This window comes from Gopherus evgoodei, chromosome 2 (assembly GCF_007399415.2).
Source record: "Gopherus evgoodei ecotype Sinaloan lineage chromosome 2, rGopEvg1_v1.p, whole genome shotgun sequence".
NCBI classification, from domain to species: Eukaryota; Metazoa; Chordata; order Testudines; family Testudinidae; genus Gopherus; species Gopherus evgoodei.
In genome coordinates this window covers 108079552-108151640 of record NC_044323.1, presented here as the reverse complement: position 1 = coordinate 108151640, position 72089 = coordinate 108079552, and the positions used below count along the sequence as shown (strand labels likewise).

The following is a 72089-nucleotide window of genomic DNA, read 5'->3' as shown; positions in this document are numbered from 1 at the left end:
TTCCCTTGCACAAGGCTTGAGTTATTAGTCCCTGATTCTGCATCTGATACCATGCAACTGGACTGCATGGGACCCCCCTCTCAATAGGGTTTTATTTTGCTTTGGTAAAGATTTGGCCTGTCGACATAATTTTCAATAGCTGTTTGAGGATACTAGAGGGAATTCTGTCCTCCATTTCCTGTGTGTTGCATTAGACTCCAATTAGTAGGTAGAATCCTCCTCCAAACTTCTCTACCTCCTGTGAAAGTAAATAGCACACGGGCTAAACAGTTGTTGCTCCAATGTCTGGTTTAAATTAAATTAAAATGGTTCAGATAATGGTGAGGTACATTTTAACAGATTTTTTTTTTATGAGAAATAAAGTGGGTGGGTATTTTCTTCCAGTACAGCTGTAGGTGATCAACACTTCTGAAACTCGAGCCCCACCTTGGTCACCCCAAATCAGTAGCCACTTTTTAAAATGTTGGAATTGGTTTAAATATATCTCAAATTAAAATAACTCTTAAAACAGTTAACATTGAGAAAAGTTAGCTTTAATTAAATGATTTAACCCAGTGCCTCTATGCCTGAAGTCATAAAATAGGTCAATTGCAAATCCTGCAAATTATAAACAAAGGTTTTATATACACTGCACTGAATTTTGCTTCAAAAGCTGAAAAATAAAATAATCATAAGAAAGGCTATTGTTGTGGGTGATTTTTGTGAAAGAAATACTTGAACTTCTACTTCCCTCTGAGATTTATATTAAGCAGTTTATTTTAAGTAGTTAGGTGTCAAACCCAATCATCTGTGGTATTTCTCAAGTTACATGGTATATAAAGAGTACAGAGGAATTAATGGTCTATTATGTACATTCCAGCTTCATTGTGAGCCATCAGTATATACAAGGCATGATTCTCATGTATACTAAGACCTCTTCACACACCAATATCTCCAATGAAAAGTGCTTTTAACCGGACATACATTTCATTTGATCCCACCTTAAGGCTCTTTGACATTCCTTGAGTGGTGTAAATGAGCTTCAAACTCACAGTATTTCAGAAAGAAATAGGAGAAAAATATTTTCACCAAAATTCATTTTTTTTCCTGTTGAAAATTTTCAAATGTTGAGATTTGTAAAAAATCTCTAGTTAAAAGTGTTCTCTTAAAATGTTTCTAGGCCTTACTGCTGGCCTTCTTGAAACTGTTTTTATCCTAAAGAGAAAGTATTATGGGTTCATAGATTCCAAGACCAGAAGGTACCATTAGATCATCTAGTTTTACCTCCTGCATAACACAGGTCATGGAAGTTCCCTGAAATGTAATTTTTTTTTTTATTTTTAACACTCTGAACAATCCATTGTTGACAATCTCTTTTAAAACTACATTTGTAAAGCTTTCCAAATACATTTTGTTGGGCTTCTGTGCTTAGTTCCCCAGTTACAATTAGCTAACAGTATTTCCAGAACTGACTGACAATATGAATGATGAAGGTGGTAAAAAATAAACCTACCCTCTTCTCTCCCCCTAAAATAAAAAAAAAACAAAAACACCATTCCATCAAAGATATTTTGACATGATATAACACTATATATATTTAAATTGTTAAACAGAAATGGCCTAATTAATTGTAGTTCCTTTCATAAAAAGGAAAGGAAATTTTGCCTTATGCTGTAAAAGAGAAGTGCAGTATCGTCATGTTTGAGAGGGTAATATCAACAGAAAGGAATATTGCAGAATGGGGAAAATTAATTAAAATATTAACCTATGCCTGACAAGGTCCCTTACTTAACTTTCTGATTAAAAGGATAGCTAAGCTGTGGAATAGGTTACGGAACACCCATCATTGGAGGTTTCTAAGAATAGGGTTGACAAACAACTGTCAGGGATGTTCAAAGTATAGCTGGTTCTGCCTCAGCATTAGAGGATGGACTAGATGATTTCGTGAGGTCCCTTCCAGGCCTACATTTCTATTATTTCTATTTTTAAACATTCTTTCTTTTTAAACAATATTGATCCCTCTGCTTGTCTTTTATTTGCCCGTAATTCTTCCATTTGCTAATGAGTCATCAATATAGGAGAATCTAGCTTTCTTCTTTTTTTAGTGCTGTCTCAGATTGGTGACATTAAGAGTACTAGACAAACTATATAGCCTTTTCTCTCCATTATGTCTTCAACAAAACTTCATATCTAAGAAATCAAAATAATGCTTGAAATGGTTGAAACAAGAGACTGATGCAGTTTCTGAAGACCTGTATTAAACAATTTACTGTGTGCTTATTGTTTAGCAAAGCTAATCTTGAAAGATTAACCTTTAAAAATTTATATTGCAAGGTATTTGATCCCATTCTTGGATCTTAACAGTTTTAGCTCTATAAACAACATTTGACATTTACCAATAGTAAAATTCAGGCACAAACATTCCACTACAAAGTTTTTGGTTGGCATTTCCCCCCCCCGCCTCTTGGGGCTGGGTGGTGACGGAGGTAACATTTTCTTTATTTTTTAGCAAATGATGACATAACTTCAGAGATTACTACTAAGAAGTTCAACTATTTAAAACTGCCACATGGCAACTATATGTTAATGCTGATTTTTTGGCTGTGACAACTTTATGATGTGTGTTAAGAAGCAACGCTTGTTAAAGACATGAAGATAGGAAACTGGTTATTTCATCTTCATCTATTTGTGTCCTGAATCAGCCTCATATTTAACCAAATGTGTACGTTTAAGCACACAAATAGTCCTCCAGAAGTCAATAGCATGATGGCTCACATCCTTAAAGCTACCATGGTACTAAAGAACCATGCTGGCTTGGAATCTTTGTTTGTTTGTAACTAACTGACTGTGCTTCAATCAGTAAGGTATATTAATTTCCTTTATAAGAGATTATAAAGTAGCATATTGGTCTCAATGCACTGAAAGATAAAACTGAAATATCTTTAATTCTACAGTATGAATGCCAGAGAAAATAATAATGCACATTCTCAAAAGCCAATCTCCTGTAACCTATGCTTGCTGTATGCTCACATGTGAAAAGGTGGTAATAAATTTGTCTTAAAAGTGAATTCTCCAAGATTCAGTGCACTGTATATAAAACCTTTGTTTATAATTTTCAGGATTTTCAACTGACCTATTTTGTTACTTCTGGCATAAAGGCACTGGGTTAACTCATTTAATTAAATCTGACTTTTCTCAATGTTAACTGTTTTTAAGAGTTACTTTAATTTGTGATATTTTTAAACACCAAGGCCAACATTTTTTTAAGTGACTACTGATTTTGAGTGCTTCAGGTTTTGGATGACCAGTATGGAACCTGAGTTTCAGAGGTAAGTAATAAGTGAAACAACAAGAACCTTAAAATAGTGTGGGTTTTTTAAAATCTCATTTTTTTAAGCTGGTCTTGTGATGTTGGACATCTAACTCATAATTTTGCATCTTTGGGGAGTGCCCTACTGATAAGAAGTTATATGTGGTGTGATCGGGTCAGGCCAGATGGATACAGGAGAGTATTCCTATTGAGAATCAGGAAGTGGGTGAGCGGAGCCCGCCCAATGCTAGAAGGACCCCCATACACACAACCTAAGGGGAGGATCCACAGGGCTTGGAAACTAAATAATTACAGGGGACAACTAATGAAATAACAGGGATGGGAGTGAGGTCAAAGGGTCAAACAGAGGGAACTTGACGGGTACACTGAGCAGAGAACCCGGGACAGTGCCCACTGCTCCTTGAAGATGTCAAAGGAGCCAGCGGACGCCGCCCAGAGGAACTCTGCCTGGATGCATGGAGCATCAGAAATAGGCCCCACAGTCACAGGAGACCCCATTGGCCAACCTCCTCTCCCTGGTTTTATAGATGGCTGTTTTAGCCAAGGCTAGGAGGAGGTTGACCAGGAGATCTCATGGTTTTGTGGGGCCACGGATGGGGAGTGCACAGATAAGGAGATAAGGGGAAAAATGCAGCCAGAGGCATAACAAAATATTTGTGAGGACCCAGAATAGGGGCTGCAACCTGGCACACTCCAAGTAAACATGCACCAAGGTCTCCCTCATGCCACAGAAGGGGCAGGTGTCCAGAATGGGGGTAAACTGCGCTAAATATATCCCCATGCTCATAGCCCCATGAAGGAGTCACCAGTTGATATCCCCAGAAGGCCTTAGGACCAGGGCAGAGTATAGGCTGGCCCACCGGGGCTCCTCACTCTCTAGAGGTGACAGGAAGTCCTGACACTTTATATTGGGGCAGGATGCGAGGGTGAGGAAATGAAGGAGTACGAGTATGTATTGATGTTTTCTTGGCTGTGTCGTGCTGCCAGCTCATGGTGAAGGGGTGGGGGAGCCCTGCCCATTTCTGGAGCTGCTCTGTCACCCTGCCTGTTAAACCATACCAGTTTTCTGGTGGAGATGGATGTGTGGCAGAAAGGTAAATGCTGAGATAGAGCAGCAGACCTGTGCTCCACCAGTTGGCCTGAAGCGTGGATGGGAGGGAACTCACCTGCCACAAGACCAGAGCTCTTGACCCAGTTGACCCGGGCAGAGGAGGCTGCTGAGTAGACACCCTGGCAGGCCTTCACCTGCACCAGGTCACCCGGGTCCTGGACCATGAGGAGCACATTATCGGCGTATGCCAACAGGACCAGCCACAGCTCTCACAGCATCAACCCCATCAACCTCCTGTGGAGGAAGCAGAGGAAGGGCTCAATCACCATAGTGTACAGCTGTCCTTAGAGGGGCACCCCTGCCATAGTCCTCACCCGAAGCCGACTGGGTCGGTCAGGGTCCAGTTGAGCCTGACCAGACACTCTACGGAAGCGTACAGCACATGGAGAAAACCCACAAACTGGAGTCCAAAGCCAAACACTTGCAGAGTGTTCAGAAGATACCCGTGGTCCACCCTGTCAAATGCCTTCTCCTGATCCAGGGACAGGAGGGAAAACAGACCATTTGTACACCTGAGCTCCAAGAGGTCCTGGACAAGAAACAGATTATCGAATATGGTGCGGCCTGGGATGGCGTAGGTCTGGTCTGAGTGGACCATGTCCACCAGCACGGACCCTAGCATCAGCGAGATGGTCCTGGCTATGATTTTGTAGTCCGTGCTGAGGAGCGAGATAGGATGTGAATTCTGTATGTCGCAGAAATCCCGAGTCTTCAGCAATAAGGTGAGCATGGCTCACCTGCACGAAAGAGGGAGGACTCAGCTCAGATGGTGAGTAGGTCTGGGCCAAGGACATCCAAGAACCCATACTAGAACTCCACAGTCAGCCCGTCCATGCCCGGAGATTTATTGGTGGGCATGCGACGGAGGGCTTCCGAGAACTTGGTCAGAGTGAGAGGCAGCTTTAGCCAGTCTCAATTGCCTGCACCGACCATTGGGAGCCCATCCCAGAGCACTCTGCTAGTGTTAGGATTGGTCGGATGTGGGGAGAAAAGGCCTGCATAGAAGGCCCAGCCCTCCTGCACATCTCTGCTAGATCCATGAGGGGGGTGCCGTCCTCTACTAGCAGGAAGGTGACATGCTTCTTGGCCCCCCTCTTTTTCTCCCGGGCGTACAAGAAGCAGGAGCAGTGATCCATCTCCCGAAGGAGGTGGATGTGGGATCAAACAAAGGCACCCTAGGCCCGATGGTCCTTGAGGGCCTGGAGCTCCTCCCGGCACACTCCGCAGAGGGATGGATCCTCGGGGCTGGTGGCCAGACACCTCTCCAGCTCTAAGACATCCCATTCCAACTGCTCTATCGCTGCATCCCTCCATTGGCTGGTGCCCTGGAAGGATGCCACGAAGCTCACATCCTCCAACAAGCTGTTGTTGAAATGCCAATAGGCCAGCCCTGGCCTCTCCACACAGAGAGAGGCCTCACAGTGGCTAGATAGTGATCCAAAAACGGGGCCAGCTGGATGCTGAAGGAGTGGGCCCATGAAAGGAAGAAGCATGACAGATATATGTGGTCCAACCAGGAGTTTCACGACTGATGGGCTTCCACCCAGACCAAGGTGAATGTCGAGACATTGTCCGGATGGTGGTCATGCCAGACTTCCACCAGGGAGTGACCGTTGACAATCTCCCGGAGGATGTCCACGGTGGCCAGGCACTGCTTGGTCCCCAAGCGGTCCACTCCTCGAGGGTGGTGTTAAAGTCCTCACCCAGGACCAGGCACTCATGAGGAGCCAAGGAATGTGGATGCCTGCTGATAGAAATGTAGCCGCTCTGGGCCCAATGTTGGGGCGTAAACATTGACAAGTTTAACCACTAGCCCCTCCATACGGACCCGGAGGTGCAGCACGCGGCCAGGCAGTCTCGGCGACCTCCAGCACCCCTGGCCATAGGTCGCGGGAGAACAGGGTCACCTCCCCAGCCGCACGAACTCTGAGGTGGCTAAAGTAGACCTTGTCCCTCCATTACAGCCGCCAGCTGCCTTTGGTGGCCAGACCCATATGGTTTTCCAGCAGGAAAACCACAGAGTATTCCCTGCTCCCAAAGGAAGGCGAGTACCTGGCTCCTGCTGAGACCCATCCTACAGCCCGGAGTGTTCAATGTTGCAAAGGTGATAGGTGCCATGAGGAGGGCTGGAGGGGATCCTTGCTGGCAAGGACGCTGTCTGCCTCCGTCGGGCTGCACAACCTATCCCGTAGGTGAGTAAGGAGTCATGGAAGAGGTGGACCCACTGGTAGGCCATAGTGGCCTGCTTCCCAGTCCTTCTACCCTCCCCATAGGAGGATTTGATGAAAATCCCCCCATTGCTGAAGAGTGAGCTGCACCTTGTTATGGGAGCCATGGATGTCTGCAAGGAACTCCTGCACCTCTTCTCACAGCATATGGCTCCTCCAGAGGGGCCTCTGACACAGCCTTGTGGCACACCGAGATGGGCAGGCAAGGGGAAGACCCCCTTGGGGGTCACCACCACCTGGGCATATGCCCTGGAGGAGGGGCACCCACAGAGCTGGTGGAGGGAGCAGCAGAGAGGGACGTTGCGGCTGCTGGTGGGGCTGCCACCGTGGGGGCAGCCCCTGCAATGGAGGGCCTAGTCTTTTGGGCAGGGCCTTACCCTTATTTTTGCCATGGCCCTTACCGCCGGCTGGGGGGGACTACCCCAGAATTGGAGGGGGCAAGGGACGTGGCAGCAGCGGCGGTCACTCTGGTGCTCGCCGCTGTCAGTGCCCCAGCGGGGGTAGTAGCAGATGGTTCGGCAGCGGTGGTTGAGCTAGAGGCTAGGGAAGATGATGACGGGGCAGTTGGGGGAGGGACGGCGGGGTCAGCCTGAGAGGTCTCACCCACCGTGTACCCCACCATAATGGGAGTGGAAGGGAGGGGATACACTGGAGGGAGGGGTAGGGAAAGGGGGCAACCACTCCTCCCTGCTAGGCTGCAGGCAGGGGAGGAGGAAGCCTGAAGGGGAGGGCTGGATGGGCTGGGAGGATATCAGTCACCGACTTGGAATGGGATTCTGGCTCCTCTAGCTGCATGAGGGGATCAGGGTGCTATAGCATTAGGGGGTGCAGTGAACAGGGGCAAACTTAAAGAGGGAGGGGTACAAGAGCATGGTAGGGGGCATAGGCACACAAAAGGAGGGGCTAATCAGGGCAAGGAGGCCGCAGCGGGAGGGGAACAACCAGGCTCAGAGTGGGACAGAGGAACCAAGGGGCTAGCTTCAGGGCTGAGGCGGGACAAACAAAGCTGCAGAGGGCGATGGGCAGGGCAGACAAACAAACTGAAGCTGGGAAGGGGCAAAAGGCTGCAAGGGGCAAATGGGGCAGGCAGCAAGGGGCAAAGCTGGGGTCTAATTGCAGAGAGGAGGGAGTCAGTCCAAGGGGAAGTGCAGGTATGTGTGCCCACGTGCGCTTGCACAGAAAAGTCAATATAGCTGACTGCTGCATCAAGCCTGAATGGTGGGATTAGGGCATGGGAAGCCAGACGTGCAGCTGAGTCCCTGAGGCAGGAGTTGAGGCAGATGGTAAGTAGCCAGTGGGGGTAATGGAGGGGGCAGCGATGACAGGGGTGGTGGCTGGGGGGGACATGGACTGGGGACAGGCTCCGCACTACTCCCCCTCTGTCCCCACAAACACAGTCTACACCCCCAACACACGAGAACAGCTTGAAAGTTACTCAGTCCTTCAGGGGCCCCTCCACGGTGGTCTGTAGAGCTTCTATACACTCCCCCACTGGTAGATGGTCCTCTTCTTCTCCTTCTTGGGGCTCCAACAGCTTCCAGGCAGCAAACAAAGCAGCAGCTCCAAGCCACAGTCTGGTGGCCAGAACGAAGGACCCTCTCAGGTGATGGTAATGGTGGTGTCCTTAGCAGCAGCAACAGCTGGAGCCAGGGTCCCTCACTCCCCTCCTCTGGGGAGCAGGCCAGCAGGCCTCCTTTCCCACCCCCACCTCCCCACAAGGGGCTGTAGTTGGAGGAGCAGCAGCAATTGGAGGATAGGGAGGAGTTCAGCAGTCAGCCAGCATTCAGGCAGCAGAGAGGGGGGAGGGTGTCTGGTTCAGTCAGGGGAGCAGCTGGAGCAGCAGCAGCAGCAAGAGCCCAGGGCCCAGCAACAGCAGCAGCAATACTAGCAGGAGCAGCAGCCCTCTCCCTCCTTCCACCATCCTCCAGGCTAGAGGGCAGCAGGAGAGTGTTCAAAGGGAGAGATCTATTAGTCCCAGATGAAGGCGATCCCTTTTCCCTGGGTAAGGGGACAGGTACAGTTCCAGAATAAGCAGGAACTTGCTGGAACCAATTAAGGCAGGCAGGCTAATTAGGACACCTGGAGCCAATTAAGAAGAAACTGCTAGAATCAATTAGGACAGGCTGGCTAATCAGGGCACCTGAGTTTAAAAAGGACCTCACTTCAGTTTGTAGCATGCATGTAAGGAGCTGGGAGCAAAAGGCACTAGGAGCTGAAAGTGAGAAGACATGTTGCTGGAGGATTGAGGAGTACAAGCATTATCAGATACTAGGAGAAAGGTCCTGTGGTGAGGATAAAGAAGGTGTTGGGAGGAGGCTATGGGGAAGTAGCTCAGGGAGTTGTAGCTGTCACACAGGTGTTCCAGGAGGCACCCTAGACAGCTGCAGTCCACAGAGCCCTGGGCTGGAACCTGAAGTAGAGTGCAGGCCCAGGTTCCCCCCAAACCTCCCAACTCCTGATTTGACACAGGAGGAATTGACCTAGATTGTGGGTTCTACCAGAAAGGAAGGTCTCTGGGCTGTTCCCTGACCCACATGGTGAATCTCTGAGGTGCGCAAATCTGTGAATAAGTGCAGGACCCACCAAGATAAAGGAGGAACTTTATGACAGTGGGTAACAACAATATTGCCTAGAGCACCTCTATAAGTGGACATAGAAGAGTAGCCTTTCTTCTGAATGATTCAGAAGATCTCCAGTGGTTTCATTCTATCATTTGTGTTATGTTAATACATGAAGTACATGTCAATATTTGAACAGAACAAATATCTGATGAATGAAGTGAAATGTATACTGAACCATAGCCCGTATTTAAAATTACTTGAAAGAAAGATCACCAGCTTTTATATGGGTAACAAATTTGAAAGGTACAAAATCCTAGTATTTTACACAGGAAAGGAAATTACTGCAATGTCATAATACTCTTCTAAGAAAGGTTTGGAATTTCTATTCTTTCATTGAAATTTGGATAAAATAAGAAACCTAATCATTTAGTATATGATATTTTAGTTTACATTATTTACTATGTAGAAAAATGTCTAGACATACAGCTTGAGTTTAAACACAAGACACAAAGAATTGTACATTAGATGGATCTGCACGACATAAGGCATACCTTTTCCTTTGCAGAAGGATAACATGTTTTCTTTACATGATCAAGTCTTCTTAATGATCAAGAAATGAGCCAAATGGCAACTACTGAACAGTGATGAAATGATGTTATATAAAAGTAATACCACTGTTTCCTCCCCTGAAACACATATGCTCCAGTGATTTGGTTCCTTATATTAGCCATTTCCCCTCTCCAGAGGACTGGGATTTTAATTCCTCAGAAAAATATTTTTTCAACATGTGCACTTTACAAAGCAGTGCAAGTTTTATGGGCCTCATCTTGTAAAATGCGGAGCTTTTTATGGGCTGTAGAGTGTTCTTAGCTACTAATGCAGCCAATAGGATTTGAGGGCACTGAAAAAGAGTACCTTGCAGGAAGTGCTCAGTACCTATCAGTCTTATATGAACTTGAATTGGATAATGGTTACCACAGCATATGCCACAAATGGACACACTTCCTGGAATACCATATATCTGGAGATTTCCCATTTTTAACTTCAGTTCTACCTCCCACTTTTTATTCTGTAGCTGTGCCTCTTGCCCTTCTCTCCTTCTCTCTTTTTCTTTAATTCCATATGGTTATACATCAAGCTCTTTCTATTTTTCAGGCAGTTTGTCCTTGTTACCACACAGTTTGCTATGTGTTTCTGGGTCTGGAAGTTAATATTTTGGTATATTTAATTGCTGATGAAGTGGAAAATTGGAGGTTAGAGGTATTATTACTTTGCACAATGGTACAAAAATAGCATTAGCAAATTAATCTCCATAACACAGAATCATAGAAGATTAGGGGTAGAAGAGACCTCAGGAGGTCATCTAGTCCACTCCCCTGCTCAATACAGGACCAACACCAACTAATCAGTTATAGCAAGTATTTCATCGGATGGATACATTAAAAGAAAAACAAGAGTTAGGGCACAACAAGCTAAGCTGGATATTATGATGTATGCCTACGGCATGATATTCACAGTGCCTGACCCTGAGTCAACTTGAACACCAAAAAAACTCCTGTTGCAATCAATGGAAATTCTGATTGCTGAGATGCTAATAGACTGAAATGAGAGATCTGGCTCTATGATTACCAAGTAAGGATAATTAAAATAACTTGTGATGTTTTTCTTTTATAATGTACTCTGGAAGCAGTACTATATATTCAAATGAATATTGTAAACCTTCCAATCAAGCATTTAAATACCTGGGTATTGAATTTTTTTGAGTGGCTTTAACTTTTGTTCATCAAATAGAAAACAAACAGTAACACCTAGGCAATTTTCACATAGCAAAAAGTTAGCTGTGGTGAGCCCCATGGGTTTGCGCTAAGGTCTGTGGTGTTAAACGTATTTATCAGGGAAAGCAAAAAGGAAATAAACTGTGAGGAAGCAAAATGTGCAGATGACACAAAGTTATTTAGGTTAGTCAAGACTCAAGCTGGTCAGGATTTTTTTGTGTGTGTGATTTTGTTGTTGTTGGAAAATATTGATTGGTCAAAACTGAAACTTTGTGGAAGTGCATTGGTTTGGTGACACTTTTTAGGTTCCAGATGGAATTTCTGATGAAAAGCAAAGAACAACTGATGCCAGAGGAACCAATAGCCCAGCAAATCAGGCAAAGTGAGAACTTGAACGGAAGTCTGTCACAGCCTAGATTAATGCCCATGCCGCTTGGCTCTCCTTCTCTCGATCTTTGAAGGTTTTCAGTGTCATTCCAATGCAGAACAAAAAACCAAATTTCTAAACCTCTTTTAAAACAAAACAAAACCCCTTAGTTCTTGTTCTCTAGCTAGCACTAGTCAATACTAGAGAAGACCGGAAGGAAGTTCAGAAGGGCCTAATACAGCTAGCTAGTACAGTAACAGGTGAAATTCACTGTTGAAAAAGAAAGTAATGTATGGTAGAAGGAATGAATTGATCTACTGATTGTATATTTTGGGTTCTAAATTAACTGCAACTGCTCTGAAAAAAGAACTCATTACATTGCTAGCTCAATTGCTAGCAGTCAAAGAGCCTAATGTTAGGATATATAAGGAATGCACTGAATATTTTTTCAACCAAAAATTATGCGCCAAATTGTGCTTCATTTACTCTTGTGAATCTTCCAAATTAAGTCACTAGAAATGCCTTTGTGAACAGCCCAAAGAAGTTTGCACCTTCATACTATCCAGACATAAGAACATAAGACCGGCCAAATTGGATCAGACCAAAGGTCCATCTAGCCCAGTATCCTATGGGCCGACGGTGGCCAATGCCAGGTGCCCCAGAGGGAATGAACAGAACAGTGATCCATCCCTATTCCTCCCCATCCTGGCTAATAGCCATTGATGGGCCTATCCTCCATTAATTTATCTAATTCTTCTTTGAACCTTGTTATAGTCTTGGCCTTTACAATATTCTCTGGCAAGCAGTTCCACAGGTTGACTGTGCATTGTGTGGAAAAAATACTTCCTTTTGTTTGTTTTAAACCTTCTCCCTGTTAATTTCATTTGGCGACCCCTAGTTCATGTGTTATGAGAAGGAGTAAATAACACTTCCTTATTTACTTTCTTCACACCAGTCATGATTTTATAGACATCAGTCATATCCTCCAGTCATCTCTTTTCAAAGCTGAAAATTCCCATTCTCATTAATCTTTCCTCACACAGCAGACATTCCATACCCCTAATAATTTTTGTTGTCCTTTTATGTATCTTTTCTGAGTCCAATATATCTTTTTGAGAGGGAGTGACCACATCTGCATACAGTATTAAATATTTGGGCGTACCATGGATTTATATAAAGGCAATATGATATTTTCTGTCTTATTATCTATCCCTTTTTTAATGATTCCCAACATTCTGTTTGCTTTTTTGACTGCTGCTGCACATTGAGTGGGTGGTTACAGAGAGATATCCACAACAACTACAAGATATCTTTCTTGAATGGTAACAGCTAATTTAGACTCCATTTTATATATATAGTTGGGATTATGCTTTCCAACATGCATTGCTTTGCATTTATCAACACTGAATTTCATCTGCCATTTTGTTGCCCAGTCACCCAGTTTTGAGAGATCCCTTTGTTACTCATCACCATCTGCCTGAGATTTACTATCTTGAGTAGTTCTGTATCATCTGCATATTTTGCCATCTCACTGTTTACCCCATTTTCCAGATCATTTATGAATATGTAAAGACACAAAGCATTAGTGCATAGTTCTTTTATCCTGGAGATATATGGTCTGCTCTTACTCCCATTGAAATTAATGAGAATTTTGCTGTTGGCATTAGGGTGAAAGGATAGGGTCTTTGTGGATCTTTTAAAATTTAATATAAAGGCCTTATACTTGTAGGATGTTAAATGTAGCTAAGCTATTTTTTCTTGTCTATAAGGGAAAAATATGTTGAGGGGTCAGTCTTTTATAGCTGAGCAGACATAGTTACAGAGTCCTCTAATAAATAATACACTGAATCATGTAAAGTATTGTAACACTTTTGTCTGAGTTAGTATATGAAATAGCAGGAAGGATTTGGATTATTCAATCGGGGTGAAAAGCGGGAAGGACATTAAAAGCTACCTAGCTGATTTAATCAACAAATATTTGTAGTTTTCCCTTCCTTCATTAATTAATGTAATTCATGTTATGTATATTACTTCCAGCCAAAGCAACATTTTTATTTTCATGTCATAGGCATAAAGAAATATAATGAAGACTATGAAAGATAGCTAGCCACCTACAGAAAGCGTGAAAAAAGATACCTTTTTAGCCATAGCAGGAAGAGTTCTTCAGTGAATCATTCTAAAAATTTCACTTGACTAAAACTCATCATTACAAGAATATCTTCCAGGAGTACATTCTGATTTTTTTTCTCTTGTTCTTGCTTGCATGCAATATTTGCCTGCAGACTTACATTTTACATTCTCTGATGATAAAATAATTTCATCCTCAGTAAACATAATAAATTAAAAGGGGTTTGAGCCACCAGACTACAACATAGCATACACACAAGTAAAATAATTCATTGTTCAGAGACCATAACAAATTTTAATGTGCATTTTACAGAGTGAACAGAGGGCTGCATTGCCATCTGCAAGGGGTCAAACCAGTGGAAGTGAATGCATGTATTACAAAATCCACACAGTACTGAATTACAAATTAAAAAATAATGCTTCATCAAAAAAGGAAACAAAAATGTCTGTTGGTGGCACGACATATAGATAATATTAAAAACTGGCTTGCATGAGGACCATGGTATGTCTACTGTGAAGTTATATCACACATACTGTAAGCAATTTACAGAATTGAAGTTAGTTTTGCATATACAGAGTTGCAAAATCAGAGAAAACACATCGAAATATAGAACACACACACAAAAAATGTATTTATATTACCACCACACAGTCAATAGGGGTTGGCCTAAGTCAGCAACTGCCACCATTGAACAAGAAACAAACCAAGAGAAAAGAGAGGAAAAGGAAGGGGATGGGGGGAAAAGAGGAAAAATTTCAAAAAAGTAAAATAAAAAATACCCCTCAATAGTGCTTCTTGCTTGTCTTCAGAAACAATGTCCTTTAGTCCTGTTAGTTGCTTTGCAATGTTGGTATTTTTGTTTTGCACTCCTGACCCCCACAAAAAATAGGCTTTTAATCAAAGTTTCTGAGGGTTTTTTTGTCAGAGGTGATGCGGAGTCATTTTGTTCTCTTGGGATTTTTTGTTGGTTTATTTTTTTATTTTTGGCCACTGTTTGCCTCATGGCTGCCATAGTTCTTTCAAAGAAGGAAACCAAATATCATCTGTAGTGAATTTGTGTAATACTGATGACTTGCAAGCCAACCCCTGAGCAGTCAAGGATATGATGCTTCTACTTGCTGAAAGAAAAGGAAACTAGGTCTTGCTGTTACAAAATGTCCTGTTACATCACACCAGTTCTCATCAAATAAATGATCAGTGATACAGCAAAGAAAATAATATAGATCAAGAAAATGTGGTATCCTCTTCATATATATATTTATATGTTTAAACAATATATATATATTTGTTTTTTGTACTTCCTGAAGGTGCTCCATGTGTAGAGAATTAGAGTACATTGGGTGCAGAGTGGTGGTTGGAGGTTAGGGTCAACTTTGCTGTCCGCTCCATGGATTTTACAGGCGATTTGCTCTTTGCTTTAAGAAGAGAAAGTGATATTGGAAAAAGTCAGCACTTTTAGATTAAAGCAAAGCACCCTTCACAAAGCCACAAACAAGAAGCAGGACAGAAAGTCCATGGCTTGTAGCTATCCTCGCACCTGCGGAAGAAGTTATAAGATATTCGCTCATCCTGCAGATTTCCAATGCTCCTTATAAGGCTGTTTAAACACATACATTTTATATATTTAATTAGCTCGCCAGCTTGGCTCTGGTGCCCATGAATGTCTTGGCATGCACTGCAAATAACAACACATACAAAGTATTTCAGTCCCAGGGAGGTTGGTTTTTTTGTATGTCTTTTTAAACAATGTAATCCAATTACAATATACAGAGAAAAACAAATCTAAACACCTTCCACCTCAAAGCATTCCTTACAAAATAATTTCTAAAGTTGCTCAGGAATGATAGTTTTTGCTTACTAACAAAGCAATCTATTGTTGGCTGCAAAATATTTGCTTGCAAAATAAAAGCAACGCTAAGGAACCTTGGAGAATGGCAGTGCAGTGTAAAGGAAGAAATGTATGCTAAACTGTTTGAAGTATATTTATTTTTGAGTAATCAGATCTTTCAATTTTTTTCTCTTCAGAAACCTAAGAGAATGATGTTTAAACTGTGACACCAGATTTAATGTAAGATCCCTCAGAACTATGCTAATTAAAATTGAAATGGTGGCATGGCAAGTATTTTGGAGTTCTTGAGGTGTGACATGCTAGTTCTTAAAGTGTGAGACCACTGCTGTACATCATAAATAAGTGTTTTCAGAAAGTGCAAAAGGACTTACATTACTTTAGGGGAAAGTTGTAAACTGAATGTGACCATACTCTTCTTTAAAGTTCTGTTTATAAAGGGTTATTAAATGATTGATTAGATGTTACAAATACAATTGGCATGTGTTTATAGATGGCGGTCAGGTCATCTGTAGATAGTGCTGTCAATGCTTATAAGCAACATGTTGTGGTTTTGAACCCCGATCACTGATTTAACATGGAGGAAAACATCTACTAATCCTTTATAACCTATTTACATGTAGAACTTCAATATCAAGTGTGACCCTGAATTTCCTTACAACAACAAAAGCACACATGTGACTTCATAAAGCTATAATATGTCTTATTAAAAGACAAAGGAAGTGAATGATAACAAAGATACTAGAACAAGTGGATTTTTTGCCCCTTCAGTTTACAGATGTCTATCCAGTTAAATATCTGTCCTCTTTTGCCTAGAGAATATAGTTCTAGGTAAAGCCAGAAATATTTTCTTTCTTTTCCCTGTTAGAATGGAGATCAAATTAAATTCCAGGTCCCAATATACTGCTTTCTTTTGCAAATAAAAGGGTGGCTCGTAGTACGTGGAATTAATGAGTAACTGGCTGAACTGTAACTTTCATATACAGAAGTTGCCATTACAAGGATTTTTATCCACTGTAAATGCACAAGACTATCTGAACTAACTGAGGTATTGCAAATACCCCTTGTAGGAGTAGAACAAATGAGGACTTTGTAATGATACCCACTGCAGTTTATACATGGGATTTCCAAAGGGGGCTAAGGAAGCTGTGTGCCCAACTCCCACTGAAAGTCAAAGGGAGTTGGGAACATAAGAACGGCCATACTGCATCAGACCAAAGGTCCATCTAGCCCAGTATGCTGTCTACTGACAGTGGCCAATGCCAGGTGCCCCAGAGGGAATGAACAGAACAGGTAATCATCAAGTGATCCATTCTGTCGCCCATTCCCAGTTTCTGGCAAACAGAGGCTAGGGACACCATCCCTGCCCATCCTGGCTAATAGCTATTGATGAGCCTATCCTCCATGAATTCATCTAGTTCTTTTTTGAACCCTGTTATAGTTTTGGGCTTCACAACATCCTCTGGAAAGGAATTCCACAGGTTGACTGTGTTGTGTGAAATAATACTACTTTTTGTTTGTAGTAAACCTGCTGCCTATTAATTTCATATGGTGGACCCTTGTTCTTGTGTTTTGAGAATGAGTAAATAGTCATGATTTTATAGATCTCTACCATATCACTCCCCCTTAGTTGTCTCTATTCCAAGCTGAAAAGTCCCAGTTTTATTAATATCTTCTCATACAGCAGCCGTTTCATACCTGTAATAATTTTTGTTGCCCTTTTCTGAATCTTTTCCATGTCCAATATATCTTTTTTGAGATGAGGCGACCACACCTGCAGCTAATTTAGACCCCATCATTTTAAATGTATAGTGGGGTTTATGCTTTTCAATGTGCATTACTTTGCATTTATCAAAATTGAATTTCATTGGTCATTTTATTGCCCAGTCACTCTGTTTTGAGAGATCCTTTTGTAGCTCTTTGCAGTCTGCCTGGGACTTAACTATCTTGAGTGGTTTCATATCATCTGCAAATTTTGCCACCTCACTGTTTACCCCTTTTTCCAGATCATTTATGAATATGTTGAATAGGACTGGGGCCAGTACAGACCCCTGGGGGACACCACTATTTCTCTCTCTCCATTCTGACAACTGACCATTTATTCCTACTTCTTTGTTTCCTGTCTTTTAACCAGTTACTAATCCATGAGAGAACCTTCCCTCTTATTCCATGACTGCTCACTTTGCTTAAGAGATGGTAGCCTAGGCTAATTTCTTAGGCTAATTTGCTATTTGAATGTCTCATGTACAGTAGAATGAGGTATTATATGATATTAAGGACCTGATTCTGCACATGAGTAAATTTGTTCACAGGACTGCAGTGGATCTACTCGCTAAGGATAATTGTTCAAATCCACAACTGTTTACAAATTGGACCCAAAGGCCACTGCAACTCAGTTTTATTTATTGCTTGTAATGTCTTGTGTACATTTCTTTTTAGCATGGAATGTAGCCTTTCTTTATATATATTACATTTTTTTTAAATCAAGCTTATGGTTCATCATATTCTCATGAGATTTTCCTCTTTTCCTTAGTTAAAGGAGGAGTTTTTTCTACAGTCAGACTAGCTCATGTTGTTTTTATATTTGCAAGCATTTTTACTGTCATTTTGTGATCTTTATCTTATCCATAGAATCCTATTTGAATTGGTCAATCAAATTCTTTAAAAAGTCATAGAATCACACCTTCTCTGCATGAAATCTGCAACACAGTTTAAGGACAAATGTTCACAAATCCCATGGGGATATTTTTTTAAAAGGGCCTATTTTGAACAATTTAATGACATAACTGACAGTTTGAAAACCATAACATGATGTTGACGGAAACTACTACTGTACAAAATGAAACTGACCTAAGTGTTTGTTTCAGTTTTTGAAAAGGCAAAACTGCAATATTTGCAACCAATCTTTTCTTTTCAGCCACCATTTTTGTAGAACCCAGAACTGATGTGCTGCATAATCAAGATGGCATCCTTTTCTCTCAACCATTGCATAAATGTATCCTCCAGATTATATCATTTCCAGCACACAAATTGCAGGTTCTTCTGTCTGTGGTGGGGTGGTTTTTTTCCTCCAAAGATTTTAGATCACGTTTTATACAGCATGTGCATGTTAAAGCTTAAGTGAGCTTATTAGGAACAATCCCGACATTAAAATATCTGAGGTTATTTTAGTTATGTAACATGGTCATCATAGGCATGCATCAGAATCTTTAAGCCATCTCAGGGTTTGACCCTATAGCATCCCAATGCAATATTTGAGTCTTACTTGTTCTAAGTAGTTTTCTTTCTTTTCAAAATGCTCTCCCAATCTTGACAGCCACATTTCTAGTAATATCTCCTATCAAATAAAATTGATTTCTAAGCTACAATGAATACGAGTGAGTATGAATAGTGGTGATGATTAAATGCACTTTTATCTTTTCAAAGATCCCTTTGAAATACAGTAGGAGTCTAAACGTATTCAGATTTGTCACTGAGACACTGAATAAGTTTCTTCTTTCTCACATAGGCTCAAACAGCTCTCTTCCCTATTTGGGGGTAGTGGGAAGCATATACAAAGTACAGAACACATCAAAGCAATAAAACAAAAAGCAACTGTTTAAGTTTCCATCCTGTTTCTTTTGAAGTCACTGCTGGAAGCTATTTTTTTTCCTCTCAGTTTCTTTATTTCTGTTACATAGTGCTTTATCATATCATAAAAGGACTGTGGTGCAAATTTCAAATCCAGATCTCGATTTCCCAGAAGGTCAGAGGGGGTTAAATCTGGCCTTTTGGTTCAACACTTCATATAGACTAAAACCAGATGCAAACTTCATATCTGGATCCAGATCCAAATGTTCCCAAAGTTCAGGATGTTCAGATCCAGGGCTTTGGTTCAGATGGACTTCTAGTGTACATGTCTGGCCAGAGAATGAGGATCACCACTGGAAATTTGAGCACAGCAATACTAGTTACAAACTGTTTATCTGGCTGTGGATTTTCAAAAGTTACCTGCCATTTCTAAAAGTTTTTTTTCTATAATTAACAATTAACAGCTAAAAGAGATTTTATTGCACAACACAAGTGCTGTGCAAAGCTTGAGTATGATTGTCAGGATCCAGGATAGTGGTCTGAAGAAAGAAAGGGCATGTGTGTGCACTATTGCTATATTACTAAATAAATGCTACTTAATATTTATACCAGAGATTCTCAAACTGTGGTCCTTGAACCATTGGTGCAGAGCACTTCCTGGTAGTGAGAGGAGAGCTGGCTGGTCACATGGTGCTGGGTCTTCTTTTTGTTCCAGCTACTAAAGTGCATTGAAAGAAGTGAAACATACATTAAATATTGTCCTAACATTACTTTTCCATGTAGCCAAATACTCTATTTGACACAGACATGAGTGTGAATGGGAGGAGAGAGTTCCATGGAAAGCTCTTAAAATGTGACGCACACTATGAGAATATTTGAGAATCTCTTTGATACAAATATGTGGTTTTATTTAAATGCCGGTATGGTGGCAGGGTGTTGAACAGTGTTCCACACACTTATGAAAAATAAAAATTAACAAATTTTGGCCTTAGCGTTGAAAATAGTAAACTCATCTTTAAAGCTAACATGGAGAGATAAAACCTAAATGTATACATATTATACTAACTTTATTCTGTAATTACCATTATTATTAGACTGTTAACATTTTAAATGTTACTTTTCAGCTAAAGGGATGATTTCAAAATTATAACTGCAGAATACAATTGGTCAAAAAGGTCAATTGGTCATGTGACTCATGCAAGGCTGACAGTCCTGATAATGAGTAGAGTCTCCAGCTTCCATTTGGTTATTGATCAGATAAAATTTTACAGACAAAATCACATTTTTTAAAAATCTGTTTTTGTTTTCCCTTAAGGTTGAAAATACCAGTTATGTAAAATTTGCAACCATTTTAGCTTCTCCTAGTTGCAGATATATTTGTTCAAAGACCCGAAAGTGCTTACCTAGCTGAGGTGTAAGGCAGTCTGCTTCTAGGAGCATGGAACTTCAACAAATTTAGTTAGGCACACCCTTAAGAACAGCTAGCCTCTGCAGAATGTTTGGGTATCTGAGTGTCTTTCATCTGCCCAGCTCTTACTACTTTGTAGATATACTCAATTCTAATGGCCAGATCCTCTTAGTACTTTACTCACAATGAATAGCATCCTACTCCACAGACGGTCCACTGAATGCAGGCTGGTTAAGAATGTGGCCTTCAGGATTTGGAATATCAGACTAAGTCTCAGATTATTGAGCAAAGTGCAGGTTTGGTGTTCAGAGATCAGGACTATACAGTTAAGCACAAACTTTTCAGTTCATCATGTGGTCTCAATACAGGATCATGTGGCTTTCAACACCACATGTGTATATACATTTATAAAGGTTTTTTTAACTACACTGAATGTCTTGCATTCTTCTGATAATCTAAATCATAAATACAACTGTGTGAAAATTTGGCTCCTTTCAGTTTTTCTTTGAGATTTGAGTTTCATTTAACCTAGGTCTAAAAGCCAAATCCAGTCAAAATTCTGCATGATTTCCATGTAAAATCATTCCAGGATAATTTAATATTTTCCCTAAATTCATTCAAACTATTTATGAATCTTAAACTAGGTGTATTGAAAGGTTGTATGATTTTTCTGTTTGTAAAGACTGTTCAAACCAGGAAGGTTCATTTAATTTCAGCTTTGATTGTGTATTATTTCACACAGTCCTGTAATGAATAAATTCCTTCTCTGTCCTCATTCTATCCATCATTGTCCTTGTTCAACTGTGGAAATCTCAACCCTTCCTAGGTTTTTTCTGTCCAGTAAAATTTTTTGAGATATAAAAAAAAAATCCCATCCTGAATCAGGCCAAAAAGTGGAAAATCTCAGAATTTTTAATGAACCAAAATCTGGGGAAAAAAATTGGTTCAGGTCAAACAAGCATTTTATTTTGAAAATTTCAATGTCTTTCATTTTGATTTCAACCCTTGTTCATTTTTTAATTTTTTAAAATCTAAATGTACTGAAATTTCAATCCAAAAAGTCACTTGGACTGGAAAAAATGTTTGTATATTTTTTTTACAATGAAATGTTTTGATAGTGTGACAACTTCAAAACTTACTTTCAATAGTTTTTATGAATAAGGAGAACTCATAAAAACTGACCCTGGTTTGTAAAGAGTTTTTGGTTATATGACTAGGCAAGGTTTTTGCCATTAGCATGACCAGGAGATCTTGACATGAAACAATTTAATGAAAGTATATTTACCCCATGATATGTGGCATTCATGTGTGTTGCTGCTAATGATGTGAACTCACTAGGTTCAGCATTCTGTTCAGATACTTATGAGAAGCTTATCTAAGCTTTTCTTGGTCTGAAAATGAGGCCAGAAATATTGCAGGGACAGATTTTTTTTTCCCCATGAGAATACTACTACTTTGCATTTCTATAGTGACTTCCATTTTAGAATCTCAAAGCAAATATAAAAACATCAAAGACCCCTAGCAATCCTGTGAGAAATGTAAGTAGTAGAGTCCCCACTGTACAAATTGGTACAATGAGGCACAGAAAGATTACCAGTGATTTGCCTGAGTTTGTGGAAGAGCAAGGATTAACAGTCAAGTCAGTATTAGAGACCAAGTGACCTATCCTCAAGCCCTGTACTCTAACCACAATAATATTTTTCTCTCCCAGATACTTATAGACTTTAGCTGTCTTGAACTATTGTGAGGCTAAGAGCTTGTCTACATGAACATTTAGTTTGCTGCAAACTGGGGTGTGAATCTACCCCTTACAAGCCTGCTGCATGCTAATTGTCTGTGTAGACCCTGCTGCCATGTACTAATAATTCCTTAGTATGGTCTGACCTGCCCTACTTTGAAATGGGAATAGATAAAAGTGCACTAAAGAACTGTTAGTGTGCGGCAGCAAGCTCCACATTGACCATAACTGTGCAGCAGGCTAGTATGGGGTAGATTCACACCCCAGCTTGCCATAAACTAAATGTGTAGACAAGACCTAAGTGTTGATGCATTAAAAAAAAAAGAAACTCAAAGTTTTCAGAACTCAGAAAAGGTACTGGTTTGAACTCATTTCAAGTTTTGAGCAAAGGATCTATTCAATTTTTGTATAATCTAGTAGTCACCACTGTACTTTGACATGGACAATCCAAGCTATATATTTAGTTTGTTGTCACTCTTTATTTTATCCTTCTGTTCTTGTCTGGATCTTACAGCTTTCTTGACCCACTTCAGACTAATCCTTCAGAGTATGAGGTTGTGTATATCAGTAGTTCTCAGGCATGAGTAGACATGCTTGTACTTCAGCCTTTTATGACCTATATCTGACTTCCCTTCCCTAATTTAGGACCTGATCGTGTAATGTTTTCCTCACACTGAATATCCTTTACTCATATGTCTATTCCCATTGACTTCAACAGTCTGCTTGCATGAGTAAATACTTCTCAGGGAAAGGGTTGAGATATAAGGGGCCTTTGTATAGTGGCCTCTGAAATGTCGTGGCTGGCTACTCAAACTGGATTCAGGAACAGCCCAAGATCCAGTTTGTAAGAATAGGAAAGGCAGGTTGCAGGTTTTGATAGTCGAGCTAAAATCTTAACAGTAAATTGGTAGTTACTCCTAATATTTGGGAAACACTGGTAGCATGTTCTGTGAATACTCTTATTTGATTCCTTGTGCGTTGAATGGTGTTCTTCTTTGCTTCCACACTGGAAACAGTGGTCTTAAAATATCTTAGACATTTTTTAAAATGCATGATAGACAAAGGAATAAACCAGTGCTTTAATGTTGCTTGCTTACCAATGACCTAAAATTTGTTTGAACTGAAGTTTTTAATTGTTGAGAGCTGTACGGCTGATCAGCTTCTCAAACTTTTATCTTAACTAAGCATGCTGTCACACCTTCTTATACCTTAAGCCCAAACCCAAAATAACAATTCAGCTTCTGGCTGGTTAATAGACCTTCAAATTATCCACAAAATATGAGTCACATTTCAAAACTTAATTGCACTAGTCTTCTCCTCCTACATACCACTCATCCATTCCTCCAAAAAAAAAAAAAATCCTTACTAGGATTGGCCCTAATACTATCTCACAAGCATTTAGAAGCAATTCCATAAAAAACATCTGCAAAAATAAGCTTATGTGCGGCACAGACACTGAAGAATTATTGCTCATTATAGAGAAATAGCTCTGTGCTAGGTATACAAGCCACATATCGCCTTTTTCCCCCAGCTGGCAATGTTCAGCCTTATCTTTTAGATGTAGTTGGCCTGATTGTCCCCTCATTTGCACTGGTGTAAATTGGAAGTAACGCCATGAAAATCCATTAGGTCATATTGGTGTCAAAATGGAGTGATGGGAGAATCAGGCCTACAGTTTCTCTCAATGTGTTAACTTCATCCTCATATTAATTCTAAATCACTGAACTTCTCTACCATTCCCTTTAAATCTAATTTTTACTTTTTCCCCCAGGGTGATGGAAGCTAGGGTGGTTAGAACCGTGGACAGTCCTTTGCCCATATTCTATGTTGTAGGCACCTAGTGCATAGCATGGTCACTCAGATATTTTTTTATATGTTTCAAGAAATAAAGAAATGTGTGAGTTGTTTCAGCAGATGGAAATTCAGGCAGGTACAGTACTATAATATTTAAGGCCTGGTATAAATCAAAATTGCTCCACTGAAGCCAATGGGCCTACATCAGTTGAGAATCAGACCATTAATGATTTAGTGACAACCTACCGCTTTTTCCTCGGTTCTTAATTTTTTTCCCCTGCTCCAAAAATTTTATTTTAACATTTTTGTTCAGTGGCACAGGAGGAATTGGAGGAGGGGGAATACAGTAGCTCTATTTTAGTGTTCTGCAGTGTATTTTGTTTTTCATTGTGTCAATGGGCACTGTTTTCTGCAGGCATTAGTTTGCAGGACAGTTTCTCCAGGGACACTGTGCGTGGAAGCAACTATAGCAGCCGAGGTAATAGCAACGGTAACAGCAGAAGAAACAGCAGTAACAAAATGGTTTTCTAATTGTGTTTTAGTCACTGTTGCAGAGCATGTCGAGTCTGTATGAGTAGTATCTACAATATAGGCTGTGGCTATTCTCTTTCAATTTTGTGTTTTAACACTTTTCATTATGTTAGAAAGCTTTGTTCCAGACAAATAGCATTTGCTGGTAGGTGGGGTCAAACTTCAATGAGAGGTGTGTGTCAGAGGCACTTCGTGAATGAAATGTTAAAATGAAAAGGGGAAAAAACCCAACACCCTGTGCATGGTGCGGTGAGAGATCATCATATGTTCTTCAAATGACATCCAACTTTCTAAACAACCGACCAGGATTAATTATTTTTATTATAGCTACTACTCACACCCAGAGAAGGTTATTTGATGTTAGCATTGCTGTGCCTTATGAATGATTTAGTCCAGTGAAAAATCTCAGTGACTGACTAATTACTAAGAGTGCAATGTTTTAGAGCAGACCAGGGCTAAGCTTTCAGAGTGAATTGCCTAGGAAAGATTCCATCCAGGAAAAAAATAATAAACTCCAAAATAATTCCAAATAGCTATGTTCTTCTTTCTCATCTTTCAGTTCCCAGCCAGCTTGTTATGCCTCCCCACCTAATATGAACTGGTAAAAGCCAGGCTTCTCCACTCACCTCATACTCCTGTATAACATTAAAATACATTTATAGGGGATTACTTCTCTGCTCTATAAGCAGATGTAGCTCTGACTTCAGTAGTGTTTTATCCATTTAAGCCAGCAGAGGATTTGGCCCATTTTTCTTACATTGTAACCTTTGTGAAGGGAGTGGAGTTTTCCATCAAAGAAAGGAAGTTTCCTGTTTCATATCCCAAACCAGGCAAAAATGCCTTCCATATTGCTGTGTATTTGTCAGGTAATGGTTTCTGAAGCAAGGAAACACCATCCGTTATTCTAAGGGTGTCCTATGACATGCACTGCAATGTCCTGGTACAAAATACCAGATTGAGCAGCAATGAGAAGTAATTTGGATGAACAGACAAACAAACTGCATGGCCTATGTGTATTCTTCCCAGTTGTTAATTGGCAGTTGTACCAGACATGTGGAACTGAATTATTTTAGTAGAGGGAGCACAGAGGAAAAGATTCCTCAGAGGCTCCCCCATGAAATGTATCATTTTTGGCTCTGGAGGCGAGGTAAGCCATAGAGGTTAAAGCAATTTTTAAATGATTAAAAAATAAGTGATACACTTAAGAACATACATGACAATATCTATAGCTAGTTAGGCAGATGTATCACTAAATGTGGTATGTACGTATATAGGATAGATCTAAATATAGGTGAAATGAATTTCTGAGCATGGGAAGGCATTTCAAAATGAACATTTCCATTTTCAGCTCTACTATGGTTCCAACATACTGAGCTGGGTTTAGGGGAGGCAACTACCCAGAACAACACAGCTGATATTACTTTCCACACTTGTCTCAGAAAAGTAATCCTCTTATAGGGCTCAATTCTGTAAGGTGGCCCACATCCCGCAATGTATTTAAGCCTGTGCTCAATTTTAAAGCATGTGAATACTCTCATTGAGTACAGTGGGAATACCCAGGTACTTAAAATTAAACGTGTGCTTATGTGCTTTATGGGATTGGGTCACAGAGCTCACCACCTGTCAGGACTGAGCCCTGTAATTACTAGAACATTTAGAAAATCAGTAAATACATAGAAATGCAGTTGTTTGTTGTGTACATTCTTCTCAGGTCTCAAACCGGTTATCTCTATTGGGAATGTGAGGGGTAGTGAGATTTTTGTTTTATAATATTTTCTTACTGACTGTGGTTGTATGGAAGGCAGGGTGCAGTTGCTACTGTTTTAATATATTTTTGTATTTTAATAAGCTTCAGGAGATGAATTCCTGGACCCACTGAAGTTAATGAGAGTTTTGTCATTGACCTTAGTGGGGCTAGGATTGCCTCCAGGGTGCCCAAAGCCTGGAATAAGCATATATACAAAATAAATGAAACTAGGTTTTTCAAAGAACCGTAAGAATGTTAGCAACTTAACTCCTTTCCTCTCCTTTGAAAATCCCAGCCTAACAAAAATCTCATAACCAAATTTACTTTAAGGTAGAACTTGGAACAAAAATAGTCTCACCCCAGACATGGCCTTATAATACAATTTATAGACACTTCTGTCAGTTGTTTAATTACTGTATACCATTCTGCTTTGCTTTAATCAGAATGAATGGTATACAGTAATTAAAGCAGGTATAGTAAAATTCAATGGGTCAGGCATATAGCTAGGCTCACTGACAATCAATGGACTGCATCTCTCGCTGAGTGGTACCCACAGGAACTGAAACAACCGCTTAGCCAACCTCCAAAGAGATGGGAAGATTTTATTATGAAAAGGCATGGCTGCACATGGGGAAGGAAGGCCAGGATAAGAGAAGAATGGAAGACGTGTTGTGATCATCACAATCTATATGAGCACTAAAGGTGATCAAGGTATACCATTCAAGTAGAAAAATATCATTCCCTGAACCACACTTTATTTCACAGAAAAGAGTCTGTAGAAGTGTTTGGAGTCTGTTATGTCACTCCTTAATCGAGAGAGGTGTTTGTTCTCCTTTGTTGCTCATTCTTGTTTTCTCATATCATTATTGCTCCTTGCTTCACAAGTGAGAACAATGGGAGCTGAAGGCATTTAGCACTTTTCAGATTGAGGTACAACTAATTATTAGCAACTAATAATTTCAGTTTATTCTGTTATTTGAGATTAACTAAAAATAATTAGGTTTTTCCAGAAAAGGTGAATATGCAAGTCCTTATAAGTAAAGATAAATAAATACATAAATAAAGATTATACTGTGTAAAAATATCTAATTGTAATGGATAGTATATAGCCTATTACCTACACATTATCTCATTGATGAAATTATTAAATAGAAAAAGTTTAAGAAAACAAAATCAATTTATTTTAAACCCCAAATATATGTATGATCCTGATTTTCTGCAATGCACCCACAGCTATGCTGACTTCAGCTGGCATTGTGGATGCTCAACACTTCCAAAAATCAACCCCAAAGGGTCTGATCTTGTTCCCAGTGACATCCATGGGAATTTTGCCAGTGACCTCAGTGAAGGCTGCAGGCTTTTTGTAGGCTGGCTATATAAGGAGATCTAATATATAGACAGAAAAAAAAGTTGGTGAATATTCTATAACACTACAATTTGGGCATAAAAGTGTGTCTTGCATTCAAAGCTGGTAGATTCATAATGACAGACTCCACAGACCCAAATGGCGGGGGGAGGGGAGGGAGAAGGGGCACCTCCATGTACCAGAATCAGCAGATTCCAAGAATGTTGTTTCCTCCCTTTGTCGTCCTACCTGGTACTGAAGTTTGCTGTGGGTCTCCCTGATTCAAGGAATTCAGTTTGTGCTACAAGATGCAAAGACCCTGCTTGCTCCTTCCCAGGTTACATACTGAACCCCTAGCCATCAAAAATATCTTCTTTCTAAAATGGGAGGGGGGTTACTAAAATATAGCCAGTTCTGTGTTTGAGTTAGTGAATCCTGAGAAGCACGCAGGTTTCCTAGGAATCTGAGAAGTCTGAATTTAAGCAGTCAGAATTTGGGCCTGAAATTATTTATTTAACTGAAGCTATGGCCTCTCTGTGATCTGTCAGCCCAGACTCAACGAGAAGAGACAGAGCTGCAGGTGACAGTTTTGAATGTTGTCCCAGATTTTTCGAATGGAGTAATATCTGGGATGTGCACATTATCAGTGGGACAGCTATACTAGTGTAAATCTAAACTGACTCTACTGATGTCTGTGGTGTTATTCTGGATTTATAGCAATGAAAAGACAAATCTGGCCCGGTCTCTCTAGTTAATTTGGCTCCCCTTTGCATAGAATCAAATTCATTTCACAGTTTGCCCCTAACAAATTACACCCTTACCTATAGTTACAAGACCTTGTGATATATGAAATGTGTAATTTTACCTTTGGAATATGATACACTCTTATGAATTATGCAGAAAAAATGTCTATCACTCCACCTACATAAGACATTTTTCTGAATATATGCATATTAGGCTGTCATATTAGTCAGATTGCTCTTATGCCGTGATGGCAGACTTCATTTGCAGCAGCCCAGGCATATGAAATCAAAGGGTCAAGCTATGACAGCTCTGACTTTTGCTTCCCTGTTTGTTTTAGTTTAAAATAGACCTTAATACTACTTCAGTGTATTTTTTTTGAATGCATGTTTTTGTTCTTTCTGGTGCACACTCTCTCTGTCTATTCTGTATCTGTTTCTATAGGTAAATAAAAATGCTATATATACTTACAAAATATTATAAACATTTCACAGTGCTGTGTGGACTTTAATTAAGATTCACAACATCCTGTGAGGTAAATAACAGATATACAAAAGCCACAGAGATATGTACAAGCCCATAAACCATACATACAGAATAAGCAATTTACCAACCATTGCTATATAGTTCACTCGCAGTTACCACAAATATTCTTTCTCCTGAGTATAGGTGGAAAATATGGTAACCTCAGATACTTTATAATGGTAATAGCTGACAAATGCTTTTTTATGGTAACAACTGCCCTTGGGTTGAGAAATTATTCTCTAATACGACTTTTTAGATCTCTCTTGCCAACTGAAAACTGGCAAAAGAACGTTGGATGAACATGAGCAGTGAAAAAGTTCAACAGACCTAGATTTCTTTGCAATGTGTTTATCAATGCAATGAGAAAATTAACTGTTGGTCATAAGGTAATACAACCCCCTACTCTATTATTGGACTAAATTCTGACACCGTTACCCACACTGAGTGAAACCTTATTCTGCAAGCAATCCCATTGATGTCAAGATACTATTCAACAAAGGTAAAGGTATCCAAGGCTACCCCATTGTATGAAATATAATCACAAATATTTGAATTATGCAGTTTTATTTTAATTTTTAACAGTTTCCATTGTCTAGGATAGGTTCCTTCACTGCATAAAATTGAACAAAACACAAAAATGTCTGTCTCTTGCCAGTTTCTGTATTTAAGTACTACATAGCAATATGGGAAAAGAGATTAATTTTCTTTTGAACCGCATAAGAAAATGAGGGCAGACATGTTGATTACATTAGGAAGAAAGATCATCCACAATGTGCCTGCCTATGACTATTATCTCTGTTCTGCCATTCTGATGTCCCAGAATTGGATGCCTCCTCTTCCTCAGTTGGAATCACTAGACATGTAGGGCCAAATACTCCACTGCCTAGTACCTTGTTTAGGCATTTACACCTCTGTAAAGTGAATTCAAAGTGGGTCTAAAATATCACCAAATCAGACTGAAAGTAAAAATTAACGCCCCAGTCTTCTCAATATGAGGAAAATCGATCTTGAGCCTCAGAAGAGAACCTTTTGCTGCAGACTCCACTATCAGTTACAGTATGTCTCTTGACTGTTTATTTGGAGAAAGTAACATAAAATATAGAGTCAAAATCAGTACTGGTGAAAGTCAATTTTCCTTAGTAGGTGAATTTGGCTTTGTGAATGGAGCATGAAACTTTGCTCTATCAGAAACTACACATGAATATAAGAGATTAAATTACTAATACTTTATTATTAGGACTATCTGTACTTGGTCTACAATAAATATCATTTTGAGAAAATGTTGATGCACGATGATAAGCATACTTCTTGCCCTCTCAGAGCTATGATTGAATGTTTTGATTTTGGAATGCCCGTAACAATCAATGAGAGGTTTGCATCCAGATCACTGGCATGACACAGCCCTTCCAGGGCAAAATGTTGGATAAATTATTGAATTAGTGAATCTTTTATACCAGTAATGCTACTAGAATAGTTTAATGGATTACCTGTTGCAGCCACACTCTGGCCAAGGCACTTAAATATGTGTCTACCTTTAAGCTTCTAACTAGTCCCATTGACTTAAGTGAAATTACTCACAAATAGAGCTGTTTGAGGATTTCAAGTTCTGATTTGCAGGAAATTCTGTGATTTTGAAATTAGTTTTGTTCTGAATCTGAATGAAAACAAAGGCTATCTAAAATTCCTGATACATGAAATTTACAGGAAAAATGTATTCATGTCAATCAAAACACTTTGTTTCAATAAAATTGAAACATTGCATTTCAATGTTTACATTTATATATATGTAAACATTGAAATGCAATGTTTCAATAATGCAATGTTTCAATAATTTCTATATATATAAAGAAATTTCTAAACAAAAGTTTATTTTGACATAAAGCAAAACATTCCGTTCCAAAAATGTCACAGTGGAATGTACTGACTTATCAAAATACTTATTTTTACCAATTTATTTCCCAAAAGGGAATTTCTTCGGAAATCAACACATTTCCGTAGGAAGTTTCAGTTTCAATGAAATGACATTTTCTGATGGCAAAACATTCAATTGGAAAAATTTTGAGCAGCTCTATTTACATGCTTAAAATTAGGCACAGGCTTAAGAACCTTGCTCAACTTCATTCTCTTTCAGTAAATTAGAAATAACCCAGATAATCATAGGAATGTAGGACTGGAAGGGACCTCAGTAGTTCATCTAGTCTAGTCCAGTACCTTGCAAAGAGGCAGGAGTAAATATTACTAAGAGCCATCCCTACCAGGTGTTTGTCTAACTTGTTCATAAACTTCCAATGATGGAGATTCCACAAACTCCCTAGGTAATTTGTTCCAATGTTAACTACTCCTACAGCTAGGAAATTTTCCTAATGTCTATTCTATATCCCCTTTGCTGCAATTTAAGCCCATTACTTCTTGTTCTGTCTTCAGTGGTTAAAAAAGAACAATTTATCACCCTCCTATTTATAACAATCTTTTACATACTTAAAAACTGTTATATCCCCTCAGTCTTCTCTTTTCCAGACTAAAGAAACCCTATTTTTCATCTTTCTTCATGAGTCATGTTTTCTAGACTTTTAATCACTTTTCTTACTCTTCCCTGGACTTTCTCCAAATTTTCCACATCTTTCCCAAAGTGTGGTGCCTAGAACTGGACACAGTACTCCATCTCAGGCTTTATCAGGGCTAAATATAGAGGGAGAATTACAACACTCCCACTGATATATCCCAGAATTAACACTTTTCTTTTGGAATTACATTGACTCAAATTTAGTTTGTGATCTACTATAACCCCCAATCCTTTTCTGCAGTACTTCTTCCTAGGCAGTCATTTCCCCTTTTGTGTTTATGCAATTAATTATTTCTTCCTAAGTGTCATACATTGCATTTGGCCTTATTGAATTTCATCCTATTAATTTCAGACAATTTTTTTAGTTTGTCAAGGTCATTTTGAATTCTAGTTCTGTCATCCAAAGCACTTGCAACCCCTCCAGTCTTGGCATTATTTGCAAACTTTACTTTCTATGCCATTATCAAAATCATTTATGAGGATATTGAATAGAACCAGACCCAGAACAGATCCCTGCAGGACTCCACTCAATATGTCCTTCCAGCTCGACTGTGAACCATTGATAACTACTCTCTAAGTATGTTTTTTCCAACCAGTAGTACATCCATGTGTAGTAGGTTTGTCTAGGCTATATTTCCCTAGTTGGTTTAAGAGAAGATCATGCGAGATAGTATCAGAAGCTTTAACATGCACAGCTGACTTTTCATTTTTAGTTTTTTTGGTCATTTTGCATTTTCAAAGAGCTTGTTTCGATCATTCGTGTTCTATTTCTTCATTCCCTCACTCTCACCGTTACTATCATGTTACTATCATGTAACAGTGGAGGGTGACCATTGTTTATTAGTTGGCAAACATTCACTTCAGCATAGGTTATTCATAGCTTCCAAATAAAACAGAGGTTAATTTCTATGTGACAGAAAATGAGGCATTGCCATGCTAGTGTCTTCAGTATGACTGGCTAATGGCAAATGCATATTCTCTGTGCAACCATTCCTAAAGCATACACAGTGCAACATTTTCAACAGCATCTATGTGACTTAGGAGTCTAAGTCCCATTTTCAGAAATGAGATAGACACTGGGGCCCAAATCCTCAAATGTCTGTAGGCACCTAACTCTCACTGATTTCAATGGAAATTGGGTGTTAAATATCTTTGAGGATCTGGGTTTAGAAGCCTAAGTCCCATTGACTTGCAATGAGATATAGACTCCTAAGCCTTTTACACATTTTTTAAAATGTTTCCCATCATATTTAGTTTCAATTATTAAGCTTAGCATATATGTGTATATATTGGGCACCAACCTTTCCCTATCACAGTGATCCAGTTTGAGTTAACCTCATGTTGCACACTGGTTAGCAAGACATTGAAATGCTCAAAATGCTTATCATACCTGATTGTGGACTCTGTTCTGGGATTTTAGCTGCTGCTTCAGGGCTGGCGGTGGAGCGCATTCGCTGATTGGAAGAGTTATGGACGCTACTGGGAACAGCTGCTGAGATGTTCTTGCGAGGTTTCATATCTTGCAACCACATTGGGGATGCTTCAAAGGCCTGCATTCGCCGAGAGTGGCTGTTAGCATTGACTTTGAGAAATGCCTGGGCCTTGTATTCCTGAAGGTCTCCATAGTTGGCATCTGTCACCCTGCACTCATACAAGCCTTCATCCTTTTTCCTCACTTTTGAAATCTGCAGCTTGTGGGAGATGTCATTCCCTTGTACTTTCACTGTCTGCAAGTTTTTCAGGAACAAAAAATATCAGACATTACCATTCTAACATTCTTTCTCAATGAAGAATATACTGGCATACAGAATACAGCTATCCTAAGGGTATGTCTATGCTGCAGTTAGACACCAGGGACTGGTCTGTGCCAGCTGATTTGGGCTTACAGGGCTCAGACTGCAGGCCTGTTTAATTGCAGTGCAGACATCTGCGCTCGGGCTGGAGCCCGGGCTCTAGGAGGGTCCCAGAGCTCAGGTTGCAGCCTGAGCCTGGAAGTCTACACTTCAATTAATCAGCCCCAAAATCCAAGCCCTGTGACCCCAAATCAACTGCCAAAGGCCAGCTGCAAGAGTCTAACTGCGCTATAACATACCCTAAAAGACCATGGGCCAAACCAATGTGGTGTAATTTTGCTTATTTCAGTGAAGTTACACCAAAGATGAATTTTGCTTTCTTTAGGTATAGGGACAACTGGTGACTTAATTCCAAATCTGCTTAGATGCTTTGCTCTGAAATGTTAATTGGCCTCAGACAAACAACCCAGTCTCCCATGCTCTTTAATTAATTATTTCAGATCATGAGCATTCTTAATGAGCTTCCTTGCATGAAGCTGATGTCAGTGCATTTCTTTGGGTAAACCTTTCCAATTAGATGACTTTATTGAATCATTCAGATTTCGAACCACTGCCTTAACAGCCTTATTGAAGATGTTTGCCAATGTTTAAATTTCTTTAACACTTTATTAGATTATCTTGTAATCTTCATTGTTTTAAAAATTATCACTTGACATTAAATTTGTCTCCTTCAGGCTTGTGCAAGGCATTTGCTAACAGTAATGATGAGGCATCTGGTGACATGTAGCCAGTTTTTTCCCCTCTTATTTATGGAAGCATGTGCTTATTAAAATATTGTGACATTTCTGTGATTTGACAATAGAAAATAGCTCATACTCTGTTATGTTGGGAGGCATCAGCTAATACCAAGACATGCAATGTATCCTAATTCTAAAGCAGCCTAACACATTTTTCGCCTTGTATAATTAATTTAAAAGCACAAATTATTTATTTTTGAAGACATAACAAGACATTGCAATTTACTTATAAGTAAAAAGTTACTAAGAAACACTAGCAAAAATAGCAGATTTTTTCTGTACTCTTCTTTCCTTATCATTTATATTTAATTGTATATTACTTTATATCTGTGATACTAGATTACCCTAACAAAAGCCAGTTTGAGGGTTCATCATCATTGAAAACTATGAGTTTTAGGGAGTGCCCTTAATTCTGCTGCCTATATCCATTATATAAATTCAGATGCAAATGTAGCTTCATTTCATGTAAATACAGAAGATTGAAGGCAGTATGCAGAAGAAACATTTGGATAATAAAGATGTGACAGATTTTAGAAAAGGGAAAAGCATTACACTGCAACCAGGTATATGGTGTTTATGATTATTCAACATAATGTTCCTGACAACTTGGCATATCATAGTCACCATTTTGGCAAAGCCCTTATCCTGCGTGTTGTGTTATTTCTAGGGCAATAGTTGTGGGTACATGACTGCAGAAAGAAAAGTGATAAACTTTTAAGCATACAATGTTACTGTTCCCAGTTCTGCATATGAATTATTTTATATGGCAATCTGTACCCACAGTATAGATTAAATGTTTCAAACATAATGTAAGCAACATTAAATCCACAGAAAGTGCTGGATAGTTAACCTTAATCAATAATAACTAGATCAATATGGATATTATATTATCAAAAACAATAAAAAAAGAAATAGAATGGGCAGTCAGGATGTAAATTGTCTCTGTGGGCCAAATTCTGCAGTCATGAATCTCCATGCTACATCAACAAAGTCAATGATGTTGCAGAGATGTAACTGAGTGCAGAATTTGTTTTCTCTTTAGCCATTTCTAAATTTTAAAATGCAAAGAGAGCATGCTTCATTATACAGTGTTCCTCTTCCAAATGACACATTCATAGATTCTGAGCCCAGAAGGGACCACTGTGATCACCTAGTCTGACCTCATATATAACACATGCAATAGAACGTCTCCAAAATAATTCCTATAGCATATCTTTTAGAGAAAACACCCAATCTTGATTTTAAAATTGCCATAGAAAACCCACCATGACCTATGGTAATATGTTCTAATGGTTAATAACTCTCACCATTAAATATTTACACCTTATTCCAGTTTGAATGTGTCTTAATTTCAACTTCTGGCTATTGGATTGTGTTATACCTTTCAACGCTAGAGTGCAGAGCCCATTATTAAATATGTGTTCCCCATACACATACTTATAGACTCATAGGTGCTGGAACTAGGGATGCTGTGGGTGCTGCAGCACTGCCTGGGTTGAAGTGGTTTCCATTACATACAGAGTTTACAGTTTGGTTCAATGGTTCTCAGTACCCCCACTATAAAAATTGTTCCAGCGCCCCTGTATAGACTGTAATCAAGTCACCCTTTAACGCTCTCTTTGTTAAACTAGACAGATTGAGCTCCTTGAGTTTATCACTATAAGGCATGTTTTCTAATGCCTTAATCAGTCTTGTTAGTTTTTCTCTGAACCCTCTCCAATTTATCAACATCCTTTTTGAATTATGGGCACCAGAACTGGACAAAGTATTCCAGCACCAGTTGCAGCAGTGCCAAATACAGAGGAAAAATAACCTCTCAATTCCTATTCAAGAGTCCCCTGTGTATGTATCCCAGGATCACATTAGCTCTTTTGGTCACTGAGTCACACTGGCAGCTCATGTTCAACTGATTATCCACCACAACCACCACATCTTTTTCAAAGTCACTGCTTCCCAGGATAGAGTTCCCCATCCTTATACATGGCTTACATTCTGTGTTCCCAATTGCATATGTTTACATTTAACCATATTACAATGCATACTGTTTGCTTGTGCCCAGTTTAACACATGATCTAGATCATTCTGAAAAAGAGACCTGTTCTCTTCATTATTTATTTTTCCCCCAGTTTTTGTGTCATCTGCAAACTTTATAAATGATGAAGTTATGTTTTCTTCTAGGTCACTGATAAAGACGTTATATCATTACAGTTCCTTTTTGAAAACTATCATTTAGCTAGTTTTTAATACATTTAATGTGTGCCATGTTAATTTTATATTCTAGGTTTTTTTATCAAATGTTTTGTGGTACCAAGTCAAACACCTTACAGAACTTTATGTATTTTATATCAACACTATTACCTTTGTCAACCGAACTTGTAATTTCCTCCCCACCAAAAAAAAGATATCCAGTTAGACAGGATCTATTTTCCATAAATTCACGTCAATTTGTATTAATTACTTCACCTTCCTTTAGTTCTTCATTAATCAAAACACTTAACAGCCACTCCATTAGCTTTCCAGTGATCGATGTCAGAATGACAGGCCTATAGTTACCCAGGTCATCCTGTTTACCCTTTCTAAAAATTGGCTCAACATCAGCTTTCTTCTAGTCTTCTGGAACTTTCTTGGTGCTACAAGACTTATTGAAAATCAACAGTAGCAGACCAGTGAGCTCCTCAGTCAGCTCTTTTAAAATTCTTGGATGCAAGTTATCTGGATCTGCTGATTTTAAAATGTCTAACTTAGTAGGTTCTGTTAAATATTCTCCAGAGATACTAGTGGCATGGAAAAAGTGTTCTCATCACCATATGATGAGACTGAATCATCCGTTTTTACCCCAAATACAGAAGAGAAATATTTATTGAACAATTGTATCATTATTAATAATTCTAGCATTTCCATCCAGTAATGGAACAGTACCATTATCAGGATTCTTTTTATTCCTAATTAATTGAAAAAATTCTTATTGTTTTTAACTCTGCTGGCCATAGATTTCACCTCATGTCCGTTGGCTTACACCTTACAAAATTTCTTCAGTTCCTAACTTCTGATTATATTCTTCACTGTCAACTTCCCCTTTCTTCCATTTGTTATATTTTGTTTGTTTTATTTTTATAGTTGTCTTCATTTCCCATTAAACCAGGTAGGTTTTGTGGTTTTTTTTTTTTTTGTTTGTTTGTTTTTGTTTTTTGAACCAGTGAATTCTTCTTCAGTTGTGTGATTGTGACTTCTAAGGCATCTAGTTAGGTGTTCTTAAGTGATTCCCAATTATCACATTTTTCTGATTAAATTCTTTCTCCCAGCTGATTTGGTTCATGAATGTTTTTCAGTTTTGTGAAACTGGCTCTATTAAAGCAATATATATATTTTGCTGGTCTGAACTTAATTCTTCTTGTACTTTTTAAATGTCATCAAGTCATGATCACTTGTACTTAAGTTATCATTAACTTTTAGTTCTGCGATCAGTTCCTCCTTATCTGTTATGTAAAGGTCTAATATATGATGTCCCCATATTGGCTGAGTTAGGACATTGTAATCTATAATGTTTAAAAATTCCAATGATGCCTTATGCTGGATTTCTCATGCTGCCAGTATCATGTCACTGAAATTTAAGTTCCCCATGATCAATTTTTTTCTCCCTACGCATTATTACTAGGTGCATAAGGAGATGGTCCTCCTGTTACCTAGTGTGAATTAGTAGTCTGTAGCAGACACCTGCTTATGTCCCATATTGTGCTTTATTTGTTAGGACATTGATCACCAGAAATGGTGAGTTTCAGCATTGTTAAAAACTCAACCCCTACATGTTACCATCTCTTGATTAAAGATTTACCAAACACAGTTAATGGTTTATCCTCCATTTGGTATGGATACATTCCATTAATGCTAATAGGAATTCTATTCATGCATCCAAGAAAGGCTCCTTTTACAGCAAGTATATTTAGAATGCCACTGTAATGCAGACAACATTTTTATTACAAATATAAAATATCTATTACACAAGCCTATAAAAATATTGGGCTGTATAATAGAATGGCCTGGCTTTAAATATTTACCCACATAAGATACATTTTTTAATGTGAAAGGCCTGAACTGTAACAAAGATGAGCCAAATCCTGTAGTTTGTATTCAATCAACATTCCTATGGACTTTGGTGGGAGTTTTGAATTAGTATGTTCTGAGTAATTAGTGAGTTTATTGGTAATGGTTGTATTTCTATTGCAATAGTGCACAAATGCCTGAATCAGGGGTCCATCAATCCTCATCAGAACATGCAGTTCATTCCATGAAGGGTTTACACGGTAAAGTAACAAGCAACATAGGAAATATGAGTGAGAAGGCTGTGGTCAAAATGTGTACAGTGTTTAATATGATGTATATACATTAAAATGTCACTTCAACTATGGCCAACTTTCTTTCAACCTAAGATTAACTAGTTGTACGCATCTGAAAAGAAATGAGTGAAGGCTTTAACATACATGATTAATCAGCAATATATGATAATGTGGTTGTTGCTCATTTAGGGCCAGACTGTGCCTGTGTCGGGCTACACTGCCCCAGTGAGAGTTCAAAATGGATTCCATCTGAGACACAAAATCACTCTGGAGATCATGTGTAATGTGTACACTGCAGTATTTGTTAAGAATGAACAATGGTCCCATCTCCTTAAATCTCTGGGGCACTGGAAGGGAGGTCCTGTGCCCTGCTACCAGATCCAGCACTGTCTGACCCATAATTGTGTGAAAACTTTAATCTCCAAATGGAAGATAGTTAATTTCAGTACTGTAGAGTCTAATCCTGAAACCTGACACAGAGAGCATACCCAATAAAATCAATAGAGGTATTGTCATAGGAAGAACTTAATCCTGGTTCTTATCAGGTCAGATACCCTCTCAGCAGCATCAATGTCTGTTCTCTGCCAGCTTTAACTAATTTCTGAAATCACCCATTTAAATAGCTACATATTCAGCTGAAGAGAAATGCCTTTCAGGGCAAACTTTCAGCATTTATTCTTCATTTAGAATTCTGGGACTGAATCAACCTCTCCAGGGGTCAACCCCTCAGGAGGGACTAATTGGGGGTGGGACTCTCTGCCAGGTGAGAAGAACCTTAAGGAGTTGCCTCATTTTCAGAGTGGAAGAGGGGCATAGTGGGCTTTTCTCCTGTTGAATAAGCCAGAGGGTGCGCACATCAATTAAATGGGTCACCAGATGGCCAGGGCCAGTCAAATGAAATCCACATACTTCTGTCAGCCCTGCATCCCTCCATCTTGTCCTATCACCATGGCTCCAATGGAACTGTGGTAACAGGGCTTCTCCAGCACCATCATAAAAGGAGGAGAGGGAGAGGGATCTTGCCACCAAGAGGAGACTCCAAAACAGAGCTAGTACAGTCCCTGGAAGGGAATTCTGGGAGGAGGGGAGCGATTTGCAGGGTACTGGTACAGGGACCTCCAGCCTTCACCACTAGCCAAACTGTGCCCAAACCACTGCCCACCTTCAGCATGCTCAGTTCCCCACCTCCTTCCCCCCTGGCAGATCCCAGGCCCATGGAGAGCCTTCTGCAGGGTCTTCGGAAGTAGGTCTGGGATGAGGTGAAAAGGGGCAGTGCTCAGGAGGAAACTGATCCACCTTTCCTTGCAGGTTGAGGAGTATTTGGGGCAAGCATGCCCTGGCACTTGATTTTGCTTTTGTTGAGGAAATCTGTACCAATGCAGTTTAATGAACCCATTGGGGCTATATTGTTTCTGTGATAATGTGTACAGTGCTAGGAAAGCATCTATTTCTGAGTCTGTCTCTCATCCTGTAACCAGCCTCAAAGGGGGTGGGAGGAACAGAGAAACTAAAGTAAGCTCCATGACTGTGATTAGTTGGTTGCCCACAGACTTTTGGGTGCATGTTAAATTAATGACAAACGTAAAGTAATTAACTATGTAGGAATGCTCTCTATTTTTTTTTTCAAATACTTACGCTTATCTTTGTTCCGTCATTGTCCAAGTCTCTCTCTGGTAAGAGCTCCACCTATTGGGAAAAGATAACATTTGTGAGGAGCTGTTGCCGTGCAGTGCTGGGCTACTGGCCCTTGTGCAAAATAACCATTAAAGCGCAGCAGATTATATCAGCCAGCCTTTCCCTGAGACCACTTGCATGCTAAGTGTGCCACCTATAGGCAGAACCTCATTGGGAGAGTTGAACAGACTGAATTTAGCTTCAGTTCTATCCAAGTGCTATTGCGGCAGCCAGCATTACAGGATTGTGGTACACTGAAAACACTGTATTGAAAACGAGAACAGATGCGTAGTGTCATCTTGTAAGACTAAACTGTCACTCTCCATCCTATTACGATCAGGCTTCAGGACGAATACTCAGTATAAAAGTCGTGTGGACGGCATAGGAGGATTAAAATGTTAGAGAAAATGTTTTTTTCCCTCCAATCCTATCTCAGGGAAAATGTTCAAGGCAAAGGGAGAGTTCCCTCTCCCCTTTCTTTACGTAAATAAGGACTGAGCCCAGTGGTTGTCCTGAAATCCTAAACTGAGTCCTGTTAGAAGGCTATTTAATCTTTTCAGTGTAACTATCTTTCAGAAACAATGCAAGGGGGGAAAACCGAGGTTCTGTACAGAAAAGAGTCCTCGACACTAGACTTTGAAGGCTACAAGGGTGTATTTTTGTTTGGAAGGTGTGCATCCCCAATAACAGCTTCCTCCCCCTCCCCATGCCTCCCGAATTAGATTTACAGATTCCAGTGCCCCAATGGCCAATAAGGGATTGTTGTAGTAACTTGACACTTGGGAAACACACTCCTGCAAGCAGCAACTCTATTAACATTGATTCTCTCTTCAAACAAATTCTGACTTGAGAAATCCATGTCGCTTTCCTAAGATGTGAAGCAGAGCTAGGGGAGTGGCAGGCACCGAAGATCCCATCCTCTGGGGTGAGCATTTCTCCATGCAGCCTGCTGTGCTATAGTTCATGGGTAGCATTAAGCCTTCGGCGAAATCCACTACCCTCTCCCCCCTCCCTTTTTGGCGTGCCTGGGTGGATTGGCCGCTTGGAGGGGGCAGGGGGAGAACCCCATCGGTACCTGAGTGCCCGTCACCTCGCCTCCAGCCTCCTGCTCCTCGGCTGCTCGCAGAAACCACCACTGGATCTCGAGGTACACCGAGGCGGAGCCGCTCTGGAAAGCGCACGACATCTCCACGTTCTGCCCTTCAGTGGCTGTGACATTTCTGGGGAACTCGGTGAATTTTGCTGCAAAACAAACGCAAACAGCTTATTGGGATCTCCCGCTCCTTCTTCTCTCCTCTTCCCACTCCCCCCCCCCCCCATTTTCATCTTTTTTTTCTTGTTCTACCTCTATACATCGCTGTCATTTCTCTGTTCCTCATCTTTTCTCACTCCCTTTCCCAATCTCTCTTTTCCTTCTTTTGCCCCCACTCCCCCCCCGCTTTGTCTCACACCTTTATATATTTTTGCCAATCCTCACAACTCCCGCTCTTGTACTTAAGTCCCGCTAATGGGAAAGCTAAGTACCCCCTCTGATCGCTCCCCTGGGTTAAGAAAGTTACATATAATTAGATCCAAATATCCTTCGGTGGAATGCAGTATTTCACGAATCACATTGAGGGATTTCAGTGAAAGGCAATTTAGAAAATCAGCACCTCTCATGTATTGCATTTCCTAGGTGAGTGCATACCCTGTGAATGATTAAACTCTACATGGTTAACTGAAATAGATATTTAGAATGTGTAATGTGCTAAGAGGTGCGTTATGATCACTCATCAAAATGCACGTTTTAAACACATTAACTGAGTCACGTATTTCTTTTATGATAATTTATGCTGTCACAGTGAAACGAATAAACAGTGTTCCTTATCATTCTTCATCCTAGCAGACTCACTTTCCAAAACGAACAAACATCCCTACTCTTTAAATATGACTACTCCCATCTTACCACACCATTCCACGGTTGAGCAAAATTCCTACAAATGCACACGAGTGCAATACACTAATGTTTCTTAAAAGTCACCACCGAGCCTCCCTATATTTTCCTTAGGCTCATGTGTAGCTCATGTAAAAATCAAGCAAACTTGATGATTAATCTTGTAGACCCCATCCTGGCCAGTGAAAGAAAAAGAAATAAACCTTCTGATTCAAATTTAAGAAACACTGGTCAGGAACAGACCCATTGCTCAAGAATTCAACAGCCAGTTTTACCCATTCCTATCTGTGTGGTGTTATAGCCTGACAAAGCTTAGGAGGGAATGGTTGCAGGGTTCCCCTTTCTCCCTAATGCGTCCAAGCTCGTTATTTGAAGTTTATTTGTGGTGTGATTTGGGAATATACCGAACTCCCTTTTGCTTTCTAAAGACTTGTGCTATGAGACAGAGGCATAAAAAAGCTGCTATTTCTTTTATTTTACAGTGCCTCCTCCCTCCCCCCCACACACAGTCCGCGACATGATTTTTAGTCAACACTAGCTATTCAGCTAGTTAACGGGCAAAGTGACTTTTCATTCTGCATGCTCACGGATTGAAAGAAGTTTTTTCCACTGGTCAGTGTTAAAAAAAATATCAAGACAGGAGTTGTGTTTGCAGAAAGGATGCAGCGTTCAGCGGGCAGCCTGAGACGCTCTGTTCATGGTGCTGAAATGATCACTGCAGCCCTCAAAGTCCCAAACAACTGGATTCTGCAGAGCTGGGGCTGCTTGGGATGCAAGACGCCCTTTTTAGTGGGGTCTTCAAAGAAGTCGATCTTTTTTTGAGATCTATGCATAGTCACTAAAGGGAGAGAAAGGTCTGAGACTGAGGATCACGGAAAAAAAGTGGAAAAGGAGCCAGATCCTATACAGATTGCAATATTTAATGAAGGCACACGATTTAGCCATCTTATATTATGTGTGCATGCAATAATTATGTATGCATGGGTGAGTATTCGCTGTAAACATACATATACACAACCCAAACACGCGTATGTATGCATTCATTACAAATATAAACACAGCATTTTCGTCCGTCCAGGGTATTTCTCATTTTTCCTCCTTGCAATCTAGTATAAGCAGCTAGTTTAATTCTCACTGGGGTACACTTCTCCCCTCTTTTGCTGTTTGTAATTTCTAAAGCTTGACATCTATATTCTCTTATGCATCTTTCTGGAAGCCCTGCTTCGGATTTTAGGGAGTACACACACGCACACACATTTGACAAAGAGCGATCTTACCTTGGGTAGAAAGTCCTTGTTGAATATACAACACGGAAAAGAAAATGCATCCAACATAAGCCAGAAAGATCCCCATCATTCCAAAGCGAAGCAAAAGTCACATCAGGGTAACAAAAACCAAAGGTGCCCTCAAAGAAAGGAATCACACACACACACACGCACACACACAAATTCACAGAAAGGCTCTGCGCTGTAGCCTTGGCTGCGACACTGCGAGCATTCTGCTACTCAGTGGAATCTTTTCTTTGGGAAGAGAGGGTATTGCAATACACTGAGGGTTCAGATGAGCTGGTTCGGGTGCTGCGATGCTTGAGGTCCAGATCCAGACTTAAAAAAAAAAAAAAGAAACGTTGAAAAGTGGGTATCAGCTGCCTTCTCTGCTTTTTTTCAGCTACCTGGCAGCTCAGTCCAGCGTCAGCTCCAGCAGCTCAGGATTGCGTGATGATGACTGCCCTCCCTAAAAGCTGATCCGGCTTAGGAAGTGCGGAGTTGGGGAGAGGGGAGGGGAGGAAGGGAGAGGAGTCTACTGTGCTTGCATTGCTTCAACTTTTCCCTCTAATGGCTGCGATGATGCCTTTAACCCTTCACGCCTTCTGGGTTATCTATACCTCTCCACCTGCTGTTACTTGGGCTGGGTAACATGCTGAAGGAAAGCCGACTTTTGCTTATGACTGTGGAACCTAGGAGCCTTTATTGTACTGATACAATCTCCAGTCTGGCATCTCACATAGGTCAGAGACTAAGAGGGCAATGCAGTGGTTTGTTTTTGGTGGGTCTCTCTCTCTCTCTCTCTAATGTAGCTTAGGGGAAAACAGTTTAATATTAGTTAATATTATGAGTATACTGTTGAACTTCTTGTTCACTGTCCCAAATAACGATGATCACCTAATCTTTTTCATTCAAAATGTTGTTGATCAGCTTTTTTTTCCCCAAAATAGATTAACAGGATTTTAAAATAATCAGTTGCTCATAGGATACATGTATTTATATATGATATTAGGATATATATGGGGAAATACCTATACTAACTTATACATGTATATATATGTGATTTGCCCAGAAAAAAAAAGTCTTTGAAGCTTTGATATTCTGTTGATGTGCCATATATTTTATTATGTATATGTATACATATATACAATATAGAGAGATTTTTAACTATATACAGATTTTTTTCCTTCCAGACTCTATTCATTGCACATTCCTTGTATCAACTGGGATTCATAAGACTATGATACCATATTGCAGTCAAAAGGCAACCCTTGACTATAATAGGTGTTCAAAGAGTCTTAAAAAGACCCCTCTGTCCAAAATATCCTGCTGCCTTTAGGAAAGGGCCATCCAGAAAGTATCCCTGGCACTAAGGAAACAATAAATTCCTTTGCATGGATATCAAAGACTATGAAAAAATCAGGACACAAAGTGGGTATATGACAAGTAGTCAGACTGTCTGATCATTTATATCATTCATAGATATAAGCTAAAAAAAAACATTTAGAGCCATTTAGGAAAGAAATGTAGCCATAAAATTGCATTATATCCATATGGACAAACTGTTTTCCCATTGAGTGAAATGTTGGGCAGGTCTGTCATTTATAACAATGGAAATGCAGCAGTTCCACAATGGTTAAGAAGCAACTTTTTCTTTACTCACTGCACCAACCTCTCTCAGATAAAATGATTATATCTACATCGGACATTTGACATAAGAAAAATAACTGTTTAGAACTTGACCATGGGATTAAAGTGTCTCCAGCTTTAAAAGTGATCTTTCTGATTTCACCTCAACATTTATTTATTTTACAAATGTTAGACTTCCCCTCGATATTTATATAGCAGAAGGAGATATTTCCCCATGATAATGGTCTGTTCCACTGATGTCACCTTTTCAGTATAGCAATGGTTTTTAATACAAAAAAAAGAGTACAGTATAAATACTCAAAAAATGACTGCAGATACAGCAAAAGTACTTAATTTGGAAGGGTTTATTTTGCTATAGAGGTTTAATTGTTCTTATGGAGGTCATGATAAATGTATCAAAAAACAGAAAAGTCTACAGAAAGAAGGAAGGGAAAAACAAGTCCTTAAACATGCTAATACTGAATTTTCAAAAGGAACTAGTGATTTTGAGCATCTCAGTTATTAGGTACCCAACATGAAACACCTGATTTTCAAAGGTAGGATCTCAGCATTTTCTGAGAAGTCAGGCACCTTTCAGGTGTCTCAAGCTGAGCAGCCGAAATCCCTAGTCGCCTTTGAAAATATAGGCCGACTGATTGTATGCTTCAGTTTAACTACATACGTGTCATCAGTAATCAATGTAAATTACAAATTACACATACATTATCAGCAGTCAAACTGAATGCAAACTAGACTGAAAAAAAGATTTTATGCAGCATCACCTGGTTTACAGGGGAAAGAGGGAAGCATAAATAGAGCAATCTTTTTCCAATCCAGACAAAATTTAATTTTTGCAATTTGCAATTCCAGGTGAAAGCAAATAGATTTCTCAGAAAGATCTTATAATCAGCTGAAGTAACTAAAACTTATGCTACCATGATAGCAAGGGGACTCTTTACTGAATATATAAAATAATGTCTATCCTTGTTAATTTTATATATATAAGGAGAGTACACTTATTAGGAAGTTGAAATAGTGAAAAAAATCCTAAAACTTGGACTATGGTCAGTATATTGCTTTATTCACACAATGAAATAGAAATAGTGTTATATAATGTTATCAAATGTTGCTAGTACAAATGATTAGCTTTAAGCAGTTTCACACAGGAAAACAAACTCCTCTTCTGCCTGTCTGAGTAAAATGCACCCTGACGCAGAGACCTTGCCCAGAGTCAACTGCATCATGTTTCCCATATTGGGGATATAGGGAAGTACTTGGACCAGATATGCTGGGAAACTCTGCATTCCTCTTGTGCTGCAGAAAGGGTTTTTATGCTGACCCCTATAATATGGTGTGAAAGTCACTGATGGTGGCTCATGGGAGGAGTTATTAAATTGATGCTTTGCCACTAGATTGGCTGTAGGCATGCATAAGAGGCAAGGAGGGGCTGTGGACACTCAATGCATAGTCTGGAGCAACTGCACACAATAAGAGAGAATTTCGAAAGTGCTGAAGGATTTAGCAGCAGAAATTTCTTTGATCTGGATCTGAATATTGCAGCTTCAGCCTATTTCTAATGGTGATTCATTATAATTATTGTTTAATTTGTATATCACTATAACACCCATTCAGGATCAGTGTGTCCTTGTACACTGTTTAAACACATAGGAAGATGGGTTTTCTAACCCAAGCAGCTTACAAGTTCAAGAAATGTATACCTCTATTGATTGGTCTGAGTGACTTCAAGTTCATATTGATTATGAATTTTCTCGGTGAATTATTGATCTCATTCACAGTATGTCTTTATCTAGATCTATTGTTGGAGAAAATTTGTCAGCTCCTTAGAAAAGGAAAGGTGCCAGCATCTGTTAAAGAAACTGTCATTAGGTTCCTTCTCAAGAAACCATTTCTTGATGTGGAAAATCTTACTTATTGATTTGTCTCAGATTTTTCATTTCTGAGGAAGGTTATCAAGAAAATTGTGGGAAAGCCAACTTTAAAAACACCTAGTTTTCTTTGATCCCAGCTGTGACACTGTAAGACCAGATGCCAGCTCATGCCAAGACCCCAGGCCTTACTGAACACTGACAAATGCATAGCTGGAAACCAGTCTGGCTTACCCTACTGTCTGTATCCCATACTATAAGTTAATATTTATATGTTTGCTCTGTAATTATAAAAAAATTGCTAAGGGCTTGTCTACACTTACAGCATTGCAGTAAAGCAGCTGCACCAGTAGTAGTGCACAGTGAAGATGCTACCTATGCCCTTGGGAGAGCTTCTTCTATTGGCATAGGTACTCCACCTCCCCCAGAGATGGTAGCTATATCACTGGGAGAAGCCATCCCATAGACATACCACTATCTACACGAGGGGTAGGTCAGTATAACTACATTGCCCAGGGGTGTGGATCTCCCACACCCCTGATTGACATAGTTATACCTACGTAAGTTTGAAATGTAGACCAAGTCTAAGGGTATGTCTACGCTATGAAATTAGGTAGATTTTATAGAAGTCGATCTTCAGAAAGTAATTTTATACAGACAATTGTGTATGTCCCCACTAAGCGCAGTAGGTCGGCAGAGTGTGTCCTCAATACTGTGGCTAGCATCGACTCATGGAATGGTGCACTGTGGGAAGCTATCCCACAGTCCCCACTGCCCACTAGAATTCTGGGTTAAGCTCTCAATGCCTAATGGGGCAAAAACATTGTCGTAGGTGGTTTTGGGTACATCATCAATCTCCCCTCCCTCCCTCACTCCCTCCTTGAAAGCAATGGCAAACAATTGTTTCACGCTTTTTTTCCTAGGTTATCCATGCAGATGCCACAGCATAGCAAGCATGGGGCCTGCTAAGCTCAGCACTGCTTTTGCAAGCATTGAAACACCTTCGGCATTATCCTGCAGAACCTGGCTAGGAGCCACCAGCAAAAGGGCAATTGTAGGGAGGACATGGACACAGACGTTCTTGAAAGCATGGGATGTGGCAATTGGGACATCATAGCGGTAGGGGGCAGATTGATACAGTGGAACACCGATTCTGGGCCTGACAAACAAGCACAGACTGGTGGGACCACATAGTGTTACAGGTATGGGATGATTCCCAGTAGCTGCGAAACTTTTGCATGCGTAAGGTCACTTTCATGTGAGTTGCTTTTCCCTGCCCTGAAGCACAGGAATACCAAGATGAGACCTGCCCTGACACTTGAGAAGCAAGTGGCGAAAGCCCTGTGGAAGCTTGCAACGCCTGACTGCTACCGGTCAGTCGGAAATCAATTTGGAGTGGGCAAATTTACTGTAGAGGCTGCTGTGATCCAAGCAGAAAAGGCAATCAGTCACCTTCTGCTAACAAAGATAGTGACTCTGGGAAATGTGCAGTTCATAGGCTTTGCTGCAATGGGATTCCCTAACTGTGGTGAGGCGATAGATGGAACGCATATCCCTATCTTGGCACCAGACCACCTTGCCAACCAGTATATAAACTGCAAGGGGTACTTCTCAATGGTGCTGCAATCACTGGTGGATCACAAGGGATGTTTCACTGACATCAACGTGGGATGGTCGGGAAAAGTGCATGACACTCACATCTTTAGGAACTCTGGGCTGTTCGAAAAGCTGCGAGAAGGGACTTTCTTCCCAGACCAGAAAATTACCATTGGGGATGTTGAAATGCCAATAGTTATTCTTGGAGACCCAGCCTATTCTTTTGCTTCCACGGCTCATGAAGCTGTACACAGGCAGCCTGTACAGCAGTAAGGAGCAGTTCAACTATAGTCTGAGCAAGTGCAGAATGGTGGTAGAATGTGCCTTTGGATGTTTAAAAGTCCACTGGCGCTGTTTGCTGAGTAGGTTAGAGCCCAGCACAACCAATATTCCCATTGTTTATGCTGCTTTCTGTGTGCTCCTTAATATCTGTGAAAGTAAAGGGGAGACATTTATGGTACGGTGGGAGGTTGAGGCAAATCACCTGGCCGCCAATTTTGAACAGCCAGACACCAGGGTGATTAGAAGAGCACAGCTAGGCACACTGCACATCAGAGAGGCTTTGAAAAACAGTTTCATGACTGGCCAGGCAATGGGGTTACAGTTGTGTGTGTTTCTCCTTGATGCAAAACCATCCCTTTTGTTGAATGTACTTCTCTGTAAGCCAGCCATCCTCCCCGCTTCAACCACAGCTGGCAAAGTAAATAATGTTCCTATTGTTTTGAATCCATTCATTTTTTAATTATTAAAAAAAATGAGATCACTGACAAGCTAGCCTGGGTGGGGTGACGGAGGAAGGAAGGACAAGGCCACATTGCTTACTATAGCCACACCACAAATCAAAGTTGTTTGAATGACAGCCTTCTGTTGCTTGTGCCATCCTCTGGAGTTGAGTGGCAGGGTTCCTTGAGCCTCTCCACGCATTCTTGGGTGTCTAGGCGAAGAGGATCTGGAACTTGGTAAGGAGGGCAGGCAGTTATACAATGGATGCAGGGGGGTGGTCTATTCTCTAGTTGCTTTTCCTGCAGCTTCACCAGATGCCTGATCATGTCCGTTTGCTCCCCCATTAGCCTCAGCATCTCCTCCTGCATGATCTGATCATGCTCACTGTATGCTTTCCTGGCCTCTGCCACTGAATGCCTCCATGCATTCAGCTGTGCCCTACCAGTGCGGGAGGACTGCATGAGCTCGGAAAACAATCTAGTCTTCTAATCTGCAATAAACTCTGGGAAGAGATGATAGGGGAGCATAGAAACATTTGCACCTGCAGGGAGGATAAAAAGGGAAAATAAATTTCAGAAGATACATTTCTGAGAACAAAAGGGAGACTCTTTCACAGTGAATTAAACAATTCACAGCAGACAGCACATGTGCTTTAGGTACAAGGTCACATTTTGCCTTTTATAATGAGTGCCTGCCGGTATGGTAACACATCACACATGGCTGGGCAACAGAATTTGGTTTCTAGATAGCCATGGTAAGCCAAAGGGTGTACAGGGTTGTCTTCTTCTGCCTTCATAAAATGTGGGAATGGGTTCAAACTGTCGCGCCCTCCTTTCCCATAGAAAGCAATGCTGGTTGGGTTTGCCATTTAAAAGGAGGGGCTGCAATTTTGGGGTGGCTGTGCAGCACACCCCACCTTCTCCCCCCACCCACCCACATGGCTATTCTCTAGGATGATCCCTTTTAACCAAGCGCAAAGAGCCCAGCATGAACGGGGTCCTTTTACTGTTCCCTTACAAAAATTTGCCTATTTCAACCAGGTGACCATGAATGATATCACTCTCCTGAGGCTGACAAATAAGGCAGCCCTCCCCAGAAACCTTCTGCAAAGTCTTTCAGAATACCTCCAGGAGAGCTTCATGGAGATGTTCCTGGAAGATTTCTGCTCCATCCCCAGAGACGTTAACAGATTCGTCAGGGCAAATCAAACATTAAACACAATTGCTTTTAACCCCTTGTACTGTAGTTACAAACGTGCAGTCTCCAGAGGTGCCGTCTCCGCCTTCAGGGTCTGGGAACCCACCTTGGGAGCGTATTGGCTCCAAGGAGATGAAAAGGGCCTGGCTACCGGGGGGAACGGATTCTCCGCTTGCCTGTTTTGCATTCTCCTCCTCCTCTTCCTCATCCACAAAATCTTCCTCTGTGTTGCCTGAGACTCCTCCCTTGCAGGTGTCCACAGTGGTGGGGTACTGGTAGGGTGCCCCTCTAGAAAGGCATGCAGCTAGTCAAAGAAGCGGCATGTATGGGGCTTTGACCCGGAGCCACCATTTGCCTCCTTTGTCTTGTAGTAGGCTTGCCTGAGCTCCTTAATTTTAATGCGGCATTGCTTTGTATCTCTGGTGGTGCCTCTCTTCACCATGCCCTGTGAGATTTCGGCATATATATTAGCATTTCTTCTGCTGGATGGGAGTTCTGCCTGCACAGATTCTTCTCCCCATACAGCAATCAGATCCAGTGTCTCCCGTTCACTTCATGCTAAAGCTCATTTGCGGTTCTGGGACTACATGGTTACCGGTGCTGCTGAGCTAGCCAGGAAATGAAATTCAAAATTTCCTAGGGCTTTTCCTATGTACCTGGCTAGTGCATCGGAGTTGAAAGTGCTGTCCAGAGCAGTCACTTTGGAGCACTCTGGGGTAGCTCTTGGAGGCCAATACGGTCGAATAGCACAATGCTGCATCTGCACTACCCCAAATTCGACCCAAGAAGGTTGATTTTAGTGCTACTCCCCTCATCGGGGAGGAGTACAGCAGTCAATTTTAAGAGCCCTTTAGGTCGACGGAACGAGGTTGGTTGTGTAGCCACATTGCTATAAAATCAACCTAATGCAGCTAAATTCGATCTAACCTTGTAGTGTAGACCAGCCCTGAGACTGTAAATTCTCCCCAGTCAGGGGAAAAGCATTACCCAGTGTGAAATGTTGCATAAGAGGTATTATCTCATGCCCATCAGGAAGGGCTATTGCATACAAATGAGCCATTGTGAAACAAAGACTTTGTTGATTGCTTCGCCCAGAACACTGAAGACAATATATGCCTAAGCCTTTGTCCCATCACAGCTTGAACTCTGGAGGAAGGGAATAAAAATGCCTGTTAAGAAGAACTTAGTATTTCTTTGCTGCTTGACTTCTGAGGGGCAAGGAATATCCACCTGTTTTGCCTGGTTAGCCCATAAGAATATTTGAAGTCTGCTTACTGTAGTTGTGTTACTTTTTGAAACCTGACAGTAACTTATTTGTTACAAGTAGTCTTACTTGCTTTAACCTTGTAAATAACTCTCATTTCTTTTTCCTAGTTAAAATATCTGTAGTTAGTTTACTATAGGATTGGCTCCAAGATTTGTCTTTTGTATGAGATCTAAGGTGCAAATTGACCTGGGGTAAGTGACTGGTCCTTTAGGACTGGGAGTAATATGAATATTTTGTGAAGTAAAGTGACCATCTGTCACAGAGTCAAGCTTGCATGGGTGGCAAGATAAATCGGAATGCTGAAGTAGACTGCTGTGACTCTGTTAAAGCTGCATAGTGCCTGAGGAGTTTAAATTTGTTATTTGGTTGGGGAAATCTAAGTAAAGAACTCACAACCAGTTTGGGGTTTGTGCACTGTTTCTTAATAGTCTGTCCTGAGGTTGTTATTCTCGCTCATGAGCCACTCCAGACAGAGTGACACCACTCATTCACCTTTTAAGTCTATCAGATGACCTTTTTTACTCCTAACCATAAGGTATCATTGGCATGTCTGCTGATCCTAGCAAGGGTTGACAAAGTTGCTCTTGAATGGCTCAATTTCTTTCTTTTGAATGATCCCAGAGGGTGGTATTGGACAGTTGATCATCTGTCCTCAGGAATCTCTCACTGGAGATTTGTCAAGATTCTAGTATATTTCCCCTTCCCAGGGCCGGCGCTTCTGTTTAGGCAACCTAGGCGGTAGCCTAGGGCACCAGGATTTGAAAGGGCGGCAGACTGCTCCGCTGGACCAGCGGACCGTACGCAGGGACATCTGTGGGAGGTCCACTGGAGCCGCAGGACTGGCGAGCCGGCCCTGTGCCTAGGGCGCCAAAAACCCTGGCGCCGCTCCTGCCCCTTCCCTTTAATATTTATGTGAGGCCACCATGATCCTTAATGAAATTATTTTGGCCACTTTGCTTTCTGTAAGTAGATGACATCTAACTCCACGTATCTAGTTCTTTGGACTGGATGGTTCATTTGAACAATACATCCAGCATCTGGTTGATATGTAGATGAGATTTAGCTGTCTGAGACTCAATCTGGAAAGGATTTGTGGATCTTTGGCTGCTTGAGTGTGTCCAGTTAGTAGCAGTGGGCAAATGTGCTTTTTCAGATGCACTTGGCAAGAAGAGTGCAACCTTTCCCATAGATGTGAGCCCTGCCACCCTTAATCTTGCCTTTATACTTTTTCTGTATAAAGCAAATGATTCCCTTTCTTCTACGAATAAAATACAAGTTAAAAAAATAGCTACTTGTACTTTTGCAATGTTTTCAATTTACATACCATGCTGAACCATGCAGGTAGCTACACACATAATACATTACTGATAATCACATGGTCGGTATATGTACATATACAGTCATAGCTGCATGAAGTACTTGTTATGGTAGATGCTGATAGGCAGCCTGTTGGGGATGAATCCTCTCCTGGGATACATTTGTACAATTCATATTTTAAATTATTTAAATGATTAGGGCTTACTAAAGGGCATCTGAAGGCAGAATAGGCCCTGAGGGTATTGCTGATCACACTGTTATGTAGGCTTCCTCAGCAGCACAAAAAGAGCTTTTTCAGGAACCATTTGTTTATCCTGTTCTGTGAAATCTCTAAGACTAATTAGAGTTCAGTGTGATTGAAGAATGTGTAATATCATTCTCTGTCCAATCATCTGCCCCTTGTTCATAGATTCTGAGGCCAGAAGCAACCTTTATGATCATCTAGCTGATTTCCTATATAAAACACAGGTCATAGACCATCCCTAAAATAATTCCAATCTCATATCTTTGAGAAAAACAGCCAGTCTTGATTTTAAAATTGTCAGTGATGGAGCATCCACCATGACCCTCGATAAATTATTCCAATAATTAATTATTCTCACTGTTAAAAATGTATGCCTTATTTTCAGTCTGAATTTGTCTAGCTTCAACATCTGGCCATTGGATTATGATCCTTGCCCCGGTGAAATAAACAAATCCTTCTACCCTTGATCCTTGAGCATGTGTTACACGGGCTAGAGAAGGTTGTTAGTTAGTTTGTTTTTAGGTTAACCTCTCCCTGAGTTGGAACAATAATGATGTATTACAACTTTATGCTCAATATGAGAAGTCATTTACATTTTTGGCCTCTTGTCCTTAAGTGCTGCTGGTAGGGGTAGAGGACATTCCTAGTGCTTAGTAAGTAACAAAAGTGGGGGAGTTAATCTTGCAGCAGCCACTACGACCATCATCAAGGCAGATGTCCTCACAAAGCAGCAACTACCAGGGTGCACAGCCGTTAGTTTGATCCCAGCATCCGAAAGGACGGAATAAGAATTGGTGTTAGTGTTTTGAGATGGGCCTAAAAAAAACAACAAAACAATTTGGGGACCCAATCATCAATTATTTCCAGACACCATTATCACATTACTGTGCATCAAGCCAGCCTAAGCATTTCTGGTAATGTTACCAGGTGATGCTTTTGGATACATCCCAAATTTTAGACTCATTTTATACAAATGTAAGTGTAAAAGAATGTGTATGTGCGTCAGTCAGTGCATAGGTATCGTTAGCCTCATGCTCATGCTGCAAAAGTGGGGCCCAGCTGGTTGTTCTTTTCAATCCTGGAGATCAACTTACCATTTCAAAGATATCTTTGCAAGAAAAAATTGAGCTATAAACTTTAAAAAAAGAAGAAGTTGGGTTTCCTCATGAGTCCGTTCTGGCTCTGCTAACAAGGAGCTTATGCAAGTCCATACCAGCATATCACTGCTTTAAATATCTTGGTAACATTTAATTTTAAAATAATTCAAGTCTGATAATTATACTTGATTTTTAAAGAAAAAAAATGTTACTCAACGTTTCCTGAGCTGTAAGTTTATCAAAGCTACCGCCAACCTAACTAAGCACTAATTACTTAGGCACCAATCTCAAGGGGTTCGATAGGAATACTCACACACTCAAAATTAAGCACATGCATAAATCTTTCATGATCAGGGCTTGGGACTGTAAATTCTTTGGGCCAGGAACTGTCTTTTCATTATATGTATGGGCATTGTCTTGCACGATGGGGCTCCAATCCCTGATTGAGGCTGCCAGATGCTACATCAATGCAAATATTCAATAATTAGCATCAGCAGAGGAAAAAAAACTTTAGAGGCTTCTAAGAGATATATAGGGGAGCTTACAAAAATCAGAATACATTTATAATATGAACCTTTCCTTTAAATATTATAGGTGGGACTCGTAGAGCTGACTATTATTAAGGTTACCCAACACTTTCCATTATAATATTGTCTTCAGTTGTTTATAACTTTTGGGATGAAATTTACCATGCCAGGTATCTGCCTTAGATTATACTTTTTTAGAAATCTTCAGCCAAAATGGTTTAACTGTTTCCAAGAACAAGGTTAGGAAACAATACGCTGCATTCTCATGTGCAAAAATAATATATTGAGGCCTTTTCTTTGAAATGCTCTAGCATCCCTATGCTTTGGAGCAGGGAATTGAAATTTGGCAGGGAGTTGGCATTCATGTCTTTTGCCATGTCCCATGAATAGCCACTTAAAACTGACCAAGTTATATGTCTGTAAAATCACATTTTTCACATGCTCAGTGGAGACTTCATTGCTTTTAACAGCTAAAATCTCCAGAGTCCATCCTCACTGAGCAAGCTTGAGCCTCTCACTGCTCCTAGTGCTGACAAGACTGTGCATACCATCATCCTTACAGTTACTGAGTGTGCTCCTGTCTAGATTTACAGGGGCAAAGCTAGACTGACCCCAGGTAATGGCTGATCCCAGCTGCTGTGGGGCAGGGGGAGGCAGGTCACTGGCACTAAGAGCAGGAAGCGTGTTTCTCCTGTGCTCTCAATTGCCCCTATGCTGGCCACCAGGCAACATGGAAGAGGAAGCTGTCTGATTTGAAGGCAGAGGGGAAAAAGTCTAACCAAGGAGTGGAAAAGTAGATTGAGAACTTGGTTAGTTTCTACTGGGCCTGTAGTGTGCAGGGGAGAGAAACTGTGACTGAGGCTATCTCTAAACTAAGGTGGTAAGTCGACCTATGCTACGCAACTCCAGCTATATGAATAATGTAGCTGGAGTCAACGTAACATTGATTGAGTTACCACAAGGTCAATACTGTGAGGGGGTTGACGGGAGAAACTCTCCCATCGACTTACTTTACTCTTCTCGTCAGGGATAGAGTACCGTGGTTGACTGGAGAGTGATCTGCTGTCGATTTGGTGGGTCGTCATTAGACTTGCTAAACCGACCACTGGTGGATCGATCTCAGAGCATTGATCCTAGCTGTAGTGTAGACATAGCCTCACAGTTGAAAAGGTGAGACTGGGGCCACTGGGCAAGGAGACTAGGAGTAAGGAGGTCATGCTGAGACTGGTTGTACAAAGAGATGGGATTGGGAGCCCTGTGGGGTACATTGAGACTGGGAGCCAGTAAGGAAAATGGGAAGGAGGGACTAGTGGCCAATTGGCCGGTGGGGGCAGGAAAATACTGGGATTGGATGAGGAGCTAGAGCTACTAGGACTGGCTGGACTGGGATTAGGAATCTTTGGGGAGAATGGTAGAAGGAGGAGAAGAAACACGTCTGACAAGGAGCTGGGCTAAGGGGAGACGTGGAACTGCCTGGGCAAAAAGACAAACATGAGGGAGATTCTGAGATTGGATGAGGAGTTTTGGGAGGGAGACTGGGACTGGCACCTAGTAGGAGCAGGGGAGAGACAGATTGGATGAGGAGCTGGGAAGTGGGACTGGCTAAAAACAAGATTGTGTTTGAGGAGCGGGACAGATTGGGAGTTCGGGGTGGGGATCTGGACACAAGCAATTAATCCAGAAGGGAGCCCTAGAACTGGCTAGGTGAGGAGACTGGAATTGGGATGAGGAACCTGTGGAGTAGAGAATGGGTTTGGGTAGACAAGGAAAATGGGACTGGAGTGGTAAAGAGATGGGATTGGGAAAGGTTGGAGGGGATGGACAGAATTAGTCGAACTTGGGAGAAGTGGGCAGAAGAATCTGAGCCCACTCCCTTCCAGAGCCAGGAACAGAGGTTCCTGAGTCTCACCATTCCTCAGTTGTCAGTAAGTATCCATGAAAACTACTGACAAAGTGTGTTTCTCATCCCCTTCTAATCTGTTATCATTATCAGTTGCCCTGTTAGTTCAAATGGCAGAGGTCTGTGCCTTCAACGTACGGATGCCAACCCTGGTGACAAACCATGGAAGTGTCAGTATGATCTTGCAGGAAGGAATTTCTGTTCTTTTCAGTTTGCTTTTATAAAAACCTAGGAAATTACACACAGAGAAATAAAACTGCTGTGACAGGGCACATTCCTTCCCTTAATCAGGCCCTCTCCAGGGAAACTAATTGAATTTATAGTGACCACAGTGCTGATTCATCTGCTGCCTCTCAGCAGCCTGTCACAACTACATTAAAAGAAGATTGCAAAGTCTCTCACTCAGAAGTTAGGAAATGAATATACCTTATGATAATCTATAATTACGTGATCACGTGCAATTACATGATCACACGCTATTTCCCTAAGACTTCAGCTTCATTTAACGTTCAGGATGGACCTGCTCTGGGAATAGATCAGGACTGTGCATTAGAGGAGGCTGTTCTCTATAGCACACTTGTGTCATTTATTGCAGAAGTTGGAGGGTCTATAATAAATTAGATGAGACTGCAGGAAGAGAAAGGAGGGCCTCATGGTTAAGGGAGGAGAATGTTGACTTGGATAATTGGATTCGATCCCTGATTCTGCCACAGAATTCCCATGTGATGCTAGGCAAGTTATTTAATTCAATCTTGTCAGAAGTGGGCACCAATAGTGTATTCCTCATTTTTTGGGTGCACAATATGCGACCCTGGAGTCTGATTTGTAGAAGTGCTGAGCACTCACAGCTGCAACTGAAATCACTGGGAGCCGTGCTTTGAATACATAAAGTGCTATATAAGGCTAAGAGCTCTGTAAAATCATGTGAAATTGGGCACCCAAAATTAGTAGATATTTTTTATTGTAATCACTTTGGGTATGTCTACACTGCAATTACAAAGCTGTGGTTGGCCCGTGCCAGCAGACTTGGGCTCATAGGGCTTCAGCTAAGGGACTGTTTAATTGCTGCATAGGCAAGATTTGCAACCATCCCACCTCTCAGGGGCCTAGAGACCAGGCTCTATCCTGAGCCCAAATGTCTTCACTGCAATGAAACAGCCTGAGCCCTGAAAATCCAAGTCAGCAGGCACAAGCCAGCCACAGCTTTTTTAATTGCAGTGTAGATATACCCTCTGTCTCAATAACTCATATGTAAAATGAGAATAATAATATTCCCTCATCACACAGGGATGTTATGAAGATAAATAAATATCCGTGAAGCACACAGATACTACAGTGATGAGTGCATACAAAAGCCCACAATTACATTAATAATTCTGTCATCGGAGCAAGGTTTGAATAGCGTGCAGTAGATAAGGCACAGAGCCACACTTTGAACAATGATGATAAAACAAGAGATTAAATAGTTGCACAATGACTGAGCACTGTCAGTCCTGCTCACCAAAGGAAGCAAGTGTCCAGTGGAAAAAAAATAGTATGTGATCATGTAATTAAAGACTGTGTCATAATGCGTAAGAGCAAGGGGGCCAAATTAAAGTTACTTTTGCAACCTTAATTCTGGCTTTCCCAGCTTTTGAGTGCTTGACTTTGCCACCTTAATATTGTTCTTTTAATGTTGCTTTGTGTGTGATATGAATAAGGTTTTTCCCATGAATATTTTATGGCTCAATCCAAACTTATCTTCTTTTGTCGCTAGTATTATATGCAAGGGAAAACATAACAAAAACCAATACGCGTTAAAATGGTACTTTGGGCACCAATCCAAATGCTCCTTCTCTCCTTGTCATTGTTAGAAGAAAATTATGTCAAAGTGCTGTTTTAAGCACAGTATCTACTTCTGGGTTTAAATAAAACAGGATAAAAATCACATCCAGAAAACACTCTGTTCTTGTTCTGAGCATTACCTTTTGTTTCAGTCACATTTACATTTCCTGTACACTCACTGCACATCTATTCAGCCTGCAGAAACAAGCCTGCCAGCCTGGATCAGTGCTACTGAGCTAAGAATAATTGTGCAGGCGTTGCTACTTGGGCTGGAGGTCAGGCTCTTACACCTAATGCAGCAGGTGGGCTTCACAGCCTGAGCTCCAGCCTGAGCCACAACTTCAAAGTGCCGGGACTGAGAGGCTCTCTTCCAGGGGCTGTGTAGATACTTTCAGTGGCAGAATCTTGACCCCTATTATAAGCTTATGTTTCAAGCCTAAATAATTTTTGAACATGAGATTAGGGCTCCTATGTCACTTAAGGGCATTTTTGCAAAGGTATTTAAGCCTTTAACGATGCAGATAGATGCCTAGTGGGATTTTCAAAAGCACCTAAGCCAGTTAGGTGACAAACTCCTGTTGATTTCAATAGGAAAAGAGAATCCATTTTATGGCCATTTAGTAAACCAGGTCAAAGTTTGTCACCTGTAAAGGTTTCTCCATCAAAAAAATGGCATTTCTTTAAAAATGAAACATAGTGAAAAGGTGTTGACATTATCTACATTTTCCACAAAAATTTCAGGCATATTTTTGCCAAAATTTTCATTGAAATCTGTTCTAGAAAATTTTAATTTACCAAAAACCACATTTACCATCCAACATGCAACCTTTAAATAAATGAAGCATTTAAGTAAAAAAATCTGCTGAGAAATATTGTGGGATTTTTTTTTAACAGTAAATGAGTCAATTTCAAACCCTGCTAAATGCAAACAACTTTAACATTTCCTCATTTTTTATTTTTTTTTGTGCAGTTGTTTTTCTGTTTGTCAACGAGCTTTGCCATTTTGCTTTCCTGAGAGTTCTGTGCTATACAGGGTATTGGCTTTTGGTGGGGACTCCAGGGACAAGACACAAAGGAGAGCTTGGCAACAGTCGAGCTGTGTTGTCCATGAGCAGTGAAGAGAGGCTAAAGTTTCTGTAGGGATGCTCCCAGATTGCAGCTGATCCCCTGAGATCTGTGGGTTTTGGGGAACAACTACTATATTCATCTCCTAAGTAGGCTGATCTGGGGAGAACTCCATACAGGAAATCTTAGAGAGCCGACCATCCCACAACCTCCCCAGTGTGATTTTTCCATTTCCAGATGTGTATTGACTCTTTAGCACAGCAGCAGCAAACCAGGCAGGAGGGAGGCTAGCAAAGGTTATAGTCAGAAGCTTTACAGCGAAGCAGAGATACAAAGTAGCTTTTGCAAAAACACCATTTTCCTTATTCTAAGGAATTTCCATATTTGGCATTTCAAGAAATCAATTTTTTCTGGGATTCTTCAGTATTGTCATATGATGGGCGCTCTCTGGCTGTTCGATTGTAAACTAGAATTCCTTGGATTCTCACAGGTCCTTACAATCTAGAATAGTGTTGCACTGTGGGATTGCTGGCCATATGGGAAGAATAATAAGCTATACTGGAAAATGGCACCTTTATAGCAGTATAAATGCATCCAGATATGGGGTAGCATAGGTGCCGATTCTGTGATTTCCCCATGGGTGCTGTACCCCTCTCTGTCCCCAGCCCCCACTCCCATCCTGTCTCTTTCCACCCCTGCTCTGCCCCCCTTCCCACCCCATTGCACCGCTCCCCTGCCTCTTCCTGCCTCTGCTCCCCCCCACCTTGCCTCCTGCATGCCGCTGACCATCTGATCATGGCAGGTGGGTGTTTCTGGGAGGAAGTAGGAGGAGCTGATCAGTGGAGCAGGAGGTACGGGGGTGGGGATTAGGAGCTGTTCTGCAGGGCTGCCTGTGGGTTCTGAGCACCCACTATTTTTTTCCATGTGTGCTACAGCCCCAGAGCAGCTACTGAGTCAGCGCTTATGTGGGGTAATACCAGCATACCTACAGTAACTCCTCACTTAAAGTCTTCCCGGTTAGAGTTGTTTTATTGTTACGTTGCTGATGAAGTAGAGAACATGCTAGTTTAAAGTTGTGCAATGCTCCCATTTGTTTGACAACTGCCTGCTTTGGCCACTGCTTGCAGGAAGAGCAGCCTGTAGGAGCTAGCTGGTGGGGGCTTGAAATCAGGGTGGACCAGCAGCCCCCCTATCAGCTCCCGACTCGCCTAAGTTCCCTGCTTGGCAGTCGCCCAGCAGGCTATCAATTGCCTGCAGTTCAGCTGTTCCTCCCCACATTGCCATGTGCTGCTTCTCCCTTCTGCTTTGGAACTGCTGCCAGGAGCCTCCTGCTTGCTGTGCGGGGGCGGGGGGAGAAGGGGGCTAATGTCAGGGTCTCCCCCTCCCCTGGTCCTGACCCCTGCCCACCCTATCTCCATAGAGGGAGGTTGGGGGGGGACAACGACACAAAAGGGCCCAGAACAGGGGTAGCTCGCATGCATCAGCTGCTGTCTCAACTTGCTGATCTACTTAAAAAGGCAATGTACTTAATGTGGGGTCAGCGTACTTAAAGGGGTAATGCACATCTCTCTCTCTCTCACACACACACAGTGTGTCTTTGTCTCTGTCTGCCATGCTGTCTCCCCTCCCTCCATTTGTGCCACCTTGTAGAGTGTGAGGCTACATTAACAACAATGCGTTAACCCTTGAGGGCTCAGCAGAGTACCAGTTCATCTCTTTAGCAGTAAGGCTGTGATAAACAGATGGTTAAGAGTTAATGTCTCTTTTACCTGTAAATGGTTAAGAAGCTTAGTAAATCTGGCTGACACCTGACCAGAGGACCAATAAGGGGACAAGATACTTTCAAATCTTGGTGGAGGGAAGTCTTTGTTTGTGCTTTTTGTTTTGTTCATTGTTCGCTCTTGGGACTAAGAGGGACCAGACGTACACCCAGCCTTTCCAAATCTTTCTGAATCAGTCTCTCATGTTTCAAAATTGTAAGTAATAGCCAGGCAAGGTGGATTAGTCTTATTTTTGTTTTCTCAACTTGTAAATATTTCTTTTTGCTGGAAGGATTTTACCTCTGTTTGCTGTAGCTCTGAACCTGAGGCTAGAGGGGGTTTCCTCTGGGCTATATAAATCTAAGTACCCTGTAAAGCATTTTCCATGCTGATTTTACAGAGATAATTTTTACCTTTTTTTTCTTTAATTAAAAGCTTTCTTTTTAAGAACCTGATTGATTTTCCCTTGTTTTAAGATCCAAGGGATTGGGTCTGAACTCACCAGGGGTTGGTGGGGGGAAGGAAGGGGGGATGGTTAATTCCTCCTTGTTTTAAGATCCAAGGAGTTTGGATCTGTGTGAAGCCTCTCAAGGCAACCCAGGGAGGGGAAAGTCTAGGGGGGAAAGGAGGTGGGATGGTTAATTTCTCCTTGTTTTAAGATCCAAGAGGTTTGGATCTGTGTTCCCCGGGGAAGGTTTTGGGGGAACAGAAAGTGTGCCAGACACTAAATTCTGGCTGGTAGCAGCGTACCAGATCTAAGCTAGTAATTAAGCTTAGAAGTGTTCATGCAGGTCCCCACTTTTTGTACTCTAAAGTTCAAAGTGGGGAAAAAAACCTTGACAAAGGCATTCCTGGGAAATATCTCACCCTTTACCACCCTCTGATTCCACCACCTCAACCAAGTTTCACACTCATCATTGCTGTGTAGTTGTTTAAAACTTATACTGTGTGTATATATATTTAAAAGACTATATATAGTATTTTGTCTGGTGAAAAAAACCTACTCTCCCCCCATTTACATTAATTGGATTTGCTTAACATTGTTTTGCTTAAAGTCACATTTTTCAGGAACATAACTTCAATGTTAAATGAGGAGTTACTGTATTTCAGCATTAAACAAACAAAAATTGCACCCCTGACCCAAATAGTTATACAGGTATCAATTCTGTGTGTAGACAAGACCTTCATTTGTTTTTTAAGGGCCATATCATGCCTGGCCTTCAAGGCACAATTCCAAGGGGAAGCAAGAGGAGAGGTGAGTAAGGAGTAGGGCTGGTACAATCTGCAAGCTACCCTCATACAGCTGAGAAGCTGAAGGAGGGTTTGTGCTGGTACAGGTCTGCACACCTCCCAAAGGATCCAGATTGTAAAGGATACAATTGGACCCTAACAATTTATCTGTCTGTGATCAGCTAAGATGGGGTGATCACAGACAATAATTGTGAGTATCCATCCAGCAAAGCATCAGCCTCGCACAGAGCTACTCATCTGTACAATGTCAGTTCCTTTCAGCCATTCCCCAAATGCATTAATGCTGTTTTATAAAAACCACAACCCCAGAAAACATCCTGTATGTAGCGCTAAAAGTTAAATAGGTCTATTTAAAACTAACTGTATCCTTAAAACTATAATCATTTACTAAGTTATTGGTGAGAGCAAATCTGGGGACTTCAAAACAGAGTGGAGTGTTTATGTCAACGATGAATGTGGCATTTTCCTGGGGTAAGTTATTGGGAACACAACATGCCTAATATAATGTACTTTCAGCAAATTCCAGCTTCATGAAAGAATTTTGCAAAAAAACGGGAAAGGTTAAGCTATTTACATACCAAATTTTTTGTTCTTTCTATAAATAAATTTAACTTTCATAGTTGTAACTACATGTATCTGTCTTGTGGCAGTTTTTATAGGCTTTAATGAAACAGCTAAAATGGTACTTTTAGTTTATAGAAGAAACTGTTTCCTCAAGACAGAAAAAAATACTCCCAGACACTGTCAGCCTCTGACTTTGAGCAGTATTTTACCTTGTTTGCCTGTCTATGAGGCCATAGCTTTGAACTCTAATGGTACACTGCAGTCGGAGCAATGATTGCAGCCTGGATAGACAAACCCAGGCTGGCTTTAATCTAACTAACATGGCTAAAAGTAGTGGTAAAGCCATGGTGGTGCAGGCTTCAGTGTTGGCTGTACAAACCTGCTGGAGCCCTGGTGATATACTTGCATTGCTAACCCACACTGGACTCCATGCTGCTACAATTTCACTGCTCTTTTTAGCCATGCTAGATAGATTAAAGTTAGCACAGGTATGCCTATCCCAGCTGAAATCATACATCCATCTTCAGTGTAGACATACCTTATGCTTCAACATGACTAGAACACTCCATCCTCAAATGACTCTACTAGCTCGCCATTCAGTTCAACATCCTGTTTAAAATTGCTCTCCTGGCTTCCCCTTAAAAGCTCTTCCTGGTCTCTGCATTGTCTTTCATAGAACTTGTTGAACCTATTGCTCTCTAAACCCACTCAGCACCTGGTTTCACTTTGTCTTATCCTGAGTCTTACTAAAGGAGACATTTCTCTTGAAGGTCCTGTTGTCCAAAGTAGCTTCCTGTCTATTCTTACCTCATTCACTTTCTATCTCTTTTCATACTCATCTTAAAGCATATCTTTTCCTCCTTGTCCCGATGTCTCCCTTTGGATATTGGTGTTATGATCTAATGGATTAGGACTAGATTGTGGATCTGCCACAAGGGCATAGCTGCATTGCCCCAGGAGCAGTTCAGGGAGGAAACAGTACCTCAGAGAGACAGGATTTCTTCCAAGTATGGCTGTTGCTGTAAAGGATCAGAATTTCCTTTAGGTGCGTCTCATAACAAATTACTAACCCTCCCTCTGTGCTAGCTGAGTTTCACTGGCTGTTACTCTGGATAGGAGGAACAGAGGTCCCTCCTTGCTCACTCATCACCCACTTGTTTGGTTGGGAAGTAGCAGGTGCACAGCAACTACTTACAACAGAGGATCGAGACCTGAGGTCTGGATAGCCTGCACTGGGATGTAAGGGCAGGGGCTTTTGCCTCTTATTACTCTGTGCAGGCATATTAGTCTAATGAAACCCTTAATCCTTCCACCACATGAAATATTTATAGAAATGTTTTCTGAATTCATACAGTTTTGCCATGCAATGTCTTGTAAATTTAAATATTGTATTGGTTTCAAGAGTCAATCTGCATGAAAGAAGCTCTGAAGAATGAAATGCAGATGAATAGATAGAGAGATCCTGTATTCCTTCACCTTTCTTAGAGCTGGGAGGAGGAAAATCAACCAATTTCATAGAGAATTTCAATATCTTGAAAATTGTTTTTGTTCTGATTAAAAACAATCCTCCCAAAATTCTCCATGAAAGGGAATGGGGCCCTGGCTCAAGAGCAGTCCACATAGCAAGCTTCCCTAGTAGACCCTGGAAGTTCTCAGGTCCCTGATTTCAAGCTCTGACATCCCTAACCCTGAGGCAGTTTGCCTGGTGTGCTATCCCACAGGCAAGGGGTCCTTGATTCCTGGGTAGCCCTCCTGCCATGCTGCTGAGCAGTTGGTAGCCTGGAAGCTGTTAGAAAAACAGGCAGGTTTCCAATGTAAATCTGTCCAGCAGAAAGGTTTTGAAAACTGCCTGGCAGATAGGGTCCTATCATAACCCTGCCTGGTTTTCACCAGAACTTTGTCAAAATTGAACTGTTCCCCCAAGACATTTTTGATGTTGACAAACTGGCAAATTCTGACCAAAAGAGTGTTTCATAAGAATGTTTTTGACCATCTCCAGTCTTTGCATTTTGCTAAATCTTCCTTCTCCATTTAAAATAATTCCCAAGTGGCTAGATTCTTCCATCTTTTCTTTGTATCGAGTAGACCCTTACTCTGCTAGTAGTCCCATTGAAGGCTATTGACTTCAGTGGGACTACTCACAAAGGGACTACTCATAGTGAGTAACAGTAACAGAATCTGTCCCTGAATGACAGCAATAATGAATACATTATATTGTATAATGACCGCAGTATTAAGAGTGGGAGCCCTGCATACTACAGGGAAAATGTATATTTTGAAGAAAATATATAATAGGAGACGCAATTTCCATGAAATTTACATTGAAGAATTGAAATGGAATTAGACCTGCAATGCAGAACATTTCAGCATAGTTTAAAAGCACATATTCTTCAATGTGTGTATAAACTATTTCATGGTTAAGTACCAGAATTCGTAATCTCCTATACAGGATGAGCTTTAAGGACTGTTCATGTCTCTGCATTTTGCCAACACATTATTAATTAGTAGTTTAAGGACAGAAGTAGATTCACATTGAAGTGTGAATAGGCTTATGATTAAATGTTATGATTGACTGATTGAAAATGATTGATAGGTTGCTTTATTTTGCAGGCTGATTTAGTAATAAGATTCAATTTTGGATATTTTCTTTCTATGAAGATATTTTGCTTCAAGAATATAATGTACAATACAACTCAAGACAGGAAGTAAAATAAATAGAAACTGAACTTTCATTGGTCTAAAGATGAGCATATGCTGGAATGCTCATAGTCATGGGGTACTGCTAAAATATCTTCACTTTGGGACTGATTCAAAGCTCAATGGCAGGGTCTTAAAGGACTACAGGGGGTTGTGAATCAAGCTTTCTATGGTTCAACCTGAGGGCATACACAAGTCCAGTCTAAATCAATGGGGCATTGTGAGTGCACCTCTCAGAGTCAGGCTCCTACTTTCTCAAAAATACTGACTATATAAAAGTAGCACTTGGGAATTAGCTGGTCACGCTTTCATCAGTCAACTCTTCTGACACCATGGGATCACACTCAGATGTTTTGCCCTTTTGGGAATGCTGAGAAAAAGGATGATATGTGCCAGGCCTCACTAGAACTCCTATCCACTTCAGCTGGAGTAGAAATGGATCTATGGTGTGTAGGAAGTTTCAGTCACTTCCTGTCCCTTCTGATCTTTGAGCATCTTTGCACTCTAGGGTATCCAGGTGTTAAGGATATTCAGCTTTCCCCAATATCTCTTTACTATACTTTATTACTATCTTGTGATTCTGTCAGGGTAAGGAAAAAGATTACTTGAAATAAAACTTCTGTAACTCTGTAGTTTTCTATTTCAGTATGACTTTAGAAAGGAAATACTATGAATACAATAACCAAAAAAAGGAAGGAAAAGAAAAGAAAAGAAAAGCTACATGTCAACCCTACCATTCCAGAGCAAGCACCACAGTGGCAAGCACACTTCTTTAAAACATTTACAAAGAGTATAATTTAGAATCTTAAGGGACATGTGAAAAGAGACTTAAGTGCCACAACGCAAGCTGTATTACCAAATAAAAGAGTTGTGTTTCATTGTTTAATATTCCTAGCAGTAAATTGGTACCAATTATGGTGGTGAAAAGTAACACATGTTGGTCCATATAATTAAGTGAAGCCTGAGAAATAATAAGCATGTCTTAGCATAATGAGGAACCAGCTCGTTAATGGCAGATTTTGGGATTAAATAAAAGGTTGATACAGAAGGACCTGCAGATACAGGACTTTAAAAGAATGAGAATATTTTAAAATTCTTCTGTGGTATAGCCTTGTCCTGTATTTTGTTTCAGCAAAATAAAGTTTTGTTTACCTAGAGCTGTAGGATGGAACACTTGACCTTAGGAGGTCCCATCCAGTCCTACACTATGATGCTATGAATCTATGCTCTAGTTTCAAATTAAGTGACTGCTAATTTTTCCATTCATTTAAAGAAGAATGATTGGTCCTCTATTAAATAGCTACTTTTATCTCCAAAGTTACAATATTTGTAAGGCTATATCACAAACCAATGAAAGCCAGGACATTGAAAGTTAAAGTAAGTGCTCAAACAACTCCCTCATGCAACTGTGCCTAGCTCTTTCAGTATATATATCACACAAGAAGGTTGGGACTAAATTTTCAGAAGTGAATAGTGAGCCAGAGTGTGTCCATTTTTAGATGCTTAATTTGATATGCCAAAATGGCAGGTATTTGATACTTCTGAAAAACATTAAGAGGTCTCAAACCGAGTCACCCAGATTTAATGTTCACTTTTGAAAACATAGGTCACAGTCTTTACACTGACCTATAACAAACCTCTGTTAAAGAGAAAACAGCTTGAGTCAAAGAGACATTGCCAGTGTAAGTACTGTGGCCAAAGCTCTAGAGGACTAGGGAGTTCTGCTGCCATCTGTTGGTGAAGAGGGGGGAAGAATGGCAACAGAACTGCTCCTTCTGCAAGAGCTATTTACCTAGAACTCCGGATGGACAGAAGCTCCATAGGGGAAGAACTTTCTGTCCCACCTATTGGTGAACAGGGGGAAGGATAGCTACAGAGAACTTAATTTGTATGAACTTTCTAACTGGAATTCTTTCAGCGATACTTTGAGAGTCATCATAACTCTAAACAAACTCAGAACTGGTTGGGTAGTATGAACTGAATTGAAAGAGGAGCTGGGGGGAAAGGGGAAGGGGACTGCTGCTGCTGCTTTGTGGCAAGGACTCTACTCAAAGTTAATGGTTGCCTTCCACTGGAGATTCTGAGTAGAGGATTTAGCAGAGAGAAAGAGAATGTAGACTGAGTACTTTGCTATGTGAGATAATACAGACGTGGCTTTCTGGTGGAGTGCATCACTCTTTTCTTAAGCTGCACTGGACAGCAGCAGAGCTGAGTGAATTCTTGTGAGGACCCTGCTACCCACTCACTAAACAAAGTTGAAATTTCTGTGGTTGTGTTAGGTGGTGGAGCCTCACAACAGGATGAAGCAGAACTTCCCAAGGAACTGGGGAAAGGCCTATCATAATGAACTTCAGTGCTCTTGGACTACAATCCTTTATGACATCAAACCGTAAGTGGTGTTAGGAATGGGGAAAGGGGAAGTGATGTGGTAAAGAGACATTTTCCTGCTGGATGTTCATACCAGTGTGTGGGGAGCAAAATTAATGGACTATTGCCAGAATTATAATGGAGAAGTGTCTTATTATCGTTTATATAGATATATTGTTGCTATATTTTCCCAAGTTGATGCTGTATTCCCTTTCCCCCTAATAAGTCTCCCTGTTTTAAACATTGACTTAGTTCTTGTGAAGGTATTCAGTGATCCCAGAAATTCTGAGTGGGGGCTCGAGACAGTGGTGTATGAAAAGTGTAAGAGGGACCCCTGGTTATTTGAACACAGTCCTTCTTGCTTTAACTATATGGAAATCTGTGAAAAGTCAAAATGACCCTGAGGGAAAAAGGGTTTTGAAAAGTTTATTGCTGTTTCCTTAATTCCAGAATATCTGGTACTTACTGCTTATTAAAGCTTGTAGAAATGTTTCCTTTGATTTTGAGACCAAGGGATCATACCAGCTGTCTGTCTTGTATGTAAAACCATTGATTTTCTGCTGGAAGGTTTTGATCAGGCTTTGTCTGTAAGCACTGTGAAGGTACAAATTTCATCCCTCAAAGCTGTCAGAAACCAAGTTGTGAATGTGAAATCCTGTCTCCATTTATGTCAATAGCAAAGTTCCTATTGAGCAGAGATGGTCAGAACAATTTGTCAATATGATTTTCAGATGGAAAATTCAAAATTTAAACTTTCCACAAGGAAATTTCCTGAAAATGTTCAGAGTTTCCACTGAGAAATTTGAAATGAGAACTTCTCAGCTGTCTACCTAGAGGAGCTGCATCCAGGCAAGGGGGAAGCTGAGTGCTTCCCTGGCTCTCGTGCCGCAAGGCAGTGAGGGTGGGGAGGGAGGTGGAGCATCTCAGCACTTCTCCTCCGGACAGTCTGGCTGGTTCTCTAGGTCACTCAGCCTCTGGTAGCCCGCCTGGAAGGCTCTTACCATTTTCACTTTCTGACTGCACAGCAAGCTTAAAATTTCCATTTCAGTTCTTCCATTTTTTTCCCAGAATTTCTATCCTGTGAAAAAATGTTGAGGTTTTTACTTGTCATGCCAGACAATTTTCCCCCAAAAAAAACCCTCAAATTGCTAGAGGACAGAAATCCCATTTCCAAACCAGCTCTCCTGTCAACTTCACGAGTCAGAATTTCATACCAGGTTTGATTCTTTAAACTTGTCTACAAATTCGGACCTATGATAAGGAATATTGTCCTGGTATAAAGCTTGTAGGCCTCCTTCTGAATTTTTGGGTTCTCATTTCCTGAAGCATGCCAACACTTAAGATTTTGTATTTCATTATTGCCGTTGTTTCCATTAGATGTGTCAGTGTATTTGCAGCTTGGTCCTTCTTACACAGTGTTTCAGAGGAAAAAGGGAAGAATGGCTGAATGGAGGACTTTGGCCATCAAGGTCAAACCATCATTTGCATGAATACAGATTTGCTAGCAAAATCTACATCATGAAATGTTATACTTCTGACTAAAATTGTCTAATTAAAAATTCAGAGCCTGGGATAAAATTCTGGCCTTACTGATGACTATGAGAATTTTGCCATTGATTTCAATGGAGCTACAGTTTCACATCTGCATTGTACAAGTGCAGACCAGTTGCAGCTCATGTTAACTTGACTGGATGCTCAGCTTCTCTGAATATCAGCCTTTATATTTCCCTTGCTATGTAGAACTATATTTTTGTTTGGGCCATATTCTTGCTTGTGGGGAGAAGACAGCAACAAAATGGCTGAAAAACAAAATCTTTCAAAACCTTATTAAGTAAAATGCATATAGCTATTATTTTATAAAAAGAAGTTGGCTGACCCTCTACTCAATGTTCATATTTAACAGTCTGACCTGTGAATATTAGGATGAAAGGCACCTGCCAAAAATGCTCAGTTCATACTGTTTGCAATACCTTTACATCTAGGAAAGAAGATGATTGAACTGAAACCAGTTGTTCAAGGAAAGGAGAAGTCTACCCTACGTTAAATTAGCAGTGTGGTAGATGGTCGTGTGTGCAGGTAATAAACAGTACACTCAAAAGTGTCCAGGAAAATCTATTCAGGGGAGATTTTCTCAAATAAAATGTAGGGCCAGCTTATTTATGGTTCTGGCATAATTATATTGGGGAAAGGATGGGGAAGAAACCTCTCCTCCTATCCCTGCATACCCTGCCAAGAAACAGTGTCACAATGACAGTGTCTGTAGTTGGGAGAGCATAGAGAGGCCCTGAGAGACACACACAACCCAAAGGGAGGCAGGATGGACCAGGCCCTTCTACTCCACACTAGCCACAGAGGTGGCTGGTCATGGAACAAGGGAGTAGGTTCAAAGGGGATGGTACTTATGATGGGTTCGGTCATGGAGACCCCCTTGGGACTGTCATCTGATGTGCTGGAATTACCTCTGAGCCCATTTTCCACTGCCAGCTTGGGACTTCCAGAACCCTGCCTTGTTGAGCCAGACACGCTAGTCTGCTGCAACATAGACCCAGGTCTGGTCCATGGCCCCAAAGCTGCAGACTTTAACCAAAAACTGCTCAGCAAGTCACCTATCTCCAGCACCCAGACATCCAGCCCCCAATGAGATCCAAACCCTAAATAAATCTGTTTTACTCTGTATAAAGTTTACAGGGTAAACTCATAAATTGTCTGCCCTCTATAACACTGATGGAGAGAGATGCACAGCTGTGTGTTCCCCCAGTTATTATTCACTTACTCTGTGATTTTATTAAGTATAAAAAGTAAGATTCAAGTAATAACAAAGACAGAACAAAGTAAGTTGCCAAGCAAAATAAAACAAAACACACAAGTCTAAGCCTAATACATTTAAGAAACTGAATACAGGTAAATCTCACCTTCAGAGATGTTCTAGTAAGCTTCCTTCACAGACTACACTCCTTCTTAGTCTGAGCCAAATCCTTTCCCCTGGTACAGTTCTTGTTAGTTCCAGCTCAGGTGGTAACTTGGGTTTTTTTCATGACTGCAGCCCCTTTTGTTCTGTTCCACCCCCTTTTATAGGTTTGGCACAAGATGGGAATCTTTTGTCTCTCTGGGTCCCACCCCTCCTTCTAAATGGAAAAGCACCAGGTTTAAGATGGATTTCAGTACCAGGTGATATGGTCACATGTCCTGTGAGACCCTAAGCATTCATTCTTGCTGGCTTGACTCACAGGAATACAGGAAGGCTTGCAAGTAAACAGAGCCATTTACAACCAATTGTTCTACTTAATGAGAGCCATCAAGATCCTAAGCCACCATTAATGACCCACACTTTGCATAATTACAATAGGACCTCAGAGTAATACTTTATATTTCTAGTTTTATATACAAGAATAATACATTAATACAAATAGGATGAATACACTCAGTAGATTATAAGCTTTGTAATGATACCTTACAAGAGATCTTTTGCATAAAGTATATTCGAATTACATTATATTCACACTTATTAACATATTTTCATAAAACATATGGAGTGCAACATCACAGTACCTACCATACAGGATGCATGTTCCCCATGTAGGCTAGGAATCAATCCTAGGGCATTTCTGAGGTAGTAGAGCCCTGTACTGCTCCCAAGGCCAAGCAATACCTCAATGGCAAAATTTGGTTCTTATGAGGGAGAATGACAAATTCATGATTGAATCTGAAAATTGGTCAGGACTGGGTGAGGGTGAAGGGCCATTCCCACCTGTATATGATACTTTCATGTGTTGGTCTGCCATTTCCATGTTCTAGTTTGAAACATGAAATTCTCGTCACCAATAAAGAAACCAGGATGTCATAATATCATTATATAAAATATAAAGTATCTACTATGTTTTAGAACAGGAACTGGCAACTTTTGGCCCACAGCCCATCAGGGAAATCCATTGGCAGGCCAGGACAGTTTGTTTACCTGCAGCGTTCACAGGTTCGGCCGATCGCCACTCCTACTGGCTGCAGTTCACCATTCCAGGCCAATGGGGGCTGCAGGGGCTGAAGAATGTGCTGGCTGCCACTTCCCACAGCCCCCATTGGCCTGGAACAGCGAACCG

The 72089-nt window shown here is 40.8% G+C and overlaps 1 protein-coding gene across 3 annotated transcripts; it reads right to left on the bottom strand.

Moving 5' to 3' along the window:
• Window positions 1-12754: 12754 nt before the first annotated feature.
• VSTM2A (V-set and transmembrane domain containing 2A) lies at window positions 12755-43641 on the bottom strand. Of its 3 annotated transcripts, none has more exons than XM_030551478.1 (5): window positions 43097-43640; window positions 40962-41128; window positions 39848-39898; window positions 32679-33015; window positions 12755-14895 (listed from the first exon to the last, which is right to left on the bottom strand). In XM_030551478.1, the coding sequence occupies exons 1-5, from the start codon at window positions 43173-43175 to the stop codon at window positions 14807-14809; spliced, it is 723 nt and encodes a 240-aa protein (XP_030407338.1). In that variant the 5' UTR covers window positions 43176-43640; the 3' UTR covers window positions 12755-14806. The 3 variants fall into 3 exon arrangements, with proteins under 3 accessions (XP_030407338.1, XP_030407339.1, XP_030407340.1); XM_030551479.1 differs by having other exon boundaries at window positions 14803-15017; window positions 43097-43641; XM_030551480.1 differs by lacking the exon at window positions 12755-14895 and adding an exon at window positions 14927-15155 and having other exon boundaries at window positions 43097-43641.
• Between the last annotated feature and the right edge of the window lie 28448 nt (window positions 43642-72089).

What these genes read in the sequence shown, in the direction of transcription:
- VSTM2A (XM_030551478.1), bottom strand. Translation starts at nt 43,175, where the DNA reads ATGATGGGGATCTTTCTGGCTTATGTTGGATGCATTTTCTTTTCCGTG. An exon ending in GCGAGGTGACGGGCACTCAG is followed by an intron (nt 39,899 to 40,961) that starts GTACCGATGGGG and finishes TTTTCCCAATAG; the next exon opens with GTGGAGCTCTTACCAGAGAG. An exon ending in AGAACAGAGTCCACAATCAG is followed by an intron (nt 14,896 to 32,678) that starts GTATGATAAGCA and finishes CTCTTCTTAAAG; the next exon opens with CAAAGAGCAAATCGCCTGTA.